Source organism: Lepidochelys kempii, chromosome 14 (genome assembly GCF_965140265.1).
Source record: "Lepidochelys kempii isolate rLepKem1 chromosome 14, rLepKem1.hap2, whole genome shotgun sequence".
In the NCBI taxonomy this organism is placed as follows: Eukaryota; Metazoa; Chordata; order Testudines; family Cheloniidae; genus Lepidochelys; species Lepidochelys kempii.
The window spans coordinates 38795958-38849209 of NC_133269.1; the positions used below are offsets into that span (position 1 = coordinate 38795958).

At 49.0% G+C, this 53252-nt stretch overlaps 3 protein-coding genes and 1 long non-coding RNA gene across 4 annotated transcripts in view; 2 read left to right on the forward strand and 2 right to left on the reverse strand.

Annotated features, from left to right (window-relative positions):
* The window catches only part of LOC140898081 (E3 ubiquitin-protein ligase TRIM39-like), a 22523-nt gene extending 17672 nt beyond the window's left edge, over positions 1 to 4851 (reverse strand). Inside the window, exons 1-4 of the mRNA XM_073311540.1 lie at positions 4403 to 4851; positions 1445 to 1540; positions 662 to 892; positions 112 to 134 (exon numbers count right to left, since the gene is read on the reverse strand). Coding sequence (XP_073167641.1) covers positions 112 to 134; positions 662 to 892; positions 1445 to 1540; positions 4403 to 4819 — 767 coding nt within the window. The 5' untranslated portion in view covers positions 4820 to 4851. The remainder of the gene's footprint in view (positions 1 to 111; positions 135 to 661; positions 893 to 1444; positions 1541 to 4402) is intronic.
* Positions 4852 to 21360: 16509 nt separating this feature from the next.
* LOC140898057 (zinc finger protein RFP-like) lies at positions 21361 to 31833 on the reverse strand. The gene is given in 8 exon segments (XM_073311499.1): positions 21361 to 22209; positions 22211 to 22280; positions 23611 to 23655; positions 27112 to 27227; positions 27963 to 27985; positions 28323 to 28553; positions 29571 to 29666; positions 31293 to 31833. Coding segments are annotated over 8 exon segments (1440 nt in total). The 5' UTR covers positions 31710 to 31833; the 3' UTR covers positions 21361 to 21767.
* On the forward strand, positions 31815 to 40220 carry LOC140898087 (uncharacterized). The gene is made up of 3 exons (XR_012154908.1): positions 31815 to 31896; positions 34527 to 34818; positions 39677 to 40220. It is a non-coding gene; the product is annotated as an uncharacterized lncRNA (long non-coding RNA).
* A 1672-nt stretch (positions 40221 to 41892) lies between these two features.
* On the forward strand, positions 41893 to 51273 carry LOC140898027 (uncharacterized). Its single transcript, XM_073311410.1, is given in 6 exon segments — positions 41893 to 42664; positions 46639 to 46726; positions 47272 to 47398; positions 47905 to 48018; positions 48330 to 50853; positions 50855 to 51273. Coding segments are annotated over 6 exon segments (3261 nt in total). The 5' UTR covers positions 41893 to 42347; the 3' UTR covers positions 50946 to 51273.
* Positions 51274 to 53252: the final 1979 nt, after the last annotated feature.

Consider the following 53252-nt stretch of genomic DNA (forward strand, 5'->3'; position numbering starts at 1 on the left):
CTTCCCCACACATTTTGCTGTAGCGCCCTGGGGAGATGCGGTGCTAACATCACCACCAAGATTTTTCTCAGCATTGTGAAGTGTGAGGGGATGTGAGAGAGAGCCACGTACCTGCTCAAGATGCTTCTGACATCCTAGAGGAGAGAGAGAGGGAAAGAATTTCAGTCTCACCTGAAAAAAGAAAAGGAGTACTTGTGGCACCTTAGAGACTAACAAATTTATTAGAGCATAAGCTTTCATGAGCTACAGCTCATCCGATGACGTGAGCTGTAGCTCACGAAAGCTTATGCTCTAATAAATTTGTGAGTCTCTAAGGTGCCACAAGTACTCCTTTTCTTTTTACAGATACAGACTAACACGGCTGCTACTCTGAAAAAAGTCTCACCTGACACACTTAATTTTCCAAGAAAGGGATTTTGAAATATGGGGAAGAGAGGCCCTGCCCTGACTACATTGCCATATATTCACTGAAGTAATGGGGCTTTTGTCTCTCTTAATATCTATGTGTCTGTGACTCTGCAATGACCAATGATCATTCACATTTCAGGAATGCACACATGGAATTACACGGTGGTCTCTGATTGCTGGACTCCTGTGCTCATGTTTTAGGAGCTGTCCTGTCCCTGTGGTGGGATCTGGAGTATTTCTAACTCAGTCTCACCTGCAGGAATTCATTCGCTGGCTTCTTATACTTCCCCTCCAGGTCACCGATCAACTTGCTGAGGCAGGAAATCTCCTCAGAGAGTTTGGTGATATTTTCCTTCTGTATCTTCACAGTCACCTCTTCCAGCTTTTCCAGCTGGGCCAGCAGGAGTCGCTCTTGTTCCTCCAGGAACTGCCACAGTTGCTGAAATTCAGACACAATTTTCTGCCTCTCCTTTTCTATGTGTTTCTGTAAAGCAACAGGGAAAGGGCTGGTCAGGGACATGGCAGCAGCCTGGGGTCCTTCCATCAAGCGCTGAGTGTGCAGAGGGGAGAATTTCCTTTCAAACCCTAAAGTTTCTGACACTTGACTCTCCCCTGTGGACACTTGGGAGAGGATTCACTCTCATCTTTTTCATTTCTCAACAGTGTCTCTAAAAAGGGATGTTTCCATTTCTGAGGTGGTCAGGACATTGTGTTATCAATGGCCTCTGAGCATGGAGACCTAGAGCAGCAGGAGGCAGGACTCAGTATTACACTGACAGAAGTTCCAAGGGAAAAAAGGAATCAAAGAATTCACCAACGCAAGAAATGACGCAGACACAGGGAAGTCACAAGGGCTAGAAATTAACTCATTCACTGAGATGAAAGCTTAGATTCTGCACATGAACCTAACACAGAAAATCTAGGATCATGGAGGAACACACACACAAGCCCACGTTCACCAAGGCCACACAGGAGTCTCCTTCCAAACAGACCTCCCAGGGTCAGTCCCTGCCGGTTAATAACAACAGGCACCTACCAGATACTTCCGGCTTTTCTTCTCTCCAGTCTCTTTTAATCCCAGCAGCTTTTCTCTCTCTTCCCTCAGAGTCTTCAAATGGGCCTGGATTTTTCCCTGTAGAAACAGAGATGATTTGGGAGGTTTTATTTTGAGAGATGAGAGGGGTGTGTAAGGAGATGTTTTCCCACCCAAACCGAAGGTGAATGTTGGTCCTAATCGGTTGATGACACCAGGGCCACCAAAGAAATTAAACATATCATATTCAGGCTTATTGCCAGTTCAGATTCAGTCTTTTTAGTAATTAGAGAGAGAGCTCCATTATCCAAGCTTGATTGGTATTTATTAATTAATTACTAGTGTGAAGGGTTGGGTCACAGAAACCCCTTTGGGACTGCCACCTGATGTGCTGGGGACTATCTCTAAGCCCGTTTTCCCTGGCAGTTTGGGACTTCAGTGCCTTGCCTGGTTGTGCCAGACATGCCAGCCTGCTGCAAACACAGACCCAGGTCTGAACCACGTCCCCCAAAAGCTGCAGGCTTAACTGAAAACAGCTTAAGAAGTGCTCCTGTCTCCAGCACCCAGATACCCAGTTCCCAATGGGATCAAAACCCCAAATAAATCTGTTTTACTCTGTATAAAGCTCATACAGGGTAAACTCATAAATTGTTCGCCCTCTACAACACTGATAGAGAGATATGCACCGCTGTTTGCTCCCCCAGGAATTAATTACTTGCTCTGGGTTAATTAATAAGTAAAAAGTGGGTTTACTAAACATAAAAAGTAGGATTTAAGTGGTTCCAAGTAATAACAGACAGAACAAAGTGAATTACCAAGCAAAATAAAATAAAACATGCAAGTCTAAGCCTAATACAGTCAGAAACTAAATGCAGGTAAATCCCACCCTCACAGATGTTCCAATAAGCTTCCTTTACAGACTGAACTTCCTCCTAGTCTGGGTCCAGCCATCACTCACACCCCTGTAGTTACTGTCCTTTGTTCCAGTTTCTTTACGGCATCTCTTTGGGGTGGAAAGGCTATCTCTTGAGCCAGCTGAAGACAAAATGGAGGGGTTTCCCAGGGGCTTATATAGTCTCTCTCTTGTGGGTGGAAACCCCTCTCTCCCCCTGTGTAGAATTACAGCTACAAGATGGAGTTTTGGAGTCACATGGGCAAGTCACATGCCCATGCATGACTCAGTTCTTTACAGGCTGACGCCATTGTCCACATGCTAGTTTGAACCTTCCCAGTAAAGCTCAGATGTGGATTGGTGTCTATCAAGGTCCATTGTTAGCCAAGTACTCCCAATTACTTGAATAACCCCTTCACACTATGTTGACCAGATTTGCCTTAGGTGCTTCCTACAGGAAACACTTTAAATACAAGCATAGAGCCAAGCCCATAACTTCAGATATAAAAATGACACATGCATACGAATAGGGTGAATACATTCAGTAGAACATAACCTTTGCAAAGATATGTTACATGGCATATGTAGCATAAAACATATTCCATTTATGGCATATTTACATTCATAAGCATATTTCTATAAAGCATTATGGGGTGCAACATCACAACTAGTACAGCATAGAACAGGAAACTGGGGTCATGTGGTAGTGAATCAATTAATGTGATTTTCAGAAGATTAACAAAGTGATACAAATCCCAGAAACCACCAGGGCTCGAAATATGGGCTGGGATTCTCCAAGCAGCCCAACTCCCAATTGAATTTCAGCCTTGAAGCCCTGGGGATTGCACTGGCTGGACAGACCTGGTCTAAGCATTACAGACAAACCCCATTAGGCAGGCTGATTTTTGGTAAGAATGGTTGGGGTTTGCCCTAGTGCTATCTTGAATGCTTTTCATAGAAATGCCTTCTGGGTAGCTATCCCTACAGTCCCACTGCCTAGTAAAGGTGGCAGAAGCAGTGGATTCTGGGAGGTTTGAAAATGCTGTATTGTGGGACTCATGGAACCATTTTGGCTGGTCCTCGCCTACGTACACAATAAAGCAGATGAATGACCCCGCTCAACACCGCCCAAAGGTTAGTTCTGCTGCAATCAAGCCTAATCCTTGTAGTATTTGGAATGAGCCTGCACTCTCTGGAGCCCGTTTGTGTGTGGACTCAAAGTGCTCGGGGTCCCACACAGTGTTTAGCACATTGATCATCTCTAGTGCAGGCCGGTATCTGAGTTTAACCCCTCACGGAGCAACATAGGAATTCAGAATCCCCGTGGGAAACCTCCTCTCGCTGCCGGGCTCCCCTGGGACCTCTATTAAGGCATCTTTCCCTCCTAATGTCTGTACTTTATCACTGCTCAGTGCTGCTGCTAGGGTATTAGCATTGCCTAGTGGTTTGGGCACTGGACTAGGTCTTGGGATACCTGGGGTGTATTCCCAACTCTGCCACTGACCTGCTGTGTGACCTTGGACAAGTCACTTCCCTCTCTGTGCCTCAGTTTCCCTTCACACCTGTTCTCTTGTCTACTTAGTCTGCAACCTGCTCAGGGGAGGGATTGTCCCTCAGTGTGTTTTGTGCAGGGCACAGATCTCATTTCAGAGCTGTAAGGGCTGCTGTGAGCCAAATAAAAATAAGAACAATTATAAACCATGATACAAATCAGTAATAACAGCCACAGCTTGTAACTTCCCCTTCTCCAGCCTGAAAGCAGCACTCTCACATAGACAGGCCTGCAGCTCTTGTGATCTCAGCTTCCCTGATCATTTAACAGCTTTCATTTCATAAAAAGTTCCTTTATTTCACCAGTGGAAGCTGGGTTTGGCAAGGATTCAGCTACTCAGATAAAAGTTTCCCAAATCAGGTATCTTTAAAGAATTTTTTTTTTTTTTTTTGCCTTTCTTGCCAGTCCGCCAGAGCTGCATGATGTAGATACACTTGTGACAGGCAACTTGCAGTGAAATTAATCTGTAATTAAAATCCAAAGTTATTGCCCATTAAACTTGAGAGAAATTCCCTACCTTGTACTCCTGGGCTGCCTCTTCTATGGAAACCACCGTGTGAGCTCTGTGAGCCCGGGATAGATAGCAAACCAGACAGATGGGGGTTTGGTCCTTTTCACAGAAGAGTTTCAGAGTTTCCTGGTGTTCCCCACACATCCTCTCTCCTCCTGCTGTCTTTGCTGCCTGTAAACTCAGCCATTTGGCTATTGCTACCAGGTTTTCCAGCCACCTGTTGGGCCTGAGGTTTCTCTGTTGCACAGTTGCTCTGCACTGAGGGCAGGAGGCGGCTGTATCGGGTCCCTCCCAGCACTGGGCGATGCAGGCTCGGCAGAAATAGTGCCCACACTCTATTATCACTGGGTCTTTAAAATACTCCAGACAGATGGGACAAGTAGCTTGTTCCTGCAGACTTTCCATGGGATTCTCTGCAGCCATGGCTTCCCCGGACAGTGTAACAGAGTTAGTTTCACTTTTCTGAGCTCATAAATATGCTCCACCCGCAACACAATTGAGGGTCACCAGGTTCCCCTTCCTGGAACTGACTCAGGCTGTTTGCTGAGGTGGAGCGAGCCACTGATAACAAAGTGGCCAGGAGGGCGAAGGAGGGCAGGGGGGAAGAATGCAGGCACCCCGGGGACGTGCCTGGGAGCACGTAGCTTTAACAATTAAAATCTGGGGTGGATCGTGATCAAATGTGCCCCTATGGCTCTTTGCTCCTGTGGACAGTCACTGAGACTTCACAGGTTTCAGAGTAGCAGCCGTGTTAGTCTGTATTCGCAAAAAGAAAAGGAGTACTTGTGGCACCTTAGAGACTAAACAATTTATTAGAGCATAAGCTTTCGTGAGCTACAGCTCACTTCATCAGATGCATCTGATGAAGTGAGCTGTAGCTCACGAAAGCTTATGCTCTAATAAATTGGTTAGTCTCTAAGGTGCCACAAGTACTCCTTTTCTTTTTGAGACTTCACAGGACATCAGCATCCCCCTGTCACAATGTGCTTGCAGGAGCAGGGTCTGTGTGTGTCTAAGGAAGGATAGTCAAGCTATTGTATATGTGTGTGTCTATAATTTTGATGTATAATATTGCTGTTTGTTTTTAAGCATTTTTCTTTATTTACTGAGTGAAATTTTCATACTTGCAGAATATGATGGGTTTGAAGCTTTGTTTTTATATTTTTCTCAATTTAAATTTTCACAGTTGTGGGAAATTAGTGGGGGATAAAACAATAGCGAGTCAGACTACAATTATTTAATGACAGCAGACATTGAGATTCAAAAAGTTAAAGCTTTATAACCATTAAAACACAAATTGTCAACATCACATGTGAAAAGATGCAAAATAACTCTCCTTAAGTCAAACTCGAATAAGTTCTGATGCAGCACTGTTCCTTTTGTGACTGTACATTGTGATTATCGTCAATGGAAATATATAGTCATTGGTTTGCGTGTGTACAGTGAAATCAACATTTATCACCGTTTACTGATAAACTCTATTCCTTCTAAGCCTAGGGATATTAAATTCACAGGCTAAAAACTTTGTTAATCTGGAGTCCATGTTTCAAAGGCCTGATTCTCATTTACATTAAGGCTGCTCTTGCTCAATGTAAACAGGCCTTAATGCAAGCAGTGTCACCATCTCTCATAATTTTATCATGAGTCTCATTATATTTGGTGCATTTGCTAAAGCCCTGTTAGAGGGTTTATTCCTTCACCCTCTCACTTCCCTGGTCTTTCTCGCATGAACAGAGAACAACAATATCCGAAGTCCGAAGGTGCAAACAATTCAATGTTTATTGGGGTGAACTTCCACCAAGCTTAAATCCAAGCTCCTTTTTCCTTATTTTTGAATCCCAACTGACTTCCTGTTTGCCCCTAATTTATATAGCAATAGTCTTAGCTGTACCTTAACCAATCATTTTACTGAAATCTATCTGACCAATCCTATCATATTGTAACATAATTGTCTAACAAATTATATCCCACTACCCTAATTAACTTACACCTAGCAAAATTAATTATACAGCAGACAGAAAGAATTAGAGAACCAGACAGATTAACAATAGAAAAGTGGGGGCCATAAAGATAAAACGTACAGAAATGAGGGTTCACAACCACAACTTATTGAGAAGTGATTTCTTGCCAGACAGGATGCTATCAAACTAAGTTTTCTTCAACCATCTTTAGCCCAATAGCACCTTATTTCAATGTGACTAGTTTGGAATGTGAGGATGTGACCGTTTGCGTCCCAGTTTATGGCTGCCTCTGCTGCTTAGCCAAAGGCCTTAGCCTAAGCACAGGCCTCAGGGTATGTCTACACTATGGAATAAGGTCGAATTTATAGAAGTCGTTTTTTTAGAAATCGTTTTTATATATTCAAGTGTGTGTGTCCCCACAGAAAATGCTCTAAGTGCATTAAGTGCATTAACTAGGCGGAGTGCTTCCACAGTACCGAGGCTAGAGTCGACTTCTGGAGCGTTGCACTGTGGGTAGCTATCCCACAGTTCCCGCAGTCTCCGCTGCCCATTGGAATTCTGGGTTGAGATCCCAATGCCTGATGGGGCTAAAACATTGTCGTGGGTGGTTCTGGATACAGATCGTCAGGCCCCCCTTCCCTCCCTCCCTCCCTCCGTGAAAAAGCAAGGGCAGACAATTGTTTCGCGCCTTTTTTCCTGAGTTACCTGTGCAGACGCCATAGCACGGCAAGCATGGAGCCCGCTCAGGTAACCATCACCGTATGTCTCCTGGGTGCTGGCAGACGCGGTACGGCATTGCTACACAGTAGCAGCAACCCCTTGCCTTGTGGCAGCAGACGGTGCAGTACGACTGGTAGCCGTCATCGTCGTGTCCGAGGTGCTCCTGGCCACATCGGCCACGAGCGCCTGGGCAGACATGGGCGCAGGGACTAAATTTGGAGTGACTTGACCAGGTCATTCTCTTTAGTCCTGCAGTCAGTCCTATTGAACCGTCTTATGGTGAGCAGGCAGGCGATACGGATTGCTAGCAGTCCTATTGCACCATCTTCTGCCAGGCAGGCAAGAGATGAGGATGGCTAGCAGTCGTATTGTACCATCTTCTGCCGGGCAGGCAAGAGACGAGCATGGCTAGCAGTCATACTGTACCATCTTCTGCCGAGCAGCCATGAGATGTGGATGGCATGCAGTCCTTCTGCACCGTCTGCTGCCAGCCAAAGATGTAAAAGATAGATGGAGTGGATCAAAACAAGAAATAGACCAGATTTGTTTTGTACTCATTTGCCTCCTCCCCCGTCTAGGGGACTCATTCCTCTAGGTCACACTGCAGTCACTCACAGGGAAGGTGCAGCGAGGTAAATCTAGCCATGTATCAATCAGAGGCCAGACTAACCTCCTTGTTCCAATAAGAACAATAACTTAGGTGCACCATTTCTTATTGGACCCCTCCGTGAAGTCCTGCCTGAAATACTCCTTGATGTAAAGCCACCACCTTTGTTGATTTTAGCTCCCTGAAGCCAACCCTGTAAGCCATGTCGTCAGTCGCCCCTCCCTCCGTCAGAGCAACGGCAGACAATCGTTCTGCGCCTTTTTTCTGTGCGGACGCCATACCAAGGCAAGCATGGAGGCCGCTCAGTTCACTTTGGCAATTAGGAGCACATTAAACACCACACGCCTTATCCAGCAGTATATGCAGCACCAGAACCTGGCAAAGCAATACCGGGCGAGGAGGCGACGTCAGCGTGGTCACATGAGTGATCAGAACATGGACACAGATTTATCTGAAAGCATGGGCCCTGCCAATGCATGCATCATGGTGCTAATGGGGCAGGTTCATGCTGTGGAACGCCGATTCTGGGCTCGGGAAACAAGCACAGACTGGTGGGACCACATAGTGTCGCAGGTCTGGGATGATTCCCAGTGGCTGCAAAACTTTCGCATGCATAAGGGCACTTTCATGGAACTTTGTGACTTGCTTTCCCCTGCCCTGAAGCGCATGAATACCTAGATGAGAGCAGCCCTCACAGTTGAGAAGCGAGTGGCGATAGCTCTGTGGAAGCTTGCAACGCCAGACAGCTACCGGTCAGTTGGGAATCAATTTGGAGTGGGCAAATCTACTGTGGGGGCTGCTGTGATGCAAGTAGCCCACGCAATCAAAGATCTGCTGATATCAAGGGCAGTGACCCTGGGAAATGTGCAGGTCATAGTGGATGGCTTTGCTGCAATGGGATTCCCTAACTGTGGTGGGGCCATAGACGGAACCCATATCCCTATCTTGGCACCGGAGCACCAAGCCGCCGAGTACATAAACCGCAAGGGGTACTTTTCAATAGTGCTGCAAGCTCTGGTGGATCACAAGGGACGTTTCACCAACATCAACGTGGGATGGATGGGAAAGGTACATGACGCTCGCATCTTCAGGAACTCTGGTCTGTTTCTAAAGCTGCAGGAAGGGACTTTATTCCCAGACCAGAAAATAACTGTTGGGGATGTTGAAATGCCTATATGTATCCTTGGGGACCCAGCCTACCCCTTAATGCCATGGCTCATGAAGCCGTACACAGGCAGCCTGGACAGTAGTCAGGAGCTGTTCAACTACAGACTGAGCAAGTGCAGAATGGTGGTAGAATGTGCATTTGGACGTTTAAAAGCGCGCTGGCGCAGTTTACTGACTTGGTTACACCTCAGCAAAACCAATATTCCCACTGTTATTACTGCTTGCTGTGCGCTCCACAATATCTGTGAGAGTAAGGGGGAGACGTTTATGGCAGGGTGGGAGGTTGAGGCAAATCATCTGGCTGCTGGTTACGCGCAGCCAAACACCAGGGTGGTTAGAAGAGCACAGGAGGGCGCGGTACGCATCAGAGAAGCTTTGAAAACCAGTTTCATGACTGTCCAGGCTACAGTGTGAAAGTTCTGTTTGTTTCTCCTTGATGAAACCCCCCGCCCCTTGGTTCACTCTACTTCCCAGTAAGCTAACCACCCTCCCCTCCTCCCTTCGATCACTGCTTGCAGGGGCAATAAAGTCATTGTTGCTTCACATTCATGCATTCGTTATTCATTCATCACACAAATAGGGGGATGACTACCAAGGTAGCTCAGGAGGGGTGGTGGAGGACGGAAGGAAAATGCCACACAGCACTTTAAAAGTTTACAACTTTAAAATTTATTGAATGCCAGCCTTCAGTTTTTTGGGCAATCCTCTGTGGCGGAATGGCTGGTTGGCCGGTGGCCCCCACACCGCGTTCTTGGGCGTCTGGGGGTGGAGGCTATGGAACTTGGGGAGGAGGGCGGTTGGTTACACAGGGGCTGTAGTGGCAGTCTGTGCTCCAGCTGCCTTTGCTGCAGCTCAAACATACACTGGAGCATACTGTTTTGGTCCTCCAGCAGCCTCAGCATTGAATCCTGCCTCCTCTCATCACACTGCCGCCACATTTGAGCTTCAGCCCTGTCTTCAGCCCGCCACTTACTCTCTTCAGCCCGCCACCTCTCCTCCTGGTCATTTTGTGCTTTCCTGCACTCTGACATTATTTGCCTCCACGCATTCGTCTGTGCTCTGTCAGTGCGGGAGGACAGCATGAGCTCGGAGAACATTTCATCTCGAGTGCGTTATTTTTTCTTTCTAATCTTCACAAGCCTCTGGGAAGGAGAAGATCCTGTGATCATTGAAACCACATGCAGCTGGTGGAGAAAAAAAAAGGGACAGCAGTAATTAAAAAGACACATTTTATAAAACAGTGGCTACACTCTTTCAGGATAAACCTTGCTGTTAACATTACATACATAGCACATGTGCTTTCGTTACAAGGTTGCATTTTGCCTCCCCCCACCGCATGGCTACCCCCTCAACCCTTCCCCCTCCCCATGGCTAACAGCGGGGAACATTTCTGTTCAGCTACAGGCAAACAGCCCAGCAGGAACGGGCTCCTCTGAGTGTCCCCTGAAGACAAGCACTCTATTTCAACCAGGTGACCATGAATTATATCTCACTCTCCTGAGGATAACACAGAGAGATAAAGAACGGATGTTGTTTGAACGCCAGCAAACATACACTGCAATGCTTTGTTGTACAATGATTCCCGAGTACGTGTTACTGGTCTGGAGTGGTAAAGTGTCCTACCATGGAGGACGCAATAAGGCTGCCCTCCCCAGAAACCTTTTGCAAAGGCTTTGGGAGTACATCCAGGAGAGCCGCGAATGCCAGGGCAAAGTAATCCTTTCACATGCTTGCTTTTAAACCATGTATAGTATTTTAAAAGGTACACTCACCGGAGGTCCCTTCTCCGCCTGCCGGGTCCAGGAAGCAGCCTTGGGTGGGTTCAGGGGGTACTGGCTCCAGGTCCAGGGTGAGAAACAGTTCCTGGCTGTCGGGAAAACCGGTTTCTCCGCTTGCTTGCTGTGAGCTATCTACAACCTCATCATCATCATCATCATCTTCTTCGTCCCCAAAACCTGCTTCCGTGTTGCCTCCATCTCCATTGAAGGAGTCAAACAACACGGCTGGGGTAGTGGTAGCTGAACCCTCTAAAATGGCATGCAGCTCATCATAGAAGCGGCATGTTTGGGGCTCTGACACGGAGCGGCCATTCGCCTCTCTGGTTTTCTGGTAGGCTTGCCTCAGCTCCTTAAGTTTCACGCGGCTCTGCTTCGGGTCCCTGTTATGGCCTCTGTCCTTCATGCCCTGGGAGATTTTGACAAAGGTTTTGGCATTTCGAAAACTGGAACGGAGCTCTGATAGCACGGATTCCGCTCCCCCAACAGCGATCAGATCCCGTACCTCCCGTTCGGTCCACGCTGGAGCTCTTTTGCGATTCTGGGACTCCATCATGGTCACCTGTGCTGATGAGCTCTGCATGGTCACCTGCAGCTTGCCACGCTGGCCAAACAGGAAATGAGATTCAAAAGTTCGCGGTTCTTTTCCTGTCTACCTGGCCAGTGCATCTGAGTTGAGAGTGCTGTCCGGAGCGGTCACAATGGAGCACTCTTGGATAGCTCCCGGAGGCCAATACCGTCGAATTGTGTCCACAGTACCCCAAATTCGAGCCGGCAAGGCCGATTTAAGCGCTAATCCACTTGTCAGGGGTGGAGTAAGGAAATCGATTTTAAGAGCCCTTTAAGTCAAAATAAAGGGCTTCATCGTGTGGACGGGTGCAGGTTTACATCGATTTAACGCTGCTAAATTCGACCTAAAGTCCTAGTGTAGACCAGGGCTCAGACTGTCACCGTGAGAGAAGGCCCTTACACCCACAGACAGTGATTTTGATTCTTTCTTTTATACCTTTATAACTAGCCAAGTGATAAGAATACACCGAAATTCTTAAAGTATAGGCCTTTACAGACAGGCCTGAAAAGCCCCAGCTCCTGGAAGCATGGGATGAGGTGAGAGTCTCGGCTTTCATTTTCTATGCAACGGAAGATTCTCGCCCTCTCAGTTGCAGAGAAAATCTAAAAAAGTGACCCAAGTGCCACCTACAGGTCTGAGCAACCAAAACCCAAATAGAAACAACCTAATATTTATTATGATTACATTTCATAGAATCACAGAAGATTAGGAAGAGACCTCAGGAGGGTCATCCAGTCCAATCTCCTGCTCAAAGCAGGACCACACCAACTTCATGATTTTGAGGAGCCTGACTTGTGCTTTGTAAATGCTGGGGGTTGTCAATACTGTGCCACACAGGTGCTGACTTCTCGTTTCCCCTGGAGGTGCTCCACTCCTTTGCCCCCCAGGGCACATCACTTAGGGCAGGCCAGGGGGTGGGAGCTTAAGGAGAGGAGGAGGAGCAGGGGTGGGGCCACTGAGAGGGATCGGGATTCACTGCCGGTCGGGGGCTAAGGCCACTTCAACTCCCCCACAAGGAAGAAGCTGGCTCTGCTGGCAGGGGCTGCACTTCACATCAAGGGAGCTGATCACCTTCTCAGCTCCCCGACTAGGAAGCGCAGCCCCTGTTGGTGCCATTCCACGTCTGCCCAAGGCTTTCAGTTTGGGGGGTTCACCTGGCCCCTTGCTGCTCAAACAATGCCCATGTTAAAAAGGGGGGGAGCATGGCCCCTTGGCCCCAACTGGTTCCGGTGCTCCGGTGGACACTGCATAGCTTCCATCCACTGTTACTGGCTCCCAGGAGCCATTCCATGGTGCCCCACACTCACAGTCCAATCAATACGAGTGCCCCTGGTGAGGACACGCCCCGCCAACACAAGAAGCAAAGTGCAGACAGCACAAGTGATGCAGTTACCATGGCAGCTGTAGGCCGACATAAGTTAGGTTGACTTAATATTTTAGTGTAGACATGCCCTGAGTGATATTCTACCTGGGTCTTATTGAAACAGATCTTTAACCACCCACCACTGGGGAGAATGTTTACTAGAACCAGTGAAAAGTCGGATCCAGTATGGTGAATGCACAGGAGTTTATTTGAGAATGAATCACACAAGCAGTATAAGGTTATCTAATGCACGTCTCCCGAGTGAGCCTCAATTCCCCGAGCACAAACCCTCAGTAACTATGCTGGCCTTACACTGTATCCTGATTGGCAAACAAAGTGGGTGTAGGTATCACTTCTAGATGAAGGCTCTTCTCTTCTCTGTCACTTGGCTTGTCAAATATCCCCCAAGGCAGAGTCTTGGCTACTCGGAGATTGTCTTACGGCATTACAGGTGTCTTCGGAAGTTAATTAAGGAACGTTTCCTTCTTTCTAAACCTGATTTACTTTACTTAATATTTATACCTTTTTTTCTCAAAGAAGTCACATGTTCCAGAAACATTCCCTGTGGATGTTTTATTACTAATTTTCTCTAATTAATATTTTGGAAGGGAGTGCACAGAGGTACCGACCAAAGATCACTCCATGTTTACCCTCTTATCAATGACAGGTTTCAGAGTAACAGCCGTGTTAGTCTGTATTCGCAAAAAGAAAAGGAGTACTTGTGGCACCTTAGCGACTAACCAATTTATTTGAGCATAAGCTTTCATGATCTGCAGCTCACTTCATCGGACGGCATGATGTCTTCCAAAGTGGGTCATTTTTCTCCAGGTCAGCTTGTGCCAAGCTTACCGATCGCTTGTCTTCATGCATCTGACAAAGTGGGTTCCAGCCCATGAAAGCTTATGCCCACATAAATTTGTTAGTCTTTAAGATGCCACAGGACTCCTCGTTGTTTTTTCAGAAACAGACTAACATGGCTACCCCTCTGAAACATGTTTTTTTGCATTTTCTTTACCTAGTGGGCTGGCATATTGACTGACATATTCCAAAGGTTGGTACTGAAACATACACACAGAATAGAGCCAGCCAGTGAATTTCCACTGATGCTAAGAGAAGAATCCTGTTCCCAGAATCCTCGAGCAAATTCAGACATGTCAAGCCATACCACATTCATTCATAACAACCACAGCGCAACACAAAACAACCGCATCCGATGAAGTGAGCTGTAGCTCATGAAAGCTCATGCTCAAATAAATTAGTTAGTCTCTAAGGTGCCACAAGTCCTCCTTTTCTTTTTGCGAACCACATCATACTAATTCAGCACCATCCCAAGAGGTCTCATTGCCAGGAGGATCAGCCTCACTCCCAGCCTGGATGGAACAGAATGGAACTCAGACCCAGAGTTACCTTATTTCACTGTCCCTGGCAAAGAGTTTCCCCTCCCCCATCAATTATTTTAGGGCAGCAGAAGTGAAACCCAGGAGCAGTGGGGAGGAGACTGGAGAGACAAATTCCTCAGTCTGTGCCAGCTTCAGCTATTGATGCCGACACCATACTTCCCCGAGTGCTTGGCACAGCAGCAGAGTTGAAGAAGGGGGAGATCTTTGCACCCCATGCACAGGAGAAAGGAAAAAACAGGTTGGGACAGTTAGTGAGCTGGAAACTCCACCAAAGAAAACCAAAATGGGAAAAATGGAGGACATGTGCAGGGGGGAGGGTGAGCATTGCACCTGCTGACTGCAACAGCCCCCTCTCCACTGGGCCTCAGGACCCTTTAGATCCCAGCGGAGCAGGGCCGACTTTACAAATCCTGGTGCCCTCCACAGCCCGAGCACCTGCACCCCTGCTTGCAGATTGGGTAAAATGAGTTCCTTGTGGGAAACGCCTGCAGGAACCATCCCTCTACTAATGACCAATTGACAAGGCAGCCATCAGACCTTAAGAATATCGTTCAGGATGTGAGTATGTACTTGTGAATGTCTGTGCGGTTGCCATCCTTGGTCTTTATGTGTTTCTAGAGGTTCTAAATCTGAAACATGTAACAGAGGTGACTTTCACTCTGTTGAGCTTGAAACTGTCACCACCAAAGCTGAATCCAGGGAGGTGTAACACCACCTTACTAAATTCACTTTAAATAAAATAAAAGGCTACATGGTATATTTTCTATTGGTGCTGGGGGGACACAACAAAGCAGGGAAGCAAATCCCATGACTCTGCTCACAACAATTGCAGCTGGAATATTAACAAGGAACAAATCAGAATTGTCTTTCCTGCTTTATTTACTATAAATACCCATCTGAGTGAAAAGGAGCCGAGAAGCAGCTTTAATACCCACAACAATGGAAAAGAGACCTACAGATTTTGGAAACAGCTTTTTTAATGGCACTAAAATGACAACAAAGTAAAGGAAGTAACACTGTCTCACTTTCAGTGACAGTTTATAATTCTCTGTCCCTCTTGCATTCCCTTTTCTTTCATACTGTTCCTTTTTGACTCACCATTTTTTCTATAAAGAAAAGGAGGACTTGCGGCACCTTAGAGACTAACCAATTTATTTGAGCATAAGCTATCGTGAGCTACAGCTCACTTCATCAGATGCATGCACTCACTTCCAATCCCTGTTTATTTCTGTGTCTCTTCCACTCTCCTTGGATCACTGTCACAGATCATTCCCCCTCATGGTCTCCATTCTTTCCCCTCTCACTGCCTCTGGCTGTTTCACCTCTTCAGAGTGCTTTCCTTTCATTGTTTTCATATCTAGTTTTCACCCTTTCTCCAGGACTCTCTGTTGGTTTTGTTTTGCTTTGACATATTTTCCTTTTGTTTCTTCTATTCCCACCCTGTCCAGTGTTAACAACCCCAAAAGTTAAAAATCGTGAGACAGAATCAAAAAGCATGGGTTTGACACCCCCCCCCCCCCGCCAAAAAAGCGGAGGTTTCAAAATTATATTATATAATGTATCTGGTTCATCTTGTGATTTTTGTCCATTCCCTGCTCATCCCCATGTGTGTGATTACAATGGTGTCAACCCTCCCAGCTTCGTAGAGGAAGGTGCCTTTGGCCCCTGCCACAGGAACAGGTCCATAAGTAGTGCAGGGTGAGAGGGGCAGCCACCCAGGGTGCAAAGCCAGCGGGAGCAGGAAAATGGGCCGGTGTGCAAGTGGGGCTCATGCCCCCCCACCCGCCCCCGATTTCTGCCTTCCATTTAGCACAGAGATTTTCAAACTGAGGGGGGCACCGGCAGATCAGAAGCTGGTGGAAGCCACCTGGCCTGCTCATGCTTTGGGAGCCAGGGAACTGGCTGTCTGCCCAGTGTTAGGATATAGATATTCAGGCCTGTCTGCAAAGGCCTAGTCTTTAAGAACTTAGGTGTATTCTTATCACTTAGCTAGTTATAGAGGTATAAAAGAAAGAATCAAAATCACTGTCTGATGGTGTAAGGTCCTTCTCTAAGGGTATGTCTACACTACGAAATTAGGTCGAATTTATAGAAGTCGGTTTTGTAGAAAGCGGTTTTATACAGTTGATTGTGTGTGTCCCCACGCAAGTGCTCTAAATGCATGTGGTCGGCGGAGTGCTTCCAGAGTACCGTCGACTTCTGGAGCGTTGCACTGTGGGTAGCTATCCCACAGTTCCCGCAGCCTCCGCCGCCCATCTGAATTCTGGGTAGAAATCCCAGTGCCTGATGGGGCTAAAACATTGTCGCGGGTGGTTCTGGGTACATAGCGTCAGGCCCCCATTCCCTGCCTCCCTCCATGAAAGCAAGGGCAGACAATCGTTTTGCACCTTTTTTCTTGAGTTACCTGTGCAGACGCCATACCACGGCAAGCATGGAGCCCGCTCAGCAAACTGTCACCGTATGTCTCCTGGGTGCTGGCAGACGTGGTACTGCATTGCTACACAGCAGCAGCTTATTGCCTTTTGGCAGCAGACAGTGCAGTATGACTGGTAGCCGTCATCGTCGTAGTCCTGGGTGCTCTTTTAATCAGGAGCCTGGGCAAACATGGGAGTGACTCAGCCAGGTCATTTCCCTTTTAAGTTTCGTCTCATGGCGATTCAGTCCTACCGGCAGTGTACTATCTTTTAACCTCCAGCCAACAGAAGATGATGGCCAGTAGTCATACTGCAGCATCTTCTGCCGAGCACCCAGGAGATGACGACGGCTAGCGGTCGTACTGCACAGTCTGCTGCCAGCAAGATGTATAAAGATAGATGAAGTGGCTCAAAACAAGAAATAGACCAGATTTGTTTTGTATTCATTTTCTCCTCCTTCCCTCTGTGAAATCAATGGCCTGCCAAACCCAGTTTTGAGTTCTATCCTTGAGGGGGCCATTCTGTTTCTTGCAATTTCTTGTTCTTGCTTTCTCCTTAGCTTGGCCTCACTCTGTCTGACCCAGGCAAATCCAGCTCGCACAGAGGATGGGACCTCCCTGGCCTCCTGACTCTGATTAGCCTGCCCACCCTGTCATTCATGCTGACCTGGAGCATTGGCCTCTCCCCATTGTTCCTGGGGACTATCAGTCTCAGGGTCCTGATTTCCCATAGACCCTTCCCCTTTTAGTACTGGGAGCTAGCCAACCAACCCCGCCCCCCCCACTGAATTTAGTAAGGGGGCAACAGTCCCCTTACATATCACATCCACTCCCACATTCAAGGAAAGAGGCACATTGCCTCATGGGAACAGATATCTGGATGTTGATAAAATAGGACCTTAATTACCTTCTTTTATAGGTGCCACAGATCTTCTCCATGCTAAAACCAGCCACAAAATTAGAGAGGAGAGCGGGTCTGAACCGGTATTGCATGAGTCAATATTGTACAAACAAATACACTGAGGGAAAAATCAAGTTATAAGTTCATCAGAAGCTTCACTGGGTTGCATGAGTGTCTCTCTCCCAGGGTGGATCTTCACTGCAGAGTTAGGCCAGCATCAGATCTGGCTGTTGCCCCAATCTGTTTATTGCACAAGCACAAAAACTCTGACTCAAGACTGGTGGTGCTTTACACTCAGGCTAGCTGGCAAGACTTTAAGTGTAGGCTTTAGCCCAAGTACCACTTTAATTCAGGTTGGTTACATGCCCACTTTGCCGTCTGGAGGGAGGTTAATCGTCTCAGGGGCTGATAGTCCTCCAGTGCCTTCCCACAATTCCTCCTGGGCCATATTTTCTTGGCCACTACCTACTTTACTACTGTATTGGTTATCAATTTTTCAGATTAGTTTTTTGTGGAAAATTCATCCAGTTTAGTCTTTCCCCACATTTTATAAAGACACATTAAAAAACACACACCCCAAAAGAATGATAGTAATAAAGAAAGCAAGCAAACAAAAAAAGATTTCCTAGTGTAACAATTAAAAAATAATAATTTAAAAGCAAACAACTCCACCACAGTTAAAGAAACAGCCACATGAGACTGCAAATTGGAACAAAATGTTTCCTGTCAGAGGAAGGATAATGATACTTACTTATTTCGTTATCTCGTTTCTCTAAAAACTAAAGAGAAATAAATATATATTTTTGTTAGGCATTTCTATTTTCTTACCTTTTATTTCACTTTGTCATCAAAGTGAAGGCTGAGAGAAATCAACATCCTCTTCAGAACATCAGACAAGAGGATCCAGTGGTCCCTTCTGATCTTAAACTCTGACTTCACGACTCTATTGCTTACCAGTTTTTTAAAGTAGCTTTTGGTGTGCAATCTATCCAATTTAGCATTTCCCCACATTTTACAGAATTACACTAACCCTTCCAAAAAAGAATAAAAACCTGCCTCTTAGAAATCTCTAATGATGGAGATTCTACATCCTCCTTAGGCAACTTATTCCAGTGCTTAACTACCCTGACAGTTAGGAAGTTTTTCCTAATGTCCAACCTGAACCACCCTTGCTGCAATTTAAGCCCATTGCTTCTTGTCCTATCCTCCACGGTTAATGAGAACAATTTACTTCCTTCTTCCTTGTAACAACTTTTCATATACTTGAAAATTATCATGTCCCCCCCACCCCCCAGTCTTCTCATCTCCAGACTGAACAAACTCAATTACTCTATTGCTTACCAATTATTCAAATTAGCTTTTTGTGGGAAATTTATCCAGGTTAGTCTTTCACCGACATTTTATGAAGTTATATTAATGTCCATAATCATAATAATAATAAACAAAACAACAACAACAATAATAATAATGAATAAAGTAAGCAAACAAACAAAAACAGGTTTAATAATGTAAAAAAATAAATAAATAAACGTTACATTTAAAAGCAAACAACTCCACAATTGATCAAACTTCCTGTGCCAATGATGGAGTACAAAAGTTTAAAACCATGCCCTTTGGACTTCCTGGGGTCACTGCCACTTTCCAGCAGCTGATGGACAGAGTGCTTCGGCCGCATGGGTCCTACACAGCCACACACATTGATAATATCATCATCTGCAGTGACAGCTGGGTTTCATGGCCACCCCAACCAAGTGTCAAGTGGCCACCCATGATGTCTCTTACGTATCATATTCTGTGGGGTGGGGAAGGGGAAGCTACGACCTTTGTTGGAAAAACTCCAAGCCCTAGTGGGCTGCCCTGTCCCTTTCACTAACAAGCCAGTCTAGTGGCTTATTCAAATAGCGGGGTACTATCAACGGTTCATCCTACCACGGCTGCCGCTTTGACAGACCAGGTTAAGGACACTGCAGCCAAAAGGGTCTATTGGATCAAAAGCTGTGACAAGGCATTTAGGGCACGACAAGAGGCATTGACCCAGGAGCCTGTACTATTCCACTCAGCCTTCTCAAAGCCCTTTATTCTCCAAACAGATGCGTCCGATGGCAGACTCGGAGCAGTGCTATCTCAACAAGTCAGAGGAGGAGAACACCCTGTTGTCTATCTCATCAGGAAGTTGTTCCCACAGGAGGTAACCTAATTAGGCATTGAGAAGGAGACTCTGGAGGTGAAATGGAGCCACTGATGACTTAATGCTATTATTGGTGATGGCAGCCTTTACAGTGCCTTTACAGCACAGTAGCTTGCTGTCTCAGGAGTGTCAAAAATCACAAACCCCCCACCCCAAGTGCAGCAAGTTTGAGCGCTGTAATGCACCAGTGTAGACAGGCTCTGAGCGTCGACCTGGTTGACCAGGAGTGCTGGGAGATCTCTCTCCCCAGCGCTCGCAGGTGACCCCACAGGCAGCGGTTTGCTGTCTAGTGAAGACAGAGCCAAATGCTTCACAACCACTGCGCGCCTCCGGAGGGAATTCTGCTGAAACCAGCGGGCTCTCACCTTGGCGTGGAGTTCTGGGAGATGGTGCGTTTAAGCATGCGGGAGTATGGAGGGTCAACTCTGTTCCGGTCCCAGAGGCTTGAATTATCTGGGGATCCTGGGGCTCAGAAGATTGGGTTCCCCTTTCTTCAATCCGGTGGCACCTCACCAGGTCTGGGATACACACACCAGTAAACAGAAACCTTCTCAGTGCCCAGCATTCAAACCCCCTTAACTCTGACCAGGTGGGTTCTGGAGACATGAATGGAGAGGTCTCCCCCTCAGGCTGCCACATCCCTTTGCCTTGGGCTGAGGGGGGCTCTTTCCTGGATGCTTCTCCCTGTTTCTGGATAAGAGTCTCTCCCTCCAGGGCTGCCACCTCCTGCTCCCTTTGCCTTGGGGTGCGAAAGTTTCTATTAATGGTTCTTCCTGGGCTGGGGAGAGGCTGTCTCCTGTTCCACCGTTCTCTGTGGCCAGGATAGAGCAGCTGGTGGTTTTAACCATAGATACCTGTGGCCAGGAGCTGCCCCGACTCTGCTGCTGGGAATGTGGCAGCCCCGGGAGGGGGAGCAGGGAGATAGAGCAGGGGAGGAGGCAGAAAAGCAGCAAGATAGACCGGAGAACCCAAGGGGACTGTCTGTGACTCCATGTTCAGGCTGTTATGGTGCTTGAGAGGATCACATTTGGTACCTAGCGTGGGGTTTGTACCCTGGTTTGGAACTGTTTGCCCTGAGGTTGGTATTCACATTTGTGAGCTACTCTAGACAGTGGAGTTGAACCTGCATCTCCCACATGCCACCTGAGGGCTCTCACCATGGGGGTGAAAGTTATAAGGCAGGTGACATCAAAAAACCCACCTCCACCTTCTCCCCACCCCCACACTCACACTTTGTGTGGAGCGAGGCAGGTGCCTGACTCATTCCAGCAAGAAAGGCCGTAGGAGCCTGAGCCACTGACCGTCAGGCGCTAGGTTCCCGTCTGTGGGCGGCTGAGCAGAGACCGACGCCCCCCTGCAGCCCCGGTTTAGGCACCTGTCGGTGAGAGGGGGCAGGGCTTAGGCCACCCCTCCCCCCTTGTCCCCTCCCCCCTTGTCAGCATCTCCCCTTGTCTTGCTTAGATGGCTCCCCGCCGAGTGAGCTGGCTTTTGTGAATGGCACTGTAAGGTGCCTCTGATGCCCACACATTGTCTAGGGGGTTCAGGCCCCTGACTCAGCTTTGCAGAGTGTGATTTTCTGGTTGCCTACAAACTAGGCCCTGTGACGCTCAGCATTGCAACACCAAGTCCCTTTGTGGATTGCACCCTGTGCAACCAGTCATCTCTCTGCAGCGCACAGCTGAGCAATTCCAGATTGACATGGGCGTGCACAGGACAGAGACAGAGCACAGACTGGAGAGTGACACATCCCAGTAAAACCCCAAACTCTCCTCCTAGAGGTGCGATATTCCCTGTGGGATCTAGGGGGACACAACCAAGTCAAGAAGCAAATCCCACGGCTCTGCCCCCGACAACTGCAGCTGGGACATTCAAGCGGAACAAACAAGAAGAATTGTTTGTAATGTTTTATTTACAGTAAGTAACTAAAGGTGGTAAGTAAAAGGAGCCGAGAAGGAGCCTTAATAACCACAGCATGGCAAGGAGATCCCCAGCTACGAGAACAGTTTTCTTAATGGCACCAAAATAGCACCAATGGCCAGGAATTAATACAGGGAATTATTAAATTACAGTCTCACTTTCAGTAACATGTCATAAATCTCTCTGTTCCCTTTCTTTTCATACTCTCCTTTTCTATTCATTTTTCTAACCCGCACTTCTGATCCATTTAGTTTCCTGTGTCTCTCCCACTCTCCTCCCCTACCTGTTACAGATCATCCCCCATGGCTGCTCCATTCCTCCCCCTCATAGAGACTGGGGTCTGTGAGGCTAGAGAGGCTGATTTCCGGTTCCCCCTTTGCTATGGGTCTCAGGGGCACAGTCGGAGCCGGGATCCCGGCCCCACCCCGAGCCAGGGGCGGATTTTCTCCCCAGGGACAGAGCCCGACGGGAAAGTGAAGATCGGGGCCTCATCACCAGCATCGATAAATGTCACCTGCCCCCGGTCACAGTCCAGACAAACCCGGATCCTGCTGGGGGCCCGGCTCCAGGGCAGGAGGGTCACAGGGGAGGTGAGAGCCCAGAACTGATCCCCCCACCGCCCCACAGCCCAGATCCCTCGCTCAGGGCTAAGGCTGATCTGTCCCTTCCTCCCCACAGACTCTCTGGCCACCCCCACAGCCCAGCGTTGCCCACCCCCTACCTCCACCTCCCAGCAATGTCTCCCCGAGGTGAATCCCTCACAGCCCAGCACACAGTGCTCAGTGTCAAATCTCTCAGGGTTGTTGGGCAGTCGCTGCCTCGTGTCTCCCCATCTCACTTTTCCCACCCTCGGACAGGACGAGGTGGGGATCAGCCGTGTCTGGATCCAGAGTCACATTCGCTGGGGAGAGAGAATCAGAGCATTAGGGGCAGAGCTCAGCCCTGGGGGAGGCTGGGGCCATTTCTCACACTCCCCAGCAGCCCTGTTCTGGCTGGGACAGGCCTAGATCCCAGGGAGCTGCCTCTGTCCTGGGCACCTGAGACTGAGCAGGGATGTCACTGCACTTCCTCAGTCTCTGTAAGGAGACCCACTTCATTAGTTTCCCATTTGCTTGCATAAGCTTCAGCTCCCAGCTACCCCTGTTGATTCTGCTCCATTCCCAGCAAGAGAGACACACCAAGAAAGGTTTTAGTGGGGAGGGAGCAGAGGAAGCAGGTACAGTTTTGAATCTGAGACGGAACCTCCCTCCCCTAATGCAGCCTCCACTCCAAGGGCTGGGAACAGAGAGGAAGGTGCAGCATTGGGGAAGAGCTGATTAACACCAGAGAGTAGGAGGTGGCATTGGGTGGGGTAGCCCCATCACCAGCCCAGAGAGAAGGGAGGAGCTGGCAGCATCAGAGGAAGAGCATCTCCCCAATCCAGGAAGCAGGGAGCAGCTCCAATGAGAGAGCCCAGCCCTGCCCAGAGGAAAGGCAGGATGTTGGAGAAGGGCGATGAGGAGACCCCCCTGCACTGGGATAAAGTAGAGGGATGTGTCAGCCCTCAGGAGAGAGAGCTCTGTTCGGGTGCTGCTCAGGGAGAGTGTTTCTGTTCATTAGCATGGGTATGAACTCAGCACTAAGGTTGGTGTCAGGATTATTTGTGTTCCGGCACCTTGGCAGAAGTTGGGGAGGGGGCCTGTGGCCCTGCCCTCTCCCTGGCCCTGCCCCACTCTTCATCTTCCTGCTGAGGCCCTGTCTCTGGCCAGGCTGGGAGCCGTGGCCACTATGGAGAGCCCCTGACCCTCCACCTTCCCATGTCCCCACTCTCCGGCGTGCACCACCCAGGGCAGGGGGAGGGTCCGGGGGGAAGAGGAGCAGGGGTGGGGCCACTGAGAGGGAGAAGCACCAGGAAGAAGCTGCACTACACAGGGCGCAGTTGATCAGCCGCCCCTCCATGAAGCACAGCCAACGCTGCGATGCTCCACGCCTGGCCAAGGCTTGCAGTGTGGGGGGCCAACACGGCCCCCTGCCCCCAAACTATGCCCATGTTCAAAAGTGGGTGGGCTTGGCCCCCTGGGCCCCCATGTTCCAGTGCCCCTGGATCTCCTCGCTGTTTAATGGGTTATTTTTAGGGCTGTGTGTGTCATGGCCACTGTTGATTTGGTTGGTAACTTTCGTTACAATCTCAGGAAGATGTTTTCACTGGAATTTTCTCCTAATGTAAAGACAATCTCCAGCTGCAAACTCACCCTGTCTGTGTGCTCCTAGGGATTCCAGTGCAGACGGCAGAGTGTCTGGCAGGGGAAAGGAGAAAAGAGATGAGATTTCAGGCTTTCTTATTTATAACAGGTTTCAGAGTAGCAGCCATGTTAGTCTGTATTCGCAAAAAGAAAAGGAGTACTTGTGGCACCTTATAGACTAACCAATTTATTTGAGCATAAGATTTCGTGAGCTACAGCTCACTTCATCGGATGCATTCAGTGGAAAATACAGTGGGGAGATTTATATACACACAGACCATGAAACAATGGGTGTTTATCATGCACACTGTAAGGAGAGTGATCACTTTAGATAAGCTATTACCAGCAGGAGAGTAGGGTAGGGGGAGAGAAAACCTTTTGAAGTGATAATCAAGGTGGGCCATTTCCAGCACATTTCAAGGAGTTAACAAGAACGTCTGAGGAACAGTGGGGGCGGGGAGGGGGGGGGAAGGAATAAACAAGGGGAAATAGTTTTACTTTGTATAATGACTCAGCCACTCCCAGTTCTATTCAAGCCTAAGTTAATTGTATCCAATTTGCAAATTAATTCCAATTCAGCAGTCTCTCATTGGAGTCTGTTTTTGAAGTTTTTTTGTTGAAGGATAGCCACTTTTAGGTCAGAAATCGAGTGACCAGAGATATTGAAGTGTTCTCCGACTGGTTTATGAATGTTATAATGCTTGACATCTGATTTGTGTCCAGACAGCCCCCCAACTTGAAGCAAATACTCACCAGCAACCACACACCACACAACAGAACCACTAACTACAATACCCACCTGCAGAAGTGAAGAAACAGACTGATAGAGCCAGAAGAGTTCCCAGAAGTCACCTACTACAGGACAGGCCCAACAAAGAAAATAACAGAACGCCACTAGCCGTCACCTTCAGCCCCCAACTAAAACCCCTCCAACGCATTATTAAGGATCTACAACCTATCCTGAAGGATGACCCAACACTCTCACAAATCTTGGGAGACAGGCCAGTCCTTGCCTACAGACAGCCCCCCAGCCTGAAGCAAATACTCACCAACAACCACATACCACACAACAGAACCACTAACCCAGGAACCTATCCTTGCAACAAAGCCCGTTGCCAACTGTGCCCCACATATCTATTCAGGAGACACCATCACAGGGCCTAATAACATCAGCCACACTATCAGAGGCTCGTTCACCTGCACATCCACCAATGTGATATATGCCATCATGTGCCAGCAATGCCCCTCTGCCATGTACATTGGTCAAACTGGACAGTCTCTACGTAAAAGAATAAATGGACACAAATCAGATGTCAAGAATTATAACATTCATAAACCAGTCGGAGAACACTTCAATCTCAATAAGACCAACGTCTTTGCAGCCTCACAACCATCCCAGGACACAATCTGCAAGAGAGATTTACATTTCCCTTTCTCATCCCCTCCCACCCTTCAGACTCCAGTTGGTTTGTCTCATTCACTCACTGCCTTTTGTCGTACCCTAGATCCAGATCATACAAAGACTTTGGCAGAAAAGTAACTTTACCCACTTTGGTCCCTTTGGCCAGGGGTTGGCAGCATCATGTTGTGCGACGGACACTTGACAAAATTACCGGAGTTAGTGACGGACACTGGCGGGGGGTTATGTCATTCAGTCATCATTCAACCCGTAAAATAACACACAATTTTCCACACTGAAAAAACCATAACCTAGCTCGTTAATAAATAATAGTAATAAACTCAACTCACGTTAGTGTTTTTGAATGTACCTCACTGCCGCAGTCAATATTTTTTCTGTGGGATGGGGGCATTGAAATAAATATTTATCCTAAAACCATATTTCAGTGCTTTGTTGTCACTAGTTTTTTATTTTTCTTGTTTAAATAATATGTCTGATGGGAGGATGAGTGTCTGTGTGTGTGTGTCCCATCTCTACACCACTTACCCCATGTCTATCCCCTGTCTGTGTCCCTTACATGGGAGATCCCCCATTGTGTCACAGGATGTGGGAAGCAGAGAATGGGGGTCTCTCAGTGGAGCAGGGTTTCCCTTCCCTTCACTGTGACCAGGGCACCCCTCTCCAGGCAGGGGTTATCCCAGGGTGGGTGGGAACCTCCTCTGCCTCCTGACCAGGACATAGGGACAAGCTCTGGCTCTGGCTGTGAGGGGAGGCACTGAAGGGCAGGGGCTAGGCTGAGGGGGGATGTGCAGTGGGTTCAGCACTGAGGGGCTGGAGGGAGCTCGGCTGAGGGAGGCTGTGCAGTGAGGGGGCAGCACTGAGGGGCTGGAGCTAGGCTGAGGGGGGCTGTGCATCCAGCCACAGAGAAGTTAGCAAAGTCCAATACCCCCTGTGTGGAGACAAGGGTCAAAGTGGCGTGTGCATAATCAGTAAAAAGAGTACTTGTGGCACCTTAGAGACTAACCAATTTATTTGAGCATAAGCTTTCGTGAGCTACAGCTCACTTCATCGGATGCATACTGTGGAAACTGCAGAAGACATTATATACACACAGAGACCATGCGAATACAGACTAACACGGCTGTTACTCTGAAACCTGCATAATCAGTGGGAATAAACCAATCAGAGAAGAGAACAATAACATGAAAATAGCTTGAACAAAAAAAGCCCTGCCAATGATATGTTCATGCATGTGTAGTGTGTGACCTATATAAGGAACTTAATATTCATACCACTCAAAGGTGATTGGAAAAGAACTAGTAAATATGCAATTTGGATGTGTATAATATGTCAGACATTGTAAGGGGTGATCAGAGCTTCGAAGGAGAAATGCCCCATGACCTACCTACGGTCCGGGAGAAGGGAACTGACCAACACTTCTTTCTATATGCGATGGCTAGTAGCAAATATCCCAATGGCTGGTGATGGGGCACTAGACGGGGAGGGCTCTGAGTGAGAGAGAAATCTTTCCCAGGTGTCTGGCTGTTGGGTCTTGCTGAAATCCTCAGTGTCCAGCTGACCACAATATTTTGGATAGGGAAGGAATTTTCCACCAAGTCAAATAGCCAGAGACCCTGGGGATTTTTTTTGTTTTTTGTCTTTTGCCTTCCTTTGCCATATGGGGCACATATCATTTACCGATGTTAAACTAGAATAAATTATGGATTCTCTGTAACTTGAAGTCTTTAAATCATTATATGAGGGCTTCAGTAATTCAGCCAGAGTTTACAGGTAAATTGCAGGAGTGGGTGGGGAGGTTCTGTGGCCTGCAATGTGCAGGAGGTCAGAGTAGATGGATCATGATGGTCCCTTCTGACCTTAAAGTCGATGAGTCATTTCTTACTTTGTAACTGTAATTGAAAAGCAAGTTTCTGGTGCAAACAAAGGTTTGAATTAATCAACCTGAGTGTCTTGGACACAAATGTCTGGCCATCTCACCCAAAAATTAAATAGAAGCATCATCTAAGTGTGAACCAATTGACCAGCACCATTCTCTTCCCACAGTCTCAGAGGCTCATCCCAATTTCCATTCCTAGATCCATTTTAGGTACCTTTGAATTTCCTCAGAGTCTCCGTTAGCACAATAGTTTTCTGGGAGAAATCGCTGACTCGCTCTCCCAGTTCAGGAGAAATCTCCTCTGGCTGCTGGAACTTCCCCTTCTCACACCTGGAGAGAAACAATTTCATGTGATTATATTTCATTGTGTGACTCATTATAAATTCTGGCTAGTGAGTCGCTGCTCTAATATGCCTGGAGTTAGAATTCCTCGACTTCTCCGAGCCTCAGAGCAAGTGCAACACAGCCCATGGCCATACAATCTTCCCTTCAAAGGTCTCATTAATATTCTTCAGCTCTGGTCTGAAGAGATCAGCTCTGGGGACAAAAGGGGAATTGAGTCTCCATGGCCAATTCACTCCTTGGCTTCCATTCTCTGAGGGACAGGATGTTCCTATATAAAGTGCTGTAGAAATCTGTCCACTAGGATCTAGACTGAGACCTCCCCCCTCCCCAGCTCATTCCACACAGGTCTCCTAACAACCCTCAGGCTGGGAAAGACTCAGGTGGGAAAGACTCTTGACCACTGCTGCCCTGGGCTGAATGGTAACCAGGGCCCCAGTAGTGACAGGCCCATATTCCATCCCCACAATCCTGAGGCAGCCAGTCACTCAGGGATGTGATATCTTGAGGAAACACTTGAGGTCAGTCTTTCCCACTGAATGGAGAATTCCAGAGTCTTCTGTACCAGGGTGAGAACATCAGGATTAAGTTTATCTGAGAGATTTGTATCCAAAATGTGACCTTCCCAACATACGTTGCTGTGGAGATCGGTGCTAACATCATCTCCATGCTCTTTCCCAGCATTGCCAAGTATGTGTGGGAGTGAGAGAGAGAGCCACGTACCTACTCAAGGTGCTTCTGACATCCTAGAGGGGAGAGAGAGGAGAGAGAGAAATTAAAAAAATCTCAGATTAAAAAACCCCACCTGAAACACACTTGGGATTCCAGGAAAGGGATTTTGCAAATACAGGGAAAATCAGCCCTGCCCTGGCCCCGGGGCCATGGTTTCACTGAGCTAATGGGGCTTTTCCATCTCTAATATCAATGTGTCTGTGAGTCTGCAAAGAACAATAGTCATTCACATTTCAGCAATGCACACATTGAGTTACACTGAGATCTCTGACTGCTGGACCCCGGTGCCTGTACTTCAGGAGCTGTCCTGTCCCTGTGTTGGGATTTGGGATGTTTCTAGCTCAGTCTCACCTGCAGGAATTCACTTGCTGGCTTCTGACACTTCCCCTCCATCTCACTGATCAGCTCACTGAGACGGGAAATCCCCTCTGAGAGTTTGGTGATATTTTCATTCTGTATCTTCACAATCTCCTTGTCCAGCTTTTCCAGCTGGGCCACCAGGAGTCGCTCTTGTTCCTCCAGGAGCTCCCGCAGTTGCTGAAATTCAGACACAATCTTCTGCCTCTCAGTTTCTGTCTGTTTCTATAAGAAATAAGGACAGGGCTGGTCAGGAACATGGATGGAGACTGTTGACCTTTCATACAGTCTTACAAGAGCGAGTTTCTTTACAATCTCTAACACATCTGTGTAGAGACCAGGCCATGAGCCGACAGGCCTAGTGCTCAGAGCTGCAGTCAGAAGTCAGGAACTACAGCCGAAGTCAGAGCTGGAGTCAAAGTCAGGATCTCACCAAGGGTTGGGGCTACAGTCGAGCTCAGAAGTCGTGCCAAAGGCTGAGCCAGAATCAGTGTCTGGAGTCACACGGGGGATCAGGACTGGAGTCGGAGTCAGGCAGCCGCGTGAAGGGTCAAACCAAAGTCAGACAGCAGTACTGCAGGTCAAACCTGAGTCAGGAACAACTCCAGGGCCAAGCCAGAGTCAGGGTCCAGTCCAGCAGCAGATCGGGAGTTCACTCAGTTGTTTGGACAACTTCCCGTGACTCCTGCTGGCGTAATTCATGCAGCCGAACGTCTGCTCCAATCAGGAGCTTCGTAGGCAGATCCGCTGGTGGGCCAGAGTTCCACTAGCCCCTCCCCCCCAGCTCTGGAGAGCGGTCGGGTTGTAATGAGAGTCTCTGTGGACTGAGGTTCAAAACCCACCATTCTTCACATCCTGACACTTGACTCTACACTGTGATCACAAAGGAGAGGATTTTCTTACAGCTTCCCATTTGGGCCCAATCTCTCTGCAAGGGCTGTCTCCATGTCTACCGGGATATAGTCAGTGTGGTTTGGGAGAAATTTTGTGAAAGCCACAAGGGGTAGTAATTAACTCATTAACGAAAATGCATCTTAGATCCTGCAGAAGATGCTGTTGTCCTTCTCCAGGGAGAGAACATTTCTGATATGCACACGCCCACGCACACACACACACACACACACACACACACACACACAGTATCCCATGATCATGGAGAAACACACACAAGCCCACAGAGAAATCTACCAATAAACATCCCTCCCAGCTCCATGTCCCAGCAGGCGAAGAACAGGCACCGACCAGATACTCCCGGCTTCTCTCCTCTCCAGTCACTTTCAATCCCAGCATCTTTTCTCTCTCTTCCCTCAGAGTCTTCAAATGGGCTTGTATTTTTTCCTGAGAAACAGAAATGATTTCGTGGGTTTATTTTGAGGGTTGTAGGGGGTGGATGAGGTGTTTTCCCACCCAAAATTCAAGATAACAGTCAGTCTTCCTAGATAGACTAGGTGGGTAAGGCAATATCTTCTGCTGGCCCAGCTCCTGTTGGTAAGAAAGCCAAGCTTTTGAGCTTACACACAACTCAGCTCTGGGGAACGTACTCTTTCCTAGGCCTGAAGAAGAGCTCTGTATAAACTTGAAAGCTTGTTGTTCACCCACAGAAACTGGCCATGAGCAGATATTACTTCACCTACCTTGTCTCTCTAATATCCCGGGACCAACAACAATATTGTATACAACAGTGAGTCTTTCTAGAGATAGGACATCCGAGACACCAAGGAAATGAAAGCTTATTTATGGAAATTGACCGTGTTTTGTATTCAGATTGTTTGAAGTTTTTACATCCACTTTCTCCATTGAGTGGAACCAGTGGAAAACTGGTGTCCCATGGCGGTGAATCTATAAAGCTATTTTTGAGAAGATTTAACAAACAGTGATACCAATCCCAGAAGCCACCGGGGGCAGCCATGTAGGCTGGGATGCTCAAAGGAGTCCAACTCCATTGACTTTCAGCCTTGTACCCCGGGGGATGGGATGGGTTGGACAGCACTGATGTAAGGACTAGGGCAAACCCCATTAGATGTGTTGACTTGTGTTAGGAACAGCTGGGGTTTGTCCTAGTGCTGTCCTAGCCCCTTTCCCTGCAATGGCCTCTGGGTAGCGACCCCAAAGTCCCTAGCAAAGACCCCAGAAGTGGTGGATTCTGGCAGATTTCAAAGGGCTGCCTGGTGGGACGAACGGAACCACGTTGGCTGGTCCTTGCCCATGAACACACGAGAACAGGTCAGACTGACACAGGTCTGCACTGCCCAGGGGTTAGTTTTGCTGAAGATAAGTCTGATCCCAGTGGCATGGACCTGCACTGACTGGAGCCCTTGTGGGTGTGGACTGAAGGTGCTTGGGGTCCCACACCATGTTCAGCCCAGTGATCTCCTCTAGTGCAGGCCGGCAGCATCTGAGTTTAACCCTCATGGAGCAGCACAGGAATTCACAATCCCCGTGGGAAACCTCCTCTCCCTGCCGGGCCTAGGAACTGTATCAAGGAGTCTTTTCCTCCTACTGTCTGTACTTCATCACTGCTCAGTGCTGCTGAAAGGGGCAGAGTAGCTAGTGGTTAGAGCACTGAAGTGGGCCTTGGAAAAGCAGGTTTTTAAATCCAGCTCTGCCACTGATCTGCTGAGTCACCTTGGACAAGTCACTTCCTCTCACTTTGCCTCAGTTTCCCCTCCCACCATTTGTCTGTCTTGTCCAGTTAGACTGTAAATGACTCGGGGCAGGGATTGGCCCTCACTGGGTTTTGTGCAAGGCCCCCACAATCGAGGTCAGATCTCATCTGGGGTCTCCAGGGGATGCAAATAACAATAAACACTGTGATACAACCAGTAATACCAGCCACAGCTTGTAACTCCCCCAATCAGCTTTCATGAAGTGAAGGCTACACACAGCTGAATGACAGGGTCACACCATTAACCTGTAATTAACATCCCAAGTTATTACCCATTAGACTGGGCAGCAACTCCCTACCTTGTACTCCTGGGCAGCTTCCTGTATGGGAACCACCGTGTGAGCACGGTGAGCCCGGGATCTGTCGCACACCACACAGATGGGGGTTTGATCCTCTTCACAGAACAGTTTCAGAGCCTCCTGGTGTTCCCCACACACCTCGCCCCCTCCTGCTCCCTTCACTGCCTGGAAACTCAGCCGCTTGGCGATTTCTAGGATATTTGCCAGCTGCCTGTTGGGCCTGAGGTTTCTCTGTTGCACAGTTTCTCTGCACTGAGGGCAGGAGGCGGCTGTGTCGGGTCCCTCCCAGCACTGGGCGATGCAGGCTCGGCAGAAATTGTGCCCACACTCCAGAGTGACAGGGTCTGTGAAATACTCCAGACAGACGGGACATGTCGCTTCCTCCTGGAGACTTTCCACGGGGCTCGCTGCAGCCATGGCTCCCTCCGGGCAGTGGGACAGGCTTTGTTTCCATTTCCTGAGTTCACACTATTCCCCGCCTGCAGCAGCAAGGGGGTGTTTCCTTGCCTGAAAGTGACTCATGTTGTTTGCTGGGCAGGAAGAACCCGACCAATTTCACCCCGGGAGGCTTTTGTGAAAAAATGAACAGTCACACCCCTGACAGGTAACTTTCAGTGAAATTAGCCTGTAATTAAAACCCCAAAGGGCTCCCGGCCTCCAATCAGCCCCTGTGCTGGTGGGGAGGGTCACTGAGGCAGCCCCCTGTGAGGATGAACCTGGAGGAGCAGCAGCTGTGTGTCTAAGGAGTGATAGTCAGGCTTGGCAGACATTTTTTATAATATAAAATTTTGACAGATAATGTTTATTTTAAGCAATTTTTATATTTATTGATTTAAACTTTCACCGTTGCACAACAATCTGGGTTTTAAGCATTTCATTCCAATTTAAATTTTCACAGTTGTGGGAAATTCTGGGGGGATCAGACAATATTTTGGTCAGGCCAGAACTAATTAATGACACTTGACACTGAGATTCAAAAAGTTGAAGCTTTAGAACCGTTAAAATTGTCTGTGAGGAGCTAAATCTCCTCCCTCCCGCAGCAGCTCCCCCAGGGCAATGACCCAGAGCCTCCCCCACCACCACAGGGACGGAGGCTGAGAGTCCATCTGCTGGCGGCTCAGGGGCCTGTGGAATGTGCTGGGATCTCAGCCTGGGCCCTAGGGGGCAGGTGACCCTGTCACACAACCACGCCCAGCAAGGCCTGCTCCCATTTTCTCCCTGTTTGTCCGTCCCGGCAGAGAGACCAGGGACTGCAGGGAGACCAAGCTCCCGTCCCCCACGTGAGGGCTGGGACCCAATGCCCGAGGGCAGCCGATGTGAGGGGAGCTCGCACTAGGGGCCTGCAGGGTACGTGGTGTGGGATAAACAGAGACCTCTCAGGCCACTTGCCCATTGCGGCTGCAGGAGGGGATGTGGGGACAGACGGAGGAGGCCTGGGGCAGTCTGGGAAGCCGCCATCGGGGACACGGCGAGGGAATTCAGCTGTGGCGGGGAAGCCGTGCTGCGCAGAGATGCTGCTGCGGATGCAGCTAGTTACCCGGGTCCAGCGCCGCAGCAGGTTAACAACGTGGTTACTAGACGTTGCAGCTCAGCGGAGTGAAGTGCTGCCCTTTTGCTGGTCTCCGCGCGGCTTGAGATTTGCAGGCATCCCTCAAACACCTTTCCCCTGCTGCTGTCTCAGGTACCTGAGTCTTCACTCAGCGTTGCAGAGCAGAGCAGATTCAGTGCTTTGGTACAGGGTTACGGAAAGGAAAGAGACTGGCATGGTACATATAGTACCTGTAATTTCTGTCCCCTGGCTGTCAGATGCACCGTGTGCAGCTGGTTACTTAGAGACATTCAGTCAGACAGCTGCGGTGGCCTTTTTCTGCTCTGCCCCTTTCGCAGTAAATGGTGGCTGTAACTTTCCCCACTCCGGTCCCTTTGGCATCACTGGGATGCTGAGACCTTTCAGGATCAGGACACCGAATCGTAAGCTTTCTAGGTCTATTTGCTCAGCATCTGCTTAGAGCTCAGCACCCTGGGGCCCTCATCCTCCACAGACTGTAATGCGAAGAGACACACAGGCATTGTATAGATGGGGAAACTGAGGCGGGGAGAGGGCTGGTTCAATGGGCCCCCTATTCACTGGCTGCAAGGGCCAATGCAGACCTGAGCAGCAGCTTGGCGAGTCCTGAGCTCCAGCCAGAGCTGCATCCCTGGTTTAATGGTCCTAAGGGGCTTTGCCAGGGTGCAGAGTACAAGAGATGCAGCTTCACCCTGGCCACACCCCTCTGTCCCTTTCCTCCCCTTCCTCCTCCAGCCTGTCCATGCCCCATCCCCACTCCCTCCCGCCCCTCCCAGGAGCACTCCCTGTGCCTGCAGCTGCTGGGGAGGAGGCACAAACAGCCACTCTAGCCGGCACAGGAGCCAGAGCACAATGATGGGCTGGGTCCAAATCGCAAGAATGTCTTTTGATTTAGGGTCCAAATTTGGGGACTGAGCTAAGTGCTGAGGGGCTGGTTCTCCAAGGGGCTGGGCACCGGCAGCGCCCACTGACTCCGGCTGCAGCTGCGAATGCGGGTGGAACACGTGCCCTGAAGTCCTGTGTTTCGAGGAGATAAACTGAGACACCCCAAATTAGGCCACTGTTGTAAATTTAGGCCTCACGGACTTGTCCATTAACAGCAGTACGTGGGCTAAGTCTCACTGTATGTTGCTGTTTATACTAGGTCACTGCTCGGTCCCACGTTTGTAAGCAGCAGAGGTGCTGACCTCATGGGTCCTCCAGAGCTCAAACACCCACGGAAAAAATACAGGGGGAGCTCAGCACCCACCAGCCACAGCTGTTCTGCGGGGCTGCCAATGAGCTGTTTGGTGGCTGGGGGAGGTGCCTGGGGGAGGGCGGAGAGCAGCGAGCTGCAGATTGGCTCCGGCTTCGGGGCGGGGTTGGAGCAGGGGTGGGAAGAGGCAGACAGAGGGCAAGGCGTTAGGGGAGGAGGCAGAGTGGGGGTGGGAAGAGGCGGAGTGAGGGCAGGGCCTCAGGGATGGGCATAGTGGGGGTGTGGCCTCAGGGTGTAGCGGGGGTGAAGCACTCCCAGGGAAAAATAAAAGTCAGCGCCGATGGTAAGCAGAGAGCTAGCAGTGTAAGGCCCATATTATATCCCCAGTGTCTACAGGCAGCCAGTACCCCAGGGATGTAACAAGTTCATAATCTTTCCCACGGGATGGGTAAACCCACCGTTTTGTTCACAGGGCGAGAACCTCAAGGTTAACTTGAACAAAGTGAAAGTAGCGGAAATGTGGCTCCTGTCCACACTGTGCTGAGGTGCCCTGGGGAGATGTGGCTTTCACCTCGTGGCCAAGCCCCTGCCCAGTCTCAAGAAGTGTGAGGGGCACTGAGAAGGAGCCACGTGCCTGGTCGAGGTGCCTCTGACGTCCTAGAGGGGAAAAAGAGAGAAAAGAGCGCTCGGTCTAATATGTCTCACAGTGGGGCCCCTGATGGGGCTGTCGGACTCTGGGATACGGGGCGATGGCTCTGTGCATGGTAAGTTTAGATCCTCCTTTCAGCAAATGCAGAATGGGGGAAGGGATCAGAGTTTGCAGCAACATCAGGGGATGAGATTTCAGCAAACCATGTGCTGGCAGTTGCAGAATCCAATCCGTGAAAGGCCCCAGCCCAGCAGACCACCTGGATACATGTGTTATCCGTGCAGTTCTCAGCACACTGGGGAGTTCTGCATAAAAATGGCTGGCTGGGTCTGGCCCACTGAACTCAAGGCCAGCACCAGCCTCTGACAGCCCTGACAACGCTGAGTGCAGGAATGAGAATCAGCCAGTGGCTCCCTAAGGGGTCTGCGGATAAACCAACCTGTCCTGGGAATGGAAAGGGGGAGGCAGCCAAAGACTAGTCAGGGACAGTAAATACTGCAGGGAAAGAATTAGGGAACACAAGCAAACCAGAGAAACGGTAACCGGCAGGCATCAACAAGGATCAGAAGGGATTTTACAAACACCGGAAATCGAGACCCTGCCCTGGCCCCAAAGCCATGGATTCTCTGAGTGAATGGGGCTTTTCATCTCTAACATCTGCACGTCTGTAACTCTGCTAAGAACAATAATAATTCCCGTCTCTGCCATGCACACACTGAGTTACGCTGTGATCTCTGAGTGCCGGACTCCAGCGCCCAGGATTCAGGAGCTGTCCTGTCTCTGTGCAGGGGTCTGGGTGGCTGGAACAGTCTCACCTACAGGAATTCACTCGCTGGCTGCTGGCCCTGCCCCTGCAGCTCACTGATCAGCTTGTTGAGACAAGATATTGGCTTGGAAAAGTTGGTGGCATTTTCACTTAATTTCTTCCCAATCTCCCTGTCCAGTTCCCCCAGCTGGGCCAGCAGAAATTGCTCTTGGTCCTGGTTTCAGAGTAACAGCCGTGTTAGTCTGTATTCGCAAAAAGAAAAGGAGTACTTGTGGCACCTTAGAGACTAACCAATTATTGGAGCATAAGTATGCATCCGATGAAGTGAGCTGTAGCTCACGAAAGCTTATGCTCAAATAAATTGGTTAGTCTCTAAGGTGCCACAAGTCCTCCTTTTCCTCTTGGTCCTGGATATTCCAGCCCAGAGAGTCAAAATGAGAAACAATTTCCTGCCTCTAAGCTTCTGTCTTTCCCTGTGATGGCAGGTCACGGACATGTGGAGACTCATGGGCCATTTCATCACCCTCCTCCTCCCCTAACACGTACATAGCACTTCTCATTTGTAGAGCTCAAGCACTTTACAGTGAAGGTCAGTGACGTTCTCCCCATTTCACAGATGGGAAACTGAGGCACGGCGCAGTGAAGACCCAGATCCCCAGTGGGACTTAGGTGGCTAAAGCCCAGGTTTCGACCCCTGACTCCCAGAATTAGGTGCCACTGAAATCCAGAAAACCTCTGCCTGGCTGCCTCTAACTCTGCAGGGGCCTCAACTCACTCAGCACCATTTCGATGGGAAAATTTCCCAAGGTTCCTGAATTTCTGCTTCTGGGCCTGGGCCCTGCTGCCTCCTTCTCGGCGTCCAGACACCTGCCTCACGTCTAAACCCCAGAAGGAGCCTCCAAGCAGAAGGCTGGCAGTGGAAAGCCTCTCTTGCCCGTGGGGCCCAATCCTGTAGCAATGCCCTGAGCACCCCTTTTGGATCAGGGCTCAGACAAAACCCAGAGGAGGTGCTGGCAGAGGCTCCTTTATAACATAGAGCCCAGTGGTTAGGACACTTGCCTGGCGTCTGGGAGACTCAAGTTCTACTCCCTGCTCTGCCTGACGGGGAGGAAGGGTTTGAACACAGGTCTCCCACGGCTCAGGTGACTGCCCTAACCACAGGGGTCTGGGATATTCTGATGTGAGGCTCCCACAACCTTTTCTGATCAAGCTGCTTCACATTGGCTAAATAATTAAATAGCCCCTGAGTCAGAGCGAGGGGGTGCAATGAGTCTATAGCAGGGGTGGGCAAACTTTTTGGCCTGAGGGCCACACATGTATGGAGGGGCAGGTAGGGAAGGCTGGGGGAGGCTGTGCTTCCCCAGCCAGGCGTGACCCGGCCCCTGCCCCCTATCCAAGCCCGCCCCTCTCCCTGCCCCTTGATTGACCCCCGGATCTCCCACCTCCTGTCCACTCCCCTTGCCCCCTCACTACCCCCTGGGACTGCCACCCCCATCCAAACCCCCTGCTCCCTGTCTGCCCCCCTGGGACCCCCAACCCCATCTAATCCCCCCCCCGCTCCCTGCCATGCCCTGGGAGCCCGCCCCCATCCAACTATCCAAATTTTGTTTCTGGTTTTCATGTTGCAATTTTAGTTTTTCCAATTCCTGTTCCAAATTTTCCTTTTCATACTCACAGGCATGGTGCTTTTCTGTGAGCTTATTTACAGCCTGAGACATAGCACAGGTGACTCGTGCTGCTGTTTGGACTTTCTTGGGAAAATAGCCCTGTTGATTCCCCAACAAGAAGTTGTCCAAACCTTTCTTGTGCAGTGTAGAGACTGCAGCAGTCACACATGGATCAGACCCCAAGCTTTTAAACACCTGTCTTAACAAGCACTCATCAACCATAGCTGGAGGCCTCAGGGTGTCCCCCTTCTTCTCAGGAGTAAACCCACCTTGCTCGCACTTGCAGAACATCATAGACTTGAAGATAACACGAATTCAACTCCATGTGCCTATGTATTTTCCTCTCTCCCAATAATCTGATCCCAATCTGATCCAATCCTCAATTCCTCGGCCACTGAGTCTAATATCTTAAGACAAGAATTTAGCTTATCCAACCAGTTCAGAAACAGTTGACTTAGTCACTGGCACGGTCACCATCCTCGGCTACAAAATATTGAAATGGATCTTTAACGACTGACAGCTGGGCAGAATGTTCCCGGTACCCGTCAACAAGTCAGAATCAGTAGACTCCATGCAAAACAGTTTATTTGAGAAAGAATCACAGACGCAGTATAAGGTTATCTAATGCACGTCTCCCTAGTGAGCCTCAATTCCCCAAGCACAAACCCTCAGTATTTATACTGGCCCCACACAGTATTCTGATTGGCTAGCAAAGCGGGTATAACTATCAATCTAGATGAGAATTTATCTCTTTCATTGTCTTCTATTCTCAGTCACCTGATCTATCAAGGATTCCCCCGAGGCAGTGGTTTTCAAAGGAGTCATATGCCCTGTGGACATTTTATTACTAATTTTCTCCTAATTAATACTTTGGAAGGGACTGCAGAAGGGGTACCAACCAGACATCACCCCACGTTGGTGCTCTCATCAATCATTCACTCAAGCTGTCAGTTAAATGCCTTCCAAAGGGGTCATTTTGCCCCGGGTCAGCTTGTGCCAAGCTCACTGATCTTGTGTCTATACATTTTCTTTACCTAGTGAGCCGGCATATTGACTGACAAAGGTCGGTAACAGAACAGATACGCAGAATAGAGAATTTCCACTTTAACCGTTTGAAACTAAGGAGGCCCTGCTCCCAGAATCCTCTAGCAAATTCAAACATGTCAAGCCGTACCACATTCATGTTCACCACATTCATTAATAAGAAGCACAGTAATTCATAATAATTCAGCACCGTCCCAACACCCTGGACAGTGAATCTCCTTGTTTCCACCCCTGTCTCAGTGCGAGGGAGTCGTGCTTCTCCTTCAATGGGTGTCAGTTCCCTGTCACTCCCAGCCTTTTACCTCCCCACAAAAACTCATCAGGGCTCTGCCAGTCCTAACTTTGCCTTGCAGATTAACACTGGGCACAACCTTGTCTCCAGCCCCTGTGATGTGTCCTTCTGTAGTGGCCACCCCGTCTCCACTGGACACTCAGACATTCCCAAGTAGGCCATCGGGACAACACCAGCTTCTTTGATTCATCTGAGGATCAGTGCCAACAGAACATCACAGCACTGAGATGTATTTTTAGTGAAAACAAACAGGAGTTTATTAGTTAAGATTGAAGAGATAGTGAGCGAAGCAGTAAGACCAACAGGTTACAAACCAATCATCAGGTATAACAGGATTCAGATAGGCCGAGTTTAACTTTAACAGGTAAAATCCATGGCTAAAGCATTCTCCTAGGGCCACCAGCCACCACTGATGAAATCCCCCTTTTCATAAATGCAAAGCATGCTCTCCTTTTGGCTTCCTGAAGGACTGCAGGGTGCTGTTCTTGTCCCCCAGTTATAGTCCAGTAAACCGCTGAAGTGATCCCCCCACCATTGTCTGTTCTCCAGTGTGCTCTTTCTGTTGGTCCTATATTCCAGTGGCTCTCAGCCTTTCCCCACCATGGTACCTCTTTCAGGAGTCTGATCTGTCTTGCCTCCTTGGCTCACTGAAAAATGACGTGCTTCCAAAATCTGACAGAAAAAGACAAAAGTGTCACAGCTACTATTAGTGAAAAATTACTTCCTTTCTCTTTTTTATCATATAATTTTAACAAAGAAATCAATTGGAATGAGGGATTTCAAGTGATTAAAAAAATTAATCCTGATTAATCACATGATTATTTGAACTGTTAAACAATAATAGAATACCATTTCTCTAAATATTTTTGGATGTTGTCTCCATTTGCAAATATATTGATTTGAATTACAACACAGAATACAAAGTCTCCAGTGCTCACTTTATTTTTTATTACGAGTATTTGCCTGTAAACCCCCCCAAAAGAAATAGTATTTTTCAATTCACCTATTACAAGTAGTGTAGCTCAATCCCTTTATCATGAAAGTTGGACTTACAAATGTAGAATTATGTAAAAAATACCTGCATTCAAAAAATAAATAAATAAATTAAATAAAACAATGTACAATTTCAGAGCCTGTAAGTCCACTCAGTTCTACTTCTTGTTCAGCCAATCGCTTCGACAAACAAGTTTGTTTCCATTTGCAGGAGGTAATGCGGCAAGTGAGACGAGGCAATCTGATGACACGGTTGCAGCCGGAGTCGCAAGATATTTACATGCCAGATGTGCTAAAGATTCCTCTGTCCCTTCATGCTTCAACCACCGTTGCTTAACGTCCCTTCCCCTGGCCTGTTATACCTGCTGCCCATGCTCAGACCAGAGCTGATCATTCTTCAGCTTTTTAGCCTCTTCTAGGTTCTGTGGGGAAAATTTTTCATCTGCCAGTAGGGTTCCCAACTCTCCTGGACTGGACGCCATTTGTGGCAATGGCGTCTGGTCCGGGAGAGTTGGAAACCTTATCTGCCAGAGAAATCCCCTCTGGCTGGCATTTCCCATTTGCCTGCCTCCTGCCGAAGGAGAGTCAATTGGCTTCACCCACGGACATAGCTGCTATCTCCCATTGGGGTGGATTAATTACCTCTCCCGCTGGTGCAGTACAGACAACTGCTCCCTGTAGGAATGGTGCCACTGACCTTCACCCTACTCTTACTAAGCATAAGATTGTGCTGACTGCTTTATACAGGGGTTAAAAAGAGGCAAAGGGGGCAAATCAGAGAAGGGGGGCAGCTAGGGTCTGATCAGGGGGGAAAATTGACTGGTCGGGGGGGTCATGAACCTGACAAACACCTGCCAGGAATGGTCCAGATAATACTTAGTCCTGCCATGAGTGCAGGGGACAAACTGTTCTCTGTCATCATTTGTTCCGTCAGAGAGCAGTTGTTTTTCCAATAGCAGTTTCTTACAAACCTTTTACATATCTGCAACTGGTGCAGCTAGCACATTCCTACCGGGAACAGTTTCCTGTACGACACTCGCCAGTTCCCACTGTGTGCAGAGCAGGGGGGAAGCCAACCCTGCGGGGAGCTGAAAGACACCTGAAGAGGGGAAGGGGGTGTAGAAAACGTGGGATTGTGGCGGGGGGGATGAAGGACGGCTCAGGGGCAGGAGGGGGATGGAGTGGGCAGGGCAGGGGGCATGGGGTAACGCAGGGGAATAGAGAAGACTTATGGGCCAGACGGGAACAGAGCTGCAATAGAAGGAAACTGGTGGGGGGGGTCACTGAGAGGGGAAGGAGGGATGTCAGGCTGGGGGAAGCTGGGAGTAGACTGTGAGAGCAAGAGCAGACTGGCTGGAGGAGGGAGGGAAAGAGGGTGGGGTCAGGGAGAAGGAGAGGGAAAGATACAATGGCAGCTCCTCACCCCATGGGGCAGGAGAGGGGGAGGGGCATTCTTTTACTGCAAATAGTCAGGGAAGCTTTGGGGGTAGGTGGAGGTTTCTGCCTAAGGGCTCTGAAGCTACAAGGCAGGTGTCCAGACTAGGGATGAAAATAGCATTTTACAAAAGTAACCGTTTCAACTATTAAAATTGTATTGGTTACACGTTAAAGGAATTCACAACATAGGCCCCCGCCCAGGATACTGGCTCTCGCCCCCACCCGGCATCCCTGCTGCCACCATGACTGGTTTAGCCGTGCAAAGCACAGGCAGACAGGCTGGAATTGCTCTGGGCCCAGTGGAATGATTTTTAGAGAAGGGGTGCGGTGTCCCCCCTTATCCCTCTCTGTGCCCCCCCATCCCATTGAGGTGGGGCCGGGAGTAGGGCCATGGCTTCGGGGGGGGGGTCGGGATGCAGACAGGGGTAAGGGGCCTGACGCTGGACGCGGAAGGTGATGAAGTCATCCCTGCAGTACTGTCATTTCCTCCCCCCATGGGGTGTCCCGGTCCATGGCCTGCACCCCGTGGAACCCTGGGGGAGGGCAGGGACAGAACTAGGTTAGCAGCCAGAAGTGCTCAAAGATCAGGAGTCTCCCCCATCCCCATCAGCTGACAGAGATTACCAAAGGGGGGGGGGCTTTTTATTTGTCCTCTGGATTTGCTCCTTTCTGAGGACGCTGGGAAGAAAGGTCCTGTCACCGAGAGCCTGAGGGCGTGTGGCCACCGCCAGAGCACGGGTCTAACCCGCAGCATCCCTGCAGCACAGCCAGGGCCTGGGCAGGAGGCCTGGGACGTGGGAGGGACAGACTGTGAACTGCCCTGGCATCCCAGAGACCCTGGTTGTGCTTCCCCAGGGCCCACAGAGTGGGGCTAAGTGTTTTCCTTTCACCTTTCCCATTGCTTCCTGATTTCTTTTATTAGCTGCTGTTTAATAAATTGCATTTGTTCCGGGGTATAGACAATGGTCAGGGAAGAGGCCAGAGAAGCATCCAGAGTGGAGAAAGTACCCAGAGTGGGGACGCTTTAGCCCGTGTCCTGAGTGGTCACAACCAGGTTGGGGGGGGCCGAGCCCCACAGGAAGCCAGGGCCCAGCCTTGTCAGGGTTATAAGGACTTTGCTACACAGGAGAGTGGAAGGGGAGCCCTCAAGGTGAGGCAGGCTCTGGGTGAGGGAAGAGGGAGCAAGGACTCAGATCCTTCTGCTATTTGATTCCACCAGGGCAGTGTTTAAGTCAGGAAAGTTCCCCACAGTAAGGGGTCCATTTCTCTGCCTACCTCTGTGCATGTTTACTGGTTTCCCCGAAAGTGCATTAACTAATTTAGGGAAAAATGTCAGATCCTCCACCAGTGAGAGTTGCTGTCCGCTGAGAACCCCTGGGCTCGATGCTCAGGACGGGCCCTTCTGAACTTCGAGCCTGTGAGTGTAACAGGAGCCGGGCACAGGGATGCTGCAGCGCGGTGGGTTGATCGCTAGGACCCAGGAGCGGCTGGGGGGCGGCTCTGAGGGGAGCGATCGCGGGGCTCAGCCCGGCCCAGGAAGTGACTCGCAGCCGCTGCGGGGACTCTGGCTCCCGGCGAGATCCCCGAGCCCCGGCGGCTGGTGCTGGGAGCCCGGAGCCCGGGCTGCAGCCGGGAGAGGGGAACCTCCAGCCGGGCCCTGCCCGCTGCTCCCCGGGAGCCTCTCCCAGGGCAGAGCCCCCAGCCCGGCCAGGGCCCCTTCCCGGCCCGGCCCCTGCCCCGGGGGGCCCCGCTCGGAGGGAAGGTAAGAGAGACCCGCCCCCCCCCGGCACCCCCGGGCTGCAGGGGGCGGGTTTGGCCCCGGGCTGCTCCCCGCGGAGCTGGCTGCGATTCCCTGCCCCGGGCCCGGGAAAGCTGCCGACAGCCCCCGGTGTGTGCGGGGCGGGGGCAGGATCACGTTACCCCCTCCACCCGCAATCTGCCTTTTTGTTTCCCTGCCCTGGCCGGGCTGGTGTGGACGGGGGCTGCAGATCAGGGAGATGTGAGGGGGGCAAATAGGGAGGGGCAGAAGGGGGGCCGGGGCCAAACTGAATTACAGTATTCTTGTCAGCAAGTTAAGGAAGTATGGGCTGGATGAATGCACTATAAGGTGGGTAGAAAGTTGGCTAGATTGTCGGGCTCAACGGGTAGTGATCAATGGCTCCATGTCTAGTTGGCAGCTGGTATCAAGTGGGGTGCCTCAAGGGTCGGTCCTGGGGTCGGTTTTGTTCAATATCTTCATAAATGATCTGGAGGATGGTGTGGATTGCACTCTCAGCAAATTTGCGGATGATACTAAACTGGGAGGAGTGGTAGATACGCTGGAGGGGAGGGATAGGATACAGAAGGACCTAGACAAATTGGAGGATTGGGCCAAAAGAAATCTGATGAGGTTCAATAAGGATAAGTGCAAGGTCCTGCACTTAGGATGGAAGAATCCAATGCACCGCTACAGACTAGGGACCGAATGGCTAGGGAAAAGGACCTAGGGGTGACAGTGGACGAGAAGCTGGATATGAGTCAGCAGTGTGCCCTTGTTGCCAAGAAGGCCAATGGCATTTTGGGATGTATAAGTAGGGGCATAGCCAGCAGATCGAGGGACGTGATCGTTCCCCTCTATTCGACATTGGTGAGGCCTCATCTGGAGTACTGTGTCCAGTTTTGGGCCCCACACTACAAGAAGGATGTGGATAAATTGGAGAGAGTCCAGCGAAGGGCAACAAAAATGATTAGGGGTCTAGAACACATGACTTATGAGGAGAGGCTGAGGGAGCTGGGATTGTTTAGCCTGCAGAAGAGAAGAATGAGGGGGGATTTGATAGCTGCTTTCAACTACCTGAAAGGGGGTTCCAAAGAGGATGGATCTAGACTGTTCTCAATGGTAGCAGATGACAGAACGAGGAGTAATGGTCTCAAGTTGCAGTGGGGGAGGTTTAGATTGGATATTAGGAAAAACTTTTTCACTAAGAGGGTGGTGAAACACTGGAATGCGTTACCTAGGGAGGTGGTAGAATCTCCTTCCTTAGAGGTTTTTAAGGTCAGGCTTGACAAAGCCCTGGCTGGGATGATTTAACTGGGAATTGGTCCTGCTTCGAGCAGGGGTTTGGACTAGATTACCTTCAGGGGTCCCTTCCAACCCTGATATTCTATGATTCTATGATTCAGGGTGGAGGCCCCAGCTGGGGGTCGGGGAGGGAGCGGGGCCCAGGGGCACAATCGGGGGGGGGGGGGGCAGCACAGGCTCTGGATCTGGGCTGGCGGGGCCCTGATGCACCCCCTGGCTTGAAGGGGTTTCCATCCTATCCAGGCTTTACAGTTTGGTTCAATGGCTCTCAGCCCCCCTGTTATAAATATAAAGGGAAGGGAAACCACTTTTCTGTACACAGTGCTATAAAATCCCTCCTGGCCAAAGGCAACATCCTGTTACCTGTGAAGGGTTCAGAAGCTCAGCTAACCTGGCTGGCACCTGACCCAAAGGACCAATAAGGGGAAAAGATACTTTCAAATCTTGGGGGGGGGGGGGGAGGCTTTTGTTTGTGCTCTTTGTTTACATGGTTGTTCTCTCTTGGGACTGAGAGAGGCCAGACAGAAATCCATCTTCTCCAACCCATCCTAATCCAAGTCTCCAATTTTGCAACCAGTATAAGTACAGGCAAGGCGGATTCGTTTATCTTTTGTTTTATGTGAATTTTCCCTGTGTTAAGAGGGGGGTTTATTCCTGTTTTCTGTAACTTTAAGGTTTTGCCCAGAGGGGGATCCTCTGTGTTTTGAATCTGAATGCCCTGTAAAGTATTTTCCATCCTGATTTTACAGAGATGAGTTTTACCGCTCTTTTTTTTTTTTTAAATAAAATCCTTTTTTTAAGAACCTGACTGATTTTTACATTCTTCCAAGATCCAGGGGTTTGGGTCTTTGATGATTTTGTAACCAATTGGTTAGGATATTATTCTCAAGCCTCCCCAGGAAAGGGGGTGTGTAGGGTTTGGGGGGGCTATTTTGGGGGGAAGACGTCTCCAAGTGGTCTCTTTCCCTGTTCTTTGTTTAAAACATTTGGTGGTGCCAGCATACTGTTCAAGCACAAGGCAAAGTTGGTACCTTGGGGAAGTTTTTAACCTAAGCTGATAAGAATAAGCTTAGGGGGTCTTTCATGTGGGTCCCCACTTCTGTACCCTAGAGTTCAGAGTGGGGAAGGAACCTTGACACCCCACTGTACAGATTGTTTCAGCCCCCCTGCCTGGGACTAGGAGCTGGGAAGAAGAACGAGGTACAGCTGGTGGGGGATGAATCTAGGGCTGGGGGAGGCAAGTCCCCCTCCCACTGTAGGGGCAGGACCCCAGACCCTGAGCACCCCCAACATCTCCCCCGACCTGCTGAGCATGTGGCCCCAGCCTTCCCGGTCCTGGGGCCCAGGGAGGGCACATGGCCCCAGCCTGAACCCCCGGGGGCAGCCTAAGGAGAAGCCTGACATGCTCCTCACAGGGGCCGTGCACCCCACCTCCGCAGTCAGCTGTGACTCTCAGCCAGCTTGGAAAACAGAAGGGTTTATTGGTCGCTGAGAAAACCGTGTGGAACAGAGCTTCTTAGCACAGAAATCAGGAGCATTCAGCAAAGTCCATCTTGGGGGGAATCCAGAGTCCCGAGCCCTGGGCTCTCCCCGCTGAGCCCCAAATCAGGAGACTGACCCACTTCCAGCCCCGCATCCTCAGAGACCTCAGGATACAGAATTTTGGCCATTCTCTGTGACCACGCAGCCACTCTGCAGTGACACCTGCCCTCTTGAGGTCTCCGCAGTAACCACTCACCTGTATCCCACCAGCTTGATAGTTGAGTAATACATGGGGAAACTGAGGCACTCACACATTATTCAGAGAAAAAATTAAGAACATTCCCCCTTCATCACACCCCTCTGAGACCAGCCCCAGGGGCACTTTTGCAGTGACTGGAACCACTCTGACTATACCAGCCCCTGAGCCTGAACCTCCAGGTGATGGAGAGACCTGGGGAAAGGGTTGGAGCTAGGCAGGGAAATGACTCTGCACAAAGAGCTGATTTCAGGGACTGGCTGGTGAGTTTGGCCTAGAAGGGGAGGGGCTCCCTGTGTCTGTGAGTCCCAGAGCTCCTGCCCTCAGTGACACAGCCAGCTTCAAACCCCTGTTACCAGTGTCAGTGGCTGAGCTGCCTAATGAGAGCAAAGGGCTATGGTAATGGGACAGTCACCTGTTCTCCCAGGTTGAGGGAAGAAGATAAAAAGGGAGAGCGGAGAGACTTGAAGGGCAGCAGCAGCAAGAAGTGGGGAGGGAGGTTCCCAGCCCTGCCCAGATCCATTCCCTGCACCCTCGGGGCAGTCCGATCTCCTGGGAACAAGAGCAGGAGCTGAGAGAGGAAAAGCCAGTTGCTCGCTCTGCTGAGCACCGCACTACGGAGGGAGACGGGAGAGAGCTAGAGGGGGTCACAATACACTGTAGGGCGATACCCTGAAGTGACTCCTTTGATCTGCTCTTTTTCCAGCGTTTCGCTTGGAGATACTGCTCTGGGGAGGTTTAGAAGGGACGTGCTGGGTTAGTTCTAAGCAGGGGGGGCTGGCCGGGGAGGTAATGAACTAACTGGGTTTGTTCCCAGCATGGCAGAGTCATAGAATCAGAGCGTCTGTCTGCAGGGAGAGAGCCTGGGGGGAATCGGGGAGTGACATGGACTCCAGCCCCTTATGAAACCTGCCCAATCTCCCTGCTCCTCCGACAGGCTGAGGAATTGTGTCCACGTTTCGCTTCAGATTGTCCCATCTTGCAGGGGACAGGGCAGGGAAATGGCTGTGATGGAGCCAGCTCAGGTAGGGGATTTTCAGGGGGCTTTTGGTGGTGGGGGAGGGGTAGTGTAAAGGGGTTAATCACCCGGGGTGGGACGGGGTGCGATAAACCTGCTGGAACGTGATCAACCTGGGTCTGATTTTCTGAAAAGGCCCATTGACGGGGGGAGGGAGGGGAAACAATCCCCCATTTCTGAACCAGGAAACACCCCCCTGGGCAGGGCTGGGAAAATGGACCAGACTCCCAGTGCTGGAGCCTGACCCACTGGCCAGAGGCTGCTGTGAAATACAAAGGGAAGCTGTCAAGGTTCCTGTCCCTGTCCGTGGCTCAGAGCTCTGCTTCCCGTCTCAGCCTATGGCTGGCAGGCGAGTGGGAAATGAGAAGACCCTGCCCCGCTCCGTGTGCTGGGGAGGACAAGGAGCTCTCACCTTCTCCCACCCCCTGAAGCCTCCCAGCTACTCTGAGCAGGGTGCGGGGAGGATTCTGCTTCTCTCTCCGTCCTACCCCATGACTAGTGGGATTGTGGCTGGGGCAGCAGGTGCTGAGTGGGGGATTCTTGTTGTTTCAGATGCTGGTGACCTTTGAGGAGGTGGCTGTGTATTTCACCCAGGGGCAGGGGGCTTTGCTGGACCCTGCTCAGAGAGCCCTCTACAGGGATGTCATGCAGGAGAACTACGAGACAGTGACCTCGCTGGGTAAGGGATTCCTGGCCCCTTGGTTATTGGAAACTGGGGAGGTCTGCGTGTCTGACACCGGTCAGGTTCTTCCCTCATCATGCTCCAATGAGAAGAGGGTGTCAAAACTTAAGGCACATACTGAATCATCCCCACCCAACCCCCCTATCTTGCAAGGTGGAGAAGCCGTGCATTGTCCTGTCTGTGTTGTTTCTCTGTCGCAAACAGAATCCCTCTTCTCCCCCCTCCTTGGGAACAGCTTCAGTCATGTGGAGGGCTCTGGGTTTGGCAGGTTTAGAAATAGGCAGGGGTTTAACACGAGAGCTGGGTGTGCATCACAATTGCCCTCACCTCCTCAGACGTCTGCCTCCCGCAAGGGGGTTAAGGGACCACATTCCTGTCCTCTTAGATTCCACATTCCCCAGCACAGCACTGGGACAGGTGTCACCCATGGAATATCCTTTCTGACAGATGCTCTCTCAATCCTCCACAAACCCTGATCTGGTCTGATTTCACTCCCTGTACAGGATTTCCCCTTCCCAAACCTGGCCTGATCACCCGGCTGGAACAAGGGGAAGAGCCGTGGGTGCCCGATCTCCAGGCCTGTGATGAAAGAGAGATCCCAAGAGGTGCCCACACAGGTGAGCGCTGACATACAAATCATGTGGTGAATGAAAGAAAAAGTTGAAAATCCCAAAAATGATATATTAGTAAGTGCCCTCAGTTCCTTCCTCATCTCACCCAGAGCAGGGCTGCAGGCAGCAGATTTCACTGACATCGCTTCCTGCGTGTCCTGTTCACTGCAGGAGTTTCCTTCCCAACTGGGAAGTGGAGGCAGAATCCAATTGCTCCATCTCTGCAGCTTTAGTATGTTGGGTTTTCCCTCAGTTCTATTCCTCTTAATTTCTCCTCAGCAGAATGACTCCTGTCTGCATTGTCTCTCTCCCTGCAGGTGATGAGAGAGTGAGTGAGAAGAAGGAGGGGAATCAACATCAGGAAATTCCTGGGCATGGGGAACCACAGGGGATTTTTGTGGGAAGAGCTGAAGGGAATTTTTCCCAGTGCTTGGCACAGGGAGAAGCCTGGGGAAATTGGCAGAGGTCAAAGAGGCTGCTGGGAAACCACTCAAGGGAGCAACTGGATGGATCTATTATATGTGGGGAAGGACACAGGGATCCCACAGCCCGGCAGACAACCCCCAAGGAAGACAAACGCTATGAATGCCTCGGTTATGGGAAAGGATTCATTCTGAGACCGGCGCTTCTTATGCTTCAGGCAATAAATACTGGAGAGAAAACACTTCAATGCTTGGACTGTGGGGAAAACTTCAATAAGCGCTCAGATCTTAATAACCATGGGAGAAGCCACATGGGAGAGAAACCCTCTGGGTGTCTTGAGAGCAGGAATTCTTTGAATTGGAAGTCAGCACTGATTACACATCAGCTAATCCACAGAGGAGAGAGACCCCACAAGTGCTTAGACTGTGGGAAAAAATTCGTTCGAAGGTCAGGCCTAATTAAACATCAGAAAATCCACACAGGAGAGAGACCCCATCAGTGTTTAGACTGTGGGAAAACTTTCATACAGAGGTCAGACCTTGTTAAACATCAAGCAGTCCACACTGGAGAGAGACCCCATAAGTGCTTAGAGTGTGGAAAAAGTTTCACAGAAAGGCCAACCCTTCTTAAACATCAGGTAATCCACACAGGAGAGAGACCCCATAAGTGCTTGGACTGTGGGAAAAGTTTCACATGGCGATCAGCCCTGGTTACACATCAGAGAATACACACGGGAGAGAGACCCCATAAGTGCTTAGACTGTGGGAAAAGTTTTATACAGAGGTCAAATCTACTTAATCATCAGGCAATCCACACTGGAGAGAGACCTCATAAGTGCTTAGACTGTGGAAAAAGTTTCACAGAAAGGCCAACCCTTCTTAAACATCAGCTAATCCACACAGGAGAAAGACCCCATAAGTGCTTAAACTGTGGAAAAAGTTTCACAGAAAGGTCAACCCTTCTTAAACATCAGGTAATCCACACAGGAGAGAGACCCCATAAGTGCTTGGACTGTGGGAAAAGTTTCACATGGAGATCAGCCCTGGTGACACATCAGAGAATACACACAGGAGAGAGACCCCATAAGTGCTTACACTGTGGAAAAAGTTTCACAGAAAGGCCAACCCTTCTTAAACATCAGGTAATCCACACAGGAGAGAGACCCCACAAGTGCTTAGACTGTGGGAAAAAATTCATACGGAGGTCAGGCCTAATTAAACATCAGAAAATCCACACAGGAGAGAGACCCCATCAGTGCTTAGAATGTGGGAAAAGTTTCATACAGAGGTCAGACCTTGTTAAACATCAAGCAGTCCACACCGGAGAGAAACCCCATAAGTGCTTAGACTGTGGAAAAAGTTTCACAGAAAGGCCAACCCTTCTTAAACATCAGGTAATCCACACAGGAGAGAGACCCCATAAGTGCTTGGACTGTGGGAAAAGTTTCACATGGAGATCTGCCCTGGTGACACATCAGAGAATACACACAGGAGAGAGACCCCATAAGTGCTTAGACTGTGGGAAAAGTTTCATACAGAGGTCAAACCTACTTAATCATCAGGCAACCCACACAGGAGAGAGACCTCATAAGTGCTTAGACTGTGGAAAAAGTTTCACAGAAAGGCCAACCCTTCTTAAACATCAGGTAATCCATACAGGAGAGAGACCCCATAAGTGCTTGGATTGTGGGAAAAGTTTCACATGGAGACCAGCCCTGGTTACACATCAGAGAATACACACAGGAGAGAGACCCCATAAGTGCTTACACTGTGGGAAAAGTTTCACAGAAAGGCCAACCCTTCTTAAACATCAGGTAATCCACACAGGAGAGAGACCCCACAAGTGCTTAGACTGTGGGAAAAAATTCATACGGAGGTCAGGCCTAATTAAACATCAGAAAATCCACACAGGAGAGAGACCCCATCAGTGCTTAGAATGTGGGAAAAGTTTCATACAGAGGTCAGACCTTGTTAAACATCAAGCAGTCCACACCGGAGAGAAACCCCATAAGTGCTTAGACTGTGGAAAAAGTTTCACAGAAAGGCCAACCCTTCTTAAACATCAGGTAATCCACACAGGAGAGAGACCCCATAAGTGCTTGGACTGTGGGAAAAGTTTCACATGGAGATCAGCCCTGGTGACACATCAGAGAATACACACAGGAGAGAGACCCTATAAGTGCTTAGACTGTGGGAAAAGTTTCATACAGAGGTCAAACCTACTTAATCATCAGGCAACCCACTCAGGAGAGAGACCTCATAAGTGCTTAGATTGTGGAAAAAGTTTCACAGAAAGGTCAACCCATCTTAAACATCAGCTAATCCACACAGGAGAGAGACCCCACAAGTGCTTAGACTCTGGGAAAAAATTGGTACGGAGATTTGGCCTAACTAAACATCAGAAAATCGACACAACAGATACCCCATCAGTGCTTAGACTGTGGGAAAAGTTTCATACAGAGGTCCCACCTTGTTAAACATCAAGCAATCCATACAAGATGGAGACCATAATACCATAAGACTCTGGGAAAGGTTTCAGAAACAGATCAGCCCTTCTAAACAACAGGCAGTCCACGCACAAGAGAGACCCCCGTAAGTGCTTTGACTTTGGAAAAATGTTTCAAATAGATGTTATCCCTTGTTTTACATCAGAGAATCCACACACAGGAGTAACCCCATAACTGCTTAGCCTGTGAAAGACCTTTGAAATGGAAGTCAGAACTTGTTTCAAATTAGGCAATCCACACAGGAGAGAGACCCCATAAATGTTTGGATCATGTGAAAAGTTTCACACAAAGATCAAATCTTATAACACTCAGAGGATCCACACAGGAGAGAGACCCCATCAGCACTGACTGGAAGAAGATAGTAGGGCTGTTGATTAATTGCTGTTAACTCGTGTGATTAATTCAAAAAAATCCATTGTGGTTAGAAAAATTAATCTCAGTGAATCACATTGTTAAACAATAGAATACCAGTTGAAATTTGTTAAATGTTTTTGGATGTTTTTCTATGTTTTCATATCTATTGATTTCTCTCACAACAAAGAATAGAAAGTGTACAGTGCTCACTTTATATTATTTTTGATTTCAAATATTTGTACTGCAAACATGCAAAACAAAAATAGCATTTTTCAGTTCCCCTCATACAAGTGCTGTCGTGCAATCTCTTTATCAGGAAAGTGTAACTTAGAAACATAGATGATTTTAATTATATAAGTGAACTGAAAAATAAAGCAATTATTTTTAAAGTTTAAATAGTTTAAAGCCTAGAAGTCCACTCAGTGCTACTTCTTTTTCTGCCACTCGCTAAGACAAACAAGTTTGTTTACATTTACGGGAGCGAATGCTGCCTGCTTCTAATTTATGATGTCACCGGGAAGTGTGAGAAGGCGTTCCCATGGCATGTTTGTAGCTGGCAGCACAGGTATTTAAGTGCAAGATATGCTAAACATGCCTATGTCCCTTCGGCCACCATTTCAGTGGAGGATGCTCATTTAAAAAAAATAATGAATTAATTAAATTTGTGACTGAACTCCTTGAAGGAGACTTGTATGTCCCCTGTCCTGTTTTACACATGTTCTGCCAAATATGTCATCATATCGAAGTCACGGAGAATGACCTAGCACATGGGGGGACACTTTCACTGCAGATTTGACAAAACGCAAAGAAAGTAACTATCTGAGATTTCGAAAGATAGCTACAGCACTCGGCCCAAGGTTTAAGAATCTGAAGTGTCTTCCAAAATCTGAGAGGGACGAGGTGTGGAGCATGCTTCCAGAAGTCTTAAAAGAGGAACACGCTGATTGGGAAACTGCAGAACCCGAACCACCAAAATAGAAAATCAACTTTCTGGTGGTGGCATCTGACTCAGTTGAAGAAAATGAGCACGTGTCGGTCTGGTCTGCTTCGGATCGTTATTGATTAGAACCCGTCATTAGCATGGAGGCATGTCCTCTGGAATGGTGGTTCCAGCAGGAAGGGACCTAGGACCCTTTAGAGCATCTGGCACGTAAATATCTTGTGACGCCGGCTGCAACAGTGTCACGTGAACGCCTATTTTCACTTTCAGGTGACCTTGTAAACAAGAAGCGGGCAGCATGATCTCCTGCACATTGTAACCAAACTTGTTCTTCTGAGTGATTGGCCGAACAAGCAGTAGGATTGAGTGGAGTTGTAGGCTCCAAAGTTTTACATTTGAATGCAGTTATTTTTTGTACATAATTCTACATTTGTAAGTTCAACTTTCATGATAAAGAGATTGCATACAGTAGTTGCAGTTGGTGGATTGAAAAATACTATTTCTTTTGTTTTTTACAGTGCAAGTATTTGTAATAAAAAATATAAAGTGATCACCGTACACTTCGTATTCTGTAAAAACAACAAGGAGTCCTTGTGGCACCTTAGAGACTAACACATTTCTTTGGGCATAAACTTTTGTGAGCTATAACCCATCATCAGATGCATGGAGTGTATTCTGTGTTGCAGTTGAAATCAATATATTTGAAAATGTATAAAACATCCAAAATATTTAAATAAATGGTATTTTATTATTGTTTAAGAGCACGGTTAATCACGATTAATTTTTTTAATCACTTGACAGCCCTAGAACATAGTAATTGTAGTAGTCTATGTTAATCTGTAACGAGATATAGATTAACAGTATAACCAAAGGGTTTCTGTCGACGACTGTATTTTGTTAATTCAGAAGTCAAAAGGAAATATTAACATTTAAATGAAACTTGGGTGTAATAATGTCATTGTATATATATCTCTTTTTAAAGTTTGTGGTAAACTGTCTATGAACTGCTTTATAGAT